Genomic DNA, 70,434 nt, shown 5'->3' with positions numbered 1-70,434 from the left:
GATTCTAGCAGCTACTCGTGAAACACAACGTAAAACCCTTCTCTCCTCTCTCTCTCTCTCTCTCTCTCTCTCTCTCTCACCACACACACACAACACACACACACACACATCTGTTAATATTCTCTAGCCCAACATCCACACGAGAAGGACATCAACAAGAGACAAAACACTCGTACATAACCGAACCTGTTTACCCAAAACCATAAACTTCAATCTATTTTGTCCACGGCCACAAGAAAACAATAAAAAATACAGCCATGATTCATGAACCTTAGGCAAGTCAAATACTTGTCTTGGCCAACATAGCTAGGCAATGTATTAATAACGGATCAGACGCACTAGCTAGCAAGCTTAGGCTAAATTAATTACCTGAGCTTTGAACTGATAAACCCGGAGACACCACACTAGTAGACGGCGTAAGTGGTGGAGGCGGTGGTGAAGCACCCACACGCTTGATGTCACAACCATTCCCTTCCTTTCCCATTATCGCTAGGGTTTGTGCCCTTGCACTCTCCTCCGCTAACGCATCGCAAAATGCTCTGTGTGTTACAAAACTATCCCTCCTGTATAACAAAACAAAACCAAATAACATAACATAATTAAGTTAAAATCAATGACAAACAAAACATAAGGTATAAAAAACAAAATTAGTTGACATTCACCTTGAAAACAAAGTGCCACAATCACATTTATACTCTTTAGTGCCACAAGTTTTCAAGTGAGCTTTCCAATCAGACTGGACGGCATATTTCTTCGAACATCTCTCACACTTCCACTTTTTCTCACCATGCTTTCTGTAGAAGTGCTTTTTAATGCCAGTAAGATCACCAAGAGCTCTAGCTGGGTTGTGATGTACACAAGATGACTCTGGACAAACATAGACACGCTTCCTTGGCTCTTTGTTGGTTCGTTGCTTTAGCTTCCATGGTAAGTTATGGCCTCGTCTGTGAAGTTGGAGGTTCTGGTCTCTTTGAAAGCCCTTGTTACAGATCTCACACACGAATCTGACTGTGGCTACTAAAGTCTTTGGTGATAACGCAACCACTTCTGCATCTGGATCTGAAAAAGAAAGAAAATTGAGTCTATTAATAATTAGCTTACAAAAACATTACCAAGTGTTTGAAATGTTGGGGTCATGGTACTGGAGTTGAGAGTTAATTACCTGGCATTCCAGGGAGATTTCGCTTCTTCTTTGGTGGTGGCACTGTAATAGAGTGTGGCATGCCTTGGTTACCAAAAGAAGAAACATTGCTAATTGTGTCTTCTCCAGAAGCTTTAGATACTGTGATTCTGGATAAATTCTCACCACCCACCATTCTATTTCTTTCAGAAACTTCTAGTTAAGATGAAACGAATTCTTTGAAGTCACCAAGAAAAATTTCTACTTTTCCAAGTCTCTAAGGTTACAAAAGATATATGGGGTAGTAATAGTACTGTTCTAGGCTTTTGATTTAAAAGATCAACTGACAAGAGAGGAAATGGATGATTACACCTGACGTGAATCCTTGGAAATCACCAGAAAACCAATCCACTTGAACTGGTGTGTTTGAATGCTGAGATTCTGATTTCTTTTAGAATTCAAGAGAGAGAGAGAGATAAACAGCTATGTATGTTTAGAAAAATTCTTGGCCTGTGTTTCTTTGATCAACTATCGATCACGATGGAGGGGAATGAGGCACTGTTTTGACTCATTCTGTGACTCGTTACCCTGAGTTTCATGGTCCTAAAAGGCGGCTACTTGAATCCATACTCATCTTCGCCGAGTGGGGGAGAGAGAGTGTGCAGACACAGACATGGATAACTTTGAAGAGAAGAGAGGAATTTTAAATGAAGTGGAGAAAGTAAATTTAAGAAAAAAAAAATTTTGAGTTAAAGCGGCGCCAGTTAACTATGGCTAACTTTGAACCTGGGCCTTTTGGATTTATTTAACTATAGTTAAGAGAGCATATGTATGCGTTTAGCCGGTGCAACAAGTCTCTCCTGCTGCCCTGCGCAATCAAATTCGTCCGTCCACGTGTCAAGCTATGCTGCTTGCTGAAATTTGTTGGAACTATCGGGCTAGGCGGTGCTTGTCGTTTTGTAGAAAAAACAATATTTTAATCATATCTCCCTGCAAGTTTTTTTTGAAAGAGCAGAACGGAAAGACATTATTACCCATGCTTGGTTAAGATTTTTCATGAAATAAAGTAATAAACTACCATGACAGTTCGGCTTATCGGGAAATATTTTTAACAAATTTATTTGGAAATGTGGGTAAATTTATGTTTTTAAAAAATTTAAAAATTTTATTTATTTTATTAAAAATTAATTTTTTTGTGTTTTGAATTGTTTTGATATGTTAATTTTAAAAATAATTTTTAAAAAATAAAAAAATATATTATTTTAATACATTTCAAAATAAAAAAAATTTTGAAAAATAACCATAACCACATTAATAAACAAGTTAAGGTTTTTGTTGTTATTTATTTTTAGCAGATTAATAATGTTTTTTAAAGAAATTTTTTAAATATATTAAAAAAGTTATATTTTTATTTTTAAATATCAAAATAAAAAAACATTAATTTAAATTTTTTAAAAAATATATAATTTCTTTTAAAAATACAATAACACTCCCATAACATTCTCTTAAACTAAATAATATACAATATGTTATTAATGAATTATGTGATTATTTTTAGTAAATAATTATTTAAAAGCTGATGGATGTATAATAAAGGTGTTCAAATGTATATTTTGTGTTTGCATTTAGTTGTGAAAAAAAATGTATCTTTAAATGGGTTCGAGGATGGAATATCCACGCTTTTTTCGGTCAACTTGCATCATCTCTATGGCACCAGAATATTTTCATTTCACAACTTTAACTTAGGTAAAAAAAAAACAAAAGTGTTCAAATGTATATTCTGCTGCTGTAACGTCTTGAGAATTGTACAATTTAAGATTAAAATGATTTAATTGAATTTTAAAATAATTATCTCAACTTATTTTTACATGTTCTTGCATATCTAATTGATCTTCATTTGTTTTTATTTTATTTTATTTTATTGTTTATCTCTCAATATTCTCTTCTAAATTAATAAGAAAAATACCTCTCAAATAATAAATTTAAATTCAATCTGATTTATTATAAAAATTACTTGAAAAAAATGAATCATGACATATTAAAATTCGAAATTTTTATATTTATTTATTTATTAGTGGATCAAGTGGGATTTTAAAAAAAAAATAGCTATATATTTTTTTTAATTTAAATAAAAAAAATGAACAAAAAATAGATTGAAGAGTAATTATATATTTCAAAGACAAATGGGATGCGATTAATTACATTTATGCAAATAGATTGATACCTTGATTAAAAATTAAACTTATTTTATTTGAGTTGTACAAATAATTATTTTTCTTAGACATTGGAGAATATTTTTCATCATAGTTTGAATCATGATCAAGGCTAAATAATTTATTCTAGTAATTTCTAACATATATCATCCATGTTGATATAAATATACTAGTTTTGATTAAATAAATTATGATGAATGCTGACATAAAAAAATTCCAAGTCAAAAGGTGATACAAGGAAATAAATCTATTTCATCACTTGGGTTACCCACTTTAGGGTTAACAACATGCACATATATAACGGTTTAACAAAATTATTACAAATAAAACTAAAACTTATTATTGTTTTATCATGAATTGTGCACGGTATAATTTATAATAAAACGATTAATAAGCTTTTTAATAACCAAAAAAATAACCACATACTTAAAATTAGAATAATATTTTCACATATTTATTGCATAATACAATTATTTTCTTGCCCTTGAAAAAAAAAAACAATTGAGAGGCTTTTTTGGATTTTCACATTTTTATATAGTATAATTATCATATAACTCTCGGGGTCAACTTTTTTTTTCTAAGATCAAGGGGGTACTTTTGTTTTTTATCCACAAGTTTCTTGCGATTATCCCATGGAGTCAAGGGTATTCTAATCTTACTATAATTTAAAAAAAAAATTGATGACGTGTACAGAGCACGCGTCTGCAAGTGGAAGGCATCTGCGTTCTTTAGGCAACACATGTGGCACCTCCTAGTGGCCAATGGTGGCCTTCTGGGGTGGTGTCTGAAGCAGCACACCACTCGCTACATGGTAGGGCGATGCTTGTCGGCATTCATGACATGAAGGAGCTTTGGCAATAATTCCCCCCTTCTTTTCTATCTCCTCCACCTCAAAAGACATGATGGCCTTGCAAATTTAAAAAGTAGTCCTCAATCTTTTAATTATATCGAATTGGATTTATTCATTTTCAATTTCATCCCTTGACATTTGATTTTTTATGTTTTTTTTATCAAATCTGATCTTTATTCTTTTGATTCATATTTATGTTACTTTTAATTTTTTTTCTAATTGGATTTTATTTTTCAATTTAATCCCTAATCATTTTTTTTTTGAATTCAATCCTCATTCTTATGATTGAAATTACTTTTATTTTGAGTTATCTTCTTGATTAATTGTTTAGTGGCAATTTCATATATCATTGTTTAATTTCATTGAATTTTAATATCATATTTGGTGTTTATTTTTTATTATGCTTTTAAAACCTGACCCGAGAGTCGACCCCCGTCATGTCCTGGGTCTCGGGTTGGGTTGAATAACTAGAGTTATTGAGATTCAATCGGATTTTTTTATGCATGAAATAAAAATAACATTATTTTGATAAAAAAAACAGTGGGAAAACAAATAATCAACAGGTGTTGACATGATTTTCTTCTAACAAATCGCTTGATTTTTTATTCAGCTAAAAGTAAAAATAGTTTTATTTTGATATAAAGAAATAATGGAGAAAAAAATCAATTATGATCCTCTTTCTTTTGATTGGTCTTTCTTTTTTAAAAAAGAAATTGTTTTTATTTTTCAATTTTATCTCTTTCTATTTGATTTTGTTTTGTTTTTACATTAAATATGGTATACATTCTCTTGATTTTTGTTTTTTTATCCTTTTTCTTATTTCATTTCTTTTTTCCCATATTAGTTCTTATTTGTTATCCTTTTCTTAATTATTTTTTTCATTCAATTTTTTCCCTCAACATTTTATTTCATTTTTATATCCAATTTTGGTTATCATTCTTTTAATTACTCTTTTTTTATCCTTTTTCTTTTTTATTTTATTTTTCAATTAAATCCCTCATTATTTTTTTCATTAGTTTTCATACCATATTTGGTCCATATTATTTTGATTGCTATTTATTTTAATTTTAATATTTTTATGGTTAAGAATTTTGTTCTAGATTTTTTTGTTGGTCTTCTATATGGTCATCTTGGTCTCATAACAAAAGTAACTGATTTCGAAGATTAGCCCGATTTAACTTTGATCTTTTTTATTCTTTATTTTATCCTTTGACTTTAGACTATTGGGCCTTGAGCTTTTTTTTCTCTCTCTTTCCTTTTTCTGGGTTATCCTGAATCGTGGGTTAATCAAGTTAACTCGGGTTCACTCAGATTATCAATATTTAAATATCTTTATTTTTTGTTAGAAAAAAATTGACCCACCTCACGGCGTATCACAAACAAATAAATCTAGTACCCTATACTAAAAGAGATCAGCATTTCACTGTGGATTCACACAATGAAATGTTGATTTTATCCTTTGGTGGGCAAACTAACAAAGCTTGGATTTAGGGATAAGAGAGTCTTTTTCACGAAACATGTTGGTCATTGTTATAAAAAGAGGGGCTAGAGGGTATTTTTACATTTTCTTTGAACGATGTGATTGCTTAATTGTCATTGAAAGACAAAAAGAAACTTGGGTCAATGAGTTTTTTAGTCTTTGACTTAATTTTTAAACAATTAAATTACTTCATTGCCTTTGAAAATTAAAAAAAATGATTGTCTTTGACTTGGGGGTTCTTTTCTTATTTAAATGTGATGATTTGATAGTTATTGAGTTTCATTAAAGGCAATAGAGTGATTTGATAAATAAGAAAAATAAAAAAATTCAAAAACATTCACACATTATCCGTTGATTTTGGACGGCACGTGAGGCGCCGTCCAGTGACCAAAACCATGATTCCAGGGCGACGGTTGAAGCGTTTCAGCATTCCCTTCACGAATAAATGACGTGTATAGCCCAATAGTAGTCGGGGTGGCGCATGTTCCTCAATTTTCATGTTGGCCTTAAAAAGTCAAATCAACCCCTAGGTTTGTTGTATTTAAAATTTCATCCCTATTCTTTTTATTATAATTTTTAAAATTCAAAATAATTTATGAAATTAAGGGTTTTTTCAATATCGTCATTGTTCTCTTTATTGCATTTTTTTAATTTAGAATAATTTATTCAATTAAGAATTCTTTTCAATTTCATCCATAATAGATATTTTCATCTATTATATTTGGTTCATACTCTTTTTATTACTATTTATTACTAATTTTTAGATGATTTTTGTAATTTTTTTTTTTTGCAATTTCATCCTTCTTTAGTTTTTTTCATGTCAAATCTATTTTTTATTTTATTTTTTTTTACCTTGAAAGATTTTTTTAGATTGATTTTTAGTTGAGTTCAGGTCTAGAATTTAACGGTTTGCTGATTTAAGGGATTAACTCTGATTATGAAGTTAACACGGGTTTTCTTGGATTTTTTTTCCTTTTTTTAAGCTTTTTTTTTCATCTTCCAGCAATTTGTTATTTTCTTAATTCACTTTCTATGGTATTTTTTTAGTCGTTTTGAAAACAACACGAGTTGTCATGGTTTTGGTTTTTTTTTTTTTGTCTTTGTTAAATTTAGCTTTTTAAAAGGAATTTTGTTTCTAAATTGAATTAGATTAATTAATTTTATTTTTCTAACATTTAATTTTTTAGGTGTTGAGCTTCTGGGTTGAACTTGAGTCAAGAATTTAACGGTTACAGGTTTGAGAGTTTAACTCAAGTTTAAAAGGTTCGCTCGGGCTTGCTTGGTTTTTTATTTTTAATCTCTATTTTTGTTTTCAAATTTCATCCTCTAACATTCTTTTTTATTCTCTTTCTATGTGATTCATCTTTCTCTTTAAAATAACAAGGGTTGCATCATGTTTTTTTTTTTCCGATCTTTGTCAAATCTAGCTTCTTTAAAAGGAATTTTATTTTTTAATTAAATTAAATTTATTGATTTCACCATCAAGAATTTAATTTGGAATGTTTTGAGCTATTTAGTTTAGCCTAGTTATATAATTTAATGGGTTATAAGTTTGAGAGATTAACCTGAGTTTACAAAGTTCACCCGGGCTTACTTGGTTTTTTTTTTAAGTTTTTTTTTTTAATTTCATCCACAAATATTTTGTTATTATTTTTTTTTATGGGATTTTTTTATGGTTTTGAAAGAAACAAGGGTTAACTTAGATTTCTTTTTACCTTTGTTGAATCTAGCTTCTTTAAAAGGATTTTATTTTTTGATTAAATTAAATTAAGTTAAGTACATGAAAGTAAGCATGAAATGCTCAATTCATTTTGTTTTATTTTTGCTTGTTTTCTGGGCTACTGCTTTGACAACACATATGACCTCTTTTAGTTATTAAATTCTTATTTTTTTTCTTATTTTTTATAAAACATTGATATCACATGAACATCCATTTTTAAATTTGTAAAAAATTAACTTGGTCCGTAGTGTAGCGCGAACCATTTATATAGTTTGAACTAAAACTAAATACAATTTGTTTTTTACCTTCATATTACTGTTAAGTGCTTTGCTTGAAGAATATTTTATGTTCCATAGAATCGACAAGGATGAGAGAAACAAAAAAGACAAACGTTAACAATTGATCCCCGTGATTTCTCGTACTTTTTAGGAGTGTTTAAGAATGCAGCCAAAATGCCATTTACCTAAAATTTGAATTATTTTTTGCTTTAATTTTTTTAAATATATTTGAATCACTTTGATGTGTTGATGTCAAAAATGAACTTTAAAAAATAAAATAAAAATATTATTTTAATGCATTTCTGAGTGAAAAGCACTTTGAAATGCAACATTTACCACACTACCAAACAAGCTTTTTTAAGTGAGCTCACACAACTATGTTGTGTTTTCTTATAATAGTAAATAACAATTTTTTTATGCATTGAGAAAAAAAGATTGCACTCCAATCGAACCTTCCTCCACGTACAAACAAAAGTTTACGTGTTTGATATTATGATAAACTATTGTATAAAAAGTAGGTTTAATTTTTTATATATAAATTATAGTTTTTTCTCAAATCCAATTTTTTTTTACTGTAATTCATGATTAAAAATAGGTTTAAACAATGAAAATCAAATAATTTTTGAAGTTGTGGCTAGCATATTCAATCGTACTACACCACAACGTCAAATAGAAAATAAATCTATTTGGTAATGCGGTGTTTGATTTTTTTTCAAAATATTTTTAAATTAAAAATATATCAAAATAATTTTTTTTTTATTTTTTTTATTTTTTTATGTTAGCACAACAAAATTATCAAAAAAAATTATAAAGCATTAATTTAATTTTTTTAGATAAAAACAATTTAAAAATCACTTTAAAAGCATGTTTAACAAAAAAATATGATTTTCATTATTTAATTTAATTTGTAGGTTGTCCGTGATAATACTCTTAGCTAATGACAAATGGTCCTTTAAGCCATCTATTGCTTATAGATCTATACTCAACCCTTCTTAGCCGAGTATTGATCCTATCAATTCAACCTTTTCACTATGTTTGATTGTTATATGGTGTTAGTAAGATTCTGGGTATGGAAACAAATAAAGAGTATAATTAATTGGCCTAGAGACATGAAAACACTATTTTTAAAGTGTTTATTTATCTCACACAAAGACAACCCCCTAGGATACAATTAAATCATCTAAACCTCTAAAAGAATAAGAAAAAAAGACAAAAGACATGAAATACTTTATATATATATATATATATATATATATATATATTAGTTTTTCTTGGTGTAATAACAAGTTTATATAGTTTTAAAATATTTTAATGAAACTATATGACTATTATTAAGACAATTATATTTTGACTTAAATTGAATAGTTGATATTTAGTTTTATCTTAACAATCATAAAATGTCAAAATTAATTACAAAAATTAAAAGAAATTAACTCAATAAAAAATTAATCTTACTGCAAATTAAGTTATAAGTTTCAAGTACCAAGTCCGATCTTTTGATATTATAAATCTATATAATAGCATTAGGAAGCCCACTAGGAAAGTCCATCTACCATAACTCTCACTTAATTTACTACATGATAAAAACTCACATTAATAAACATTTAGAAAAAAAATGTTTCTTTCTAATATGATATATAAATCCTTCTTTATTCACTTAAAAACTACACCAATATTTGGTATTGTGGCCAATAAAAACTCTAGCAGTCACTTGCTCAATCAATCTCTCCCTTGTTACCTATTGGACTTGGTCTAGATAGACTGTCCAAGGTGGCTAAAAATCTAAAATTAAGATTAATATAAATGAGTATTTATAGTTAATATTGATGATATGTCGAAAAATCCAAGTAGCTTAGGAATAGAGCTCCTAAGTTGGATAATTGGTTAATCAATTGGTCCTAGCAATCCCATCCATTCTCCTTAACTAGGGTGGTTGATAGCTTATACTTAGTGCTTGGTAGACCAATGTGGCTAATACCTACAAAAGATCTACTTTGATGGAGATGAGGACTTTCCAGTATTTAAATAAATATCTTTTTTAAAATAAAAAAATACAATAATATTTTAGAGAGAGATACTCTGAAAATATATGTGCAGTAGAAAATGAAGGTCGTGAACCTTTGTTCTGAAGGTCTTATGGTGTATTTATAGCATGTAACAACCCGACCCAACATGTTGTATATTGTCTGTTTTGGGCCTTACTACCCTTACAGTTTTTGTTCTTGGTGACGCAAGCCCACTTCTGAGCCTGATGCCTCAAAACACGTACAACATGTTAGCAACCAGCACTATTAATAAGGCCAGCTACCAAACCTTCACCCATCGATGTGAGATATTATAATCCATCACCTTAAGGAGCCCGACGACCCCGTCGGCACAACCGGACAACTAGTGAGGTCAGCTCTTATACCAAATGTAACAGCTTGACCCAACATGTCGTATATTGTTTGCTTTGGGCCTTACCGCCCTCAAGGTTTTGTTCTTGGTGACGTGAGCCTATTTTTTAGCCTAACATCCTAAAACATGTATAACTTGTTAACAACCAGCACTATTAATAAGGCCAACTACCAAACCCTCACTCGCCGATGTGGGATATTATAGTAATGTAATTGCGTATGCCTCAAGATAGTTAAAGGCTCACGAGATCAATTACCCAGTGCATGATTTAGAATTAGCCGCTATGGTGTTTGTCTTAAGAGTATGGAGGCACTACTTATATGGGTCTCGGGTTCAAATATTCACGGATCATAAGAGTTTGAGGTATCTAATGACATAGAAGGAATTAAATATGCGGCAAAGACGCTGGGTGGAAATGATAAAGGATTATGATTATGTAATCGATTATCATCCGGGGAGAGCAAATGTAGTCGTAGATGCTCTTAGTCGTAAGGTCAAGACAGTGGATGCTCAGTGGGAGGATTGAGATGAAAAGGAATTGCTAGAATTAAAAAAGATTAATGCCCAAGTAGAGGTGGGACCAGATAAGTCATTAGTAGCTCAATTAAAAGTAAGGCCAACACTCCAAGACATGGTACTAAAAGCTCAGCAAGAAGATCTTAAAGTTTGTAAGATAAGAGAAAAGGTGAGGTCAGGAATCGAGACGTCGTTCCAAATTTAGAAAGATGGAATAGTAGTCCTTGAAAGATGAATGTACTTACCAGATGATCAAACGCTGAAAAGGGAAGTTTTATAGGAGGCTCACGAGTCTAGACTTGCTACACACCCTAGAAGTACTAAAATGTACCGGGATTTAAAAGATCTATATTGGTGGTCGAATATGAAGAAAGAAGTGGCTAAATATATAGCAAAGTTTGGGATTTGCCAACAGGTAAAGGTGGAACACCAAAACCCAACTGGGTTTTTACAACCATTATTGATACCTGTATGGAAGTGGGAAAGTATCATGATGAACTTTATATCTAGATTACCTAGAGGAAAAAAGGAAACAATGCTATTTGGGTCATTATGGACCGATTGACTAATCTGCACTCTTTTTTGCAATGAAAATGACAGACTTAGTGGAGAAATTGGCAAAATTATACATGGATGAAGTTGTAAGATTACATAGTATACCAGTGTTAATAGTTTCAAATCGAGATCCAAGGTTTACCTCCTGATTATGGCCAAGTGTTTAATAGGCTCTCGGAACGAAGTTGAATTTAAGCACAACTTTTCATCCTCAGACTGATGGTCAATCTGAGAGGACTATTCAAATATTAGAGGATTTACTAAGAGCCTGTATATTGGAGTTCAGAGGAAATTGGGAAGATCATCCATCGTCAGTATAATTCACTTACAACAACAGCTACAAGGTTATAATAGGAATGACTCTCTATGAAGCCTTATATAGTAGAAGATGTCGAATGCCAGTATGCTGGGAAGAAGTAGGGGATAAACAACTAATTGGACCAGAGCTGGTACAGATTACCTTTAAAAAGATAAAAATTATAAGGAATAGAATGAAAACGGCCCAGGATAGATAGAAGAGTTGTGCGGATAATAGGAGAAGACCCCTAGAGTTTGAAATAGGTGACAAAGTATTTTTGAAAGCCACCTCGTGGAAACAGGTGTTAAGATTAGGCTTGAAAGGGAAATTGGCACCGAGGTACATTGGGCCTTTTGAGGTCATCAAAAGGATTGGGCTTGTGGCCTACAGATTCGCTCTACCTCCACACCTGGCCAAAATCCATGATATGTTTCATGTCTCTCTATTAAGAAAGGCTGAAGTGGATCCATCTCGGGTCTTGCCTCAAATTCCTCTAGAAATTGATGAGAATTTAACATTGGAAATGAAGCTGGTGAAAGTCTTATATTACAATGTGAAGGAATTAAGAAATAAAAAGATTCCAATTATCAAGATATTGTAGAGGAATTCCCAAATCGAGGAGGTGACTTGAGAAAGAGAATCTCAAATGAGACAGAAACACCCTAAATTATTTCTAGATTCAGGTACGAGGTTCAATTTTGAGGACAAAATTTTTCTTAAAGGAGGAGAATGTGAAAAATCACTAAATTATAATTTGGGTAAAATAAATAAAATACTGAATAGATTAAATAAAAGGATTTCAAGTATTGTAATTGGATACAATAGAATAAAAAATAAGATGTTATGGTGTAAACTAAGTAAAAATAAGAGTTGAGTGACAAAAATAGAAATGAGAAAAAATAAGGGTCAATGTGTAAATAGATAAAAGTTAGACTATAAATGCTCTATTTTTTTCTCTTTTGGCCGTGAGTTTGAAACAAAGAGAGGGGGGAAGGATTGTGTGATTTTTCTACTTAAATTCTCATTGATTCACTAATTAAAGTGAGTAATTAGAGTGATTAACTTAATTAAACATCAAGAGGGGGTGATTTTAAGGTGGTGAGTGCATTGGAGAAAGGATTTCAAGCTAGGGTTTGAAGAGGGAAAAGAAGAAAACTTGATTTTTCTTGCATTCTTTCCTTAAATCATAATCAAAGTGAGGTAAATAACATGCTCCAAATGATTAATTCCTTTAATTTTATGTTTGTTGAAGGATTATGCAAAATTATGATTATGTGAAGTTGTGGATTTATGTTATAATTTATAGGAATAATGCAAATTATGTTTGAACCATGTTAGAAAGCATGAATTATGATTGGGTAAGTGTTTAATTTTAAATAAAAGAAACAAAAATTATTTTTCCCCATTTTAATTGAATATTTGGCCAAAAGATGAATAATTTAGGGGATTTGAGGTTTTAATACAATTGTTTGGAAAATATGGGAAGATAAAGGTTTATAAGTGTTATTCTATGAATGGAGTAAGAATTTTTCAAAGAGAAAAGAAAAATTTTAACTTCCCTCCCTAGGTTATTTTCGGCTAAATGGAGAAGAAAAATTAAAGAATGGAGTTCTAATAATATTATTGAGAAATCTTGCTAAATTGAAGACAATTGATGTTGATAAATTGAATAGGAACTTTTGTGGAAAAAAATAAGTAAATGATTCAAAAAGGGGGGTTTTATCCTCTTTAAATTAAAAGTCAATTAAGATTAATTAAGGATGTTGGATTTAATCAAAGAATATGGAAAGGGTATTAGAATTTTACCGGTTCAAATGAATGAACAATGACAAAGTAAATTTTGTTAGTACAGAGGAGTCCGCAGGATCTAATCACTAACAATGGACCTCTTCGCGCGCACAAACACCAGGTAGGTGTTCGACACCTTAGAGTAATTAATTAATTTATTTTTTTTATTGTAGAAGAATTTTTTATAGATTGTAATTTTTAGTGCTGGTTACTGGAAATAATGCCCTATTGAATGGTGCAAGCCTTGAAAAAATTATTTCCTAGTTACTGGAAATAATGCCATGTTGAATGGGTAAGCCTTGAAGATTATTTCCTGATTACTGAAATTAATGCTTGGTTGAATGGCCATGTTAAGAAAATTAACTTACGAATTAATGGGATAATCACTCGATATAAAATAAATTAATTGTAAAAATTTATTTTGAAGTTAAATATGCGGGTTTGTGGGAGACATTCTTGATATTTTTATCTTAGTAGATTTATCTCTATGTCTAGAAGAGAATTTATGAAATTAGAAATTTTAAAAAGAAAATAACACAATTTATTTGATGATATGAAAATCACTTTAATGTATATGAATAGTTAGTCCTCAATCAATTATTTATTGAAATGTGCAATTTTTAATCATGTTTAATGCGATTATGTTTTTAGGTACATCACACCCTCGATCCGGAAAGTAGATGCTTAGATAAATAATTTTGCTATGTGATTAATGTAATTGTAATATTTTGTTGTAATATACTTTCATATCTAAAAATTATAATGTTTAACTTATTATCTTATGTATGATGTAATTTATAATGTTATTATTATTAAGTGAAATTATGGTTGGTTGTATATATATTTTGAGCACAAATACTTTAAAAAAGAAAAGAAAAGAAAGAGACGATGTGTGTTATGGATTTATTAGCTTTTATCATAGTGTTCTATAGAAAATGGAATTGAGATATTGAAATATACTTAAGTTTTGAAAGTCCAAATGATGGGACGAATATTGTGATTGATTTTACAGGTTGAGAAATGATTGAGTCGATAACTTGGTATCTAAAGAATACAAAGGAAACCCTATCAAAATTTCAGGAAAATATATAGAAAAAAAAATTGGTAACTACGAATATATGTCATATAATTTGAGTTTTCAAGTTTGAGACTGTTACATTTACCATGTTGCATCAATACACACCCTAGTTCCCTTCTTCAATGCATCACTATAGACCACTAATCCTCCGGTTCCTGATGAGATTGTTAACACCGGTGCAGTAGCGAGTCTTTTTTTCAATTCTTGAAAGCTTTCTTCACATTCCTCAGTCCACTCCCACTTTGTCTCTTTCTGAGTCAACCGAGTCATAGGAATAGCTATATAGAAAATCCCTCGATAAATCTTTAATAGTACCCTGCTAACTCAAGAAAACTACGAATTTCACTGATATTGGTAGGTCTTTTCCATTTCAATACTGCTTCAACTTTTCTAGGATCCACCGATATTCCTTCAGTTAATATAATGTGTCCTAGAAAAATCACTTCCTTCAGCCAGAACTCGCATTTGCTAAGTTTGGCATATAGCCAATGCTCCCTTAAGGTCATCAATATTTGCCTTAGATGTTGTTCATGCTCCAAATATGACTTTGAATAAACTAAGATATCATCTATGAATACCACCACAAACTTGTCTAATTATGGTCGGAAGACCCAGTTCATCAAATCCATGAACACAGCCGGTGCATTTGTTAGCCCAAACAGCATTACTAAGAACTCGTAAAGTCATATTTGGAGCATGAACAACATCTGATGCAAGTATTGATGACCTTAAGGGAGTATCAACTATATGCCAAACTTAGCAAGTGCGAGTCTAGCTGAAGGAAATGATTTTTCTAAGACACATTATATCGATTGAAGGAATATCGGTGGATCTTAAAAACATTGAAGCAGTATTGAAATGTGAAAAACCTACCAATATCACTGAAATTCATAGTTTTCTTGAGTTAGCAGGGTACTATCAAAGATTTATTGAGGGATTTTCTACATAGCTATTCCCATGACTCGGTTAACTCAGAAAGAGACAAAGTGGGAGTGGACTGAGGAATGTGAAGAAAGCTTCCAAGAACTGAAAAAAAGACTCGCTACTGCACCGATGTTAACAATCTCATCAGGAACCGGAGGATTAGTGGTCTATAGTGATGCATCGAAGAAGGGACTAAGGTGTGTATTGATGCAACATGGTAAATGTAACAGTCTCAAACTTGTAAACTCAAATTATATGACATATATTCGTAGTTACCAATTTTTTTTCTATATATTTTCCTAAAATTTTGGCAGGGTTTCCTTTGTATTATTTAGATACCAAGTTATCAACTCAATCATTTCTCAACCTATAAAATCAATCACAATATTCGTCCCATCATTTGGACTTTCAAAATTCAAGCATATTTCAATATCTCAATTCTATTTTCTATAGAACATTATGATAAAAGCTAATAAATTCATAACACGCATTGTCTCTTTCTTTTCTTTTCTTTTTTAAAGTATTTGTGCTCAAAATATATATACAACCAACCATAATTCCACTTAATAATAATAACATTATAAATTACATCATATATAAGATAATAAGTTAAACATTACAATTTTTAGATATGAAAGTATATTACAACAAAATATTACAATTACATTAATCACATAACAAAATTATTTATTAAAGCATCTACTTTCTATAAATAAATTATTGTGTTATGAGTGAATTAAGTTAAATTAAAAAAAAACACCATTAGAAACATAATTAAAATCCTCATTTTATAATATTAAAAAAAACTAAATGAACAGTTTAAAAATGAATTTTATGTTTGAAAAGCATACAAATATTATAAAAAAAAATAAAAAAGCAACAATCAAAATTTTATATTTCTTAAGTAAATAGGACTTTTAAATAATTTGATTAAGATTAAGATTATATATATGTTTTCTTATTCCAGAAAAATAGTTTTCTAACTCTAACAATTTTAAAAGAAAAGTAAACTATTTCTATATTTACCGAAAGAAACAAAATATTGGTTCATCAAAGGTATTCTATTTCTAAAAAAAATAATAAATAAATTTTCAAAATAAAAAAGAAATCCAATTATATTATTTGGATTTAGAGAAGTATATGAATTAAATGAAACTAAAAGCAAAAAAAAAAAATATCATCAATCAATAATCAGACTATGCATAAATTTTCCACTTGAATTCGACTTATGGATTGGATAAACTATTCACTGATAGAAAAAAAATCTGAATGCCAGAACAAAAACAATAAGAAATCAAATAGAAAAAATTACAAAAGAAAAGAAAAAATGATGTCTTGTATTTCTCGAAAAAGTGATTCAATTGATAGGATTTAATATGATACTTATGAGATTGATGAGATTGATATTCAAAAACTTCTTCTTAGAACGTATTGATTACCACCACCCCATAGTATGTTACCGCCAGAAGCAGAACCTCGTATTTCTTCTAGTAAATCTTCTAATTGTTCTAAAGTAACTAGAAATAAATTCTTTAACTAGAAAGAATTCAGTTCAGATGTAGGATATATATCCAGAAGTTTTCGCAACTCAATCATGTATGATGGAATCATCAAAGATTTAACCCTTTCGAACTCTGTTTGTAACTCATTATAGGCTCGAGAAAAAAAAAATGTGTACGAACAAATATCCTGCAACAAGAAGAAGGGAGGGCGGAGCTTTTGGTTTTTTTTTTTCATTTTGTCAAAGAGTTCAACAATAAAAATAGATGGCGAGTACTTGATCGAATTGATCGGTCATGTAGGAACAAGGCTCAAGTCTACCGGTATGTTAGGATACTTTAGCTGTATACATCACTGCACTTTCACTTGACACCTATCGTAATGATAAACGGCTCGTCTTGTCGTGGCCTTCTCTTGAATTTTTAAAACTTCTGTCTCTCCATCCTCACAGGGATAGAGAACCCGTCGTTGTCTCGGCTGTGTTACCAGAGGCTCCAGGGAAGTCAGAATATGAGAGCACTTGCTCTTGCCGCCCATGCTTAAACTGGCTAACTTAAACTCCAGTCCTTTAAGAAGACTTCCTGATTTCATTGCTCGGAGAGCTTAGTGGCTTAAAATAGCTCTTTTCCCCTGATCTGGCTCTCGAAGACTCCTTCAGCAAGCCCTGAGAAGTGGGAGAAGGAAGGGCTGGCTTCGAATAACGTATATTTCTAAATGAAATAGCTGAACGAATCAACAAAAGTTAGGAAAATAGAGGTGAAAACAGTATTGGCAGTAAAAAGAGATTAGATTTGGTTGTCCTACGTAATCTTACTTTTTTTTTTACTTGAACCGGTAAAAGTAGCTTGTCTTTTTACGTAAAGGGAGTATACTAGTATAGCAGAGACTATCAGATTAGATGAGCCACTACGAGGGGGCACAGTTTCAAATCTAAAATGATTGCTGCCACGTGCAGGGGTACTTCCGACTTTTGAGATTGCATGTGCCAATTAAAGCCACTCTGGCCTCCACCAACTTCAATCTATCCACTTGCTTAGTCCAGGTGTATCTATTGTGTGGCCCATCACTGTGGGTCTAAGACTAGATGCTATATGGCCGGTCTGATCTGACGGGTGCCGGGATGGGCCACCGTTAGACAGACCATCTCGCCACTTATTTTCTATCTACTGATCATCGACAAATAATTACTAGTAGAATATTAGATCTTAAGTTATTAACAATTTATAAGGCAATAATTCACACGCACATAATCATCAAGTGTGAACATGAGGCAAGGCAGCGCAGCAAATCTTTGAAGTTTCCGAGGAAATTAAATTGTCTGATGTCAAGATGCCGAACCATGCAAGCAAGAATCCATGATGGGGTTTTGTGGAAAAGAATTGTACTCGCACTCAAAAAGTCGAATCTCTGTTTTAATATCAAATATATTTTATATTCTTTCGTGTTGACCCTTATCCGAGCTTAATTATGAGGGTTTTGAGCTTATCTTTTCAGGAGTGTATTATCATTATGCTTTTTATAAAATGGAGGACAAAACACAGCAATTTGAATTAGGTCAGGTTTGATAGCATTAATTTACTAGTTATTGATAAGCAACAATCAAAGTGTTCAGACTTAAGAGTTAAATTTTTTTAAATTTTGATTTTTATTTATGTCAAGTTATATATATATATATATATATTAACCATCACAATATCATCTTCTGGTGTGAGATTTAAATTTTATTTGTTATAACAATATCGATTGTTTCTTCAAATAGTTTCGTATTTGTAAATCTATAAAAATAATAATTTTTTAAAAAATTTGTTTTTAATATCAACATATTAAAATGAAATAAAAACATAAAAAAATAATTTAAAATTAAAAAATTAAAATGTCTTTTTAAAAATACTTTTCAAATACAAAAATAAACAAACTCTTATCTACATAGCTACAAATTTATTTGTTGTTAGTTGGTACTTTTAAAAATATTTTTTAGTTAAAAATATATTAAAATTATTATTATTATTATTATTTATATTAACATGTTAAGATTATGAAACAAAAACATCAATCTTTCCAAGTAAAAAACAATTTAAAAAATATATCCAATCATAAAAACAAATAATCTTAATTTATCTTTAATTTGTGTATACTCATTTAAGTATTTGTGTGGATTATTATGTTATAAATCTATTAGTTTCTAATAAAAATCTATCACTATTTTCTTTTCTGGAAAGAAATATAAGTTATGTTATGTCTTAATATAAGTTATGTCTTTTTGTTTTTGATTTTGTGGTGAAAATTGCTTTTTAATTGAAAACATATCAAGATAATATATTTTTATATTTTTTATTTTTAATATTAACATATCAAAATCATCTAAAAACACTTAAAAAAACATTAATTTAATATTAAAAAAACAATTTGAAATTTTGATTTTTTTTTCAAGAAAAAAACAAATTATAACCTAGAAATAACACAGACGCTGAAAGAAAAGAAAAGGGGTGTCCGATGAATGTAGTCTCCTTCCTCTCTTTCTATCAGGCTGCAATTATTGAAAACCAATGGAATAGATTAGAAAACACCCTTTACTAATTCAATTTCAAAGCAATCTGCTACTCTTAACAAGCTTGGCAGTACTGAGGGGAATCTGAGAACACACACACTACACTACACATTTCTAAAACCTGTTTACTAACAAAGTTGATGGACCAAAGGGAATAAAGAATAAGACTACAAGTCAGCGAGCAAAGCACAAAACAAAAAGCAGAGAAGGGTGACAGGTCCACGAAGTAATGATAGCCAGTTTGATTATCTTGAGGTTGCTTTTCCGATTCCAGCAGGCACACCTTTAACCTTGATGGTTTCATCCCTCCCTCCATACCTTTTCTCCTTTATAAAAAGGCTTGCCCCACTCTTGCTATTCCGATTCCAGTACATGGAGTTGATTGCGTAACTTTGATAATTTCCAACCGAGGTGAAATGGGGTTTTTAAGTGTTAATCGGGCACGGCATCAGAAATTTCTTTTAAGCCTCATCTCAAATATCCCAAAAGAATCTCTGAAACACACGGATTACACGTTGAAGGTCAGACGTCATGCCGCAGGCATTGCCTTCTCTATTTGCACACATGTATGTTTTTATTATGAAAAAACAAAAAACAAAAGGTCAGGTACATTATGAACAGAATATAATGACGTTCAGGCAACATTTACATCTATGCTACTACTACATATGGCATAATACTGCTGATGGTTACGAGTCTTTAGTTTCAAGCAGGGGGGAGAAAGCACACACCTGGCCACTTGGAAGGGTAATGCCAGGTGCTGATAGGCTAACGTCATGCATGCCAGGAGAATCCTAGCAATGGTTCTTTGAATGTACCGTTATATTCTCGTCCAGAATTACTTTGCCTCAGCACCACCAGTAAAGCAGTTCATGCAGTTGGACAAACCATTTCATCTTTACAGTACAAAAAGTTTCCATGGATAATTACAAAAACAATATACTCAATGCATGGAGCACTGCCAATATTTATGATCGGCATGCGTTGAAGATCTCACCCCGCATGACATCTATATATTGGCATGTGCTCTAGCGTATAACGCTCTGGACCTAGATACATGCCTGTCTTTTCCAGAAGAGCAAGCCCTTCATCCCTTCCATATCTCGAAGTACAGATCTGCAGTACTCGAAAAGTCCTGATAGAATAACAAAAGGTGAAAAAATAATCAAAACATGAAACATGTATTATAGACAAACCCGGCACCATCCATCCATTCACAACTCCTAGCTTCCTCGTTGGCGCGTGTTAGAAAGAGTGCGCCAAGCATTGATAATTTTCAATTACCACATCCATGGCACTCGTGTGGGATTCCGAGTTTAGCATGGAGAATATTTGAATGGTCCATAATGAGCCAAAACAAGATAAATGTCTTCAATGGAAATTATAACAGGATTCAAGCTTGACAAATATTGCGTGAGAAATTGATGGAGATGTATTCAAGTCGAATGTAAGAAGGACTGGAATACTCAAGTACCAATTAAAAAATATTGATCCTAGCATGAAATGAGATTGCTTTCATCAATTATACAAAAAAAGATTTGAAAAGATTTTATTTTCAAAATAAAAATCCTGGAAATCTTGTTAGAAACTCACATGGCATCAAACCGCGTACCGCCCTTACTCTAAATAAATGAATGACCACTTAAATTTTTCTTACCCGCAAACCACCAAGTGTGCGCTCTAGCATAATAGAATCAACTGGCTGACGGGAAGATGAGAACACCTAGCCTGGAGAGTACCTGAAGCTGATCTGCTTACAGGCAAACATTTCATTGCCAGAGAAAAAAAACAAAGAAGCAAGGATTTATAACCAAAATCCATCACTTGGCAGTAGGCAACGCCAAAATCTTATCTGCTCGCAGGCAAACATTTCATTGTCATAAAAAAAGAAAAGGAAAGCAAGGATTTATAACTGTTCTAATTTATGAATGAATGAGAAACTATGAATATTAGCCCTCTCATAGCAGTTGGCACCCCAGTACAAAAAACCTGTTCCGCCTTCTTTCCATACACGCCAAAAGACAGAAAGGTGTTCAGTAACACATCCCAATATGCGAATTGGGATGAGGATCAGAGGATCCCAAACACACATATGTTCACCATTCCTGCAGAAGGAATAAGCTCACCTCGCTTCAGAATAACTATACATGACACTGAAAACAAGCACTGTACATCCAAGTTATTAAACATGTTACTTTCAGAGAAATAACAGTCAAAATAAAAATTAGAACCCCGGGGATTAATACTTATTGTAAAGCATGCTTGCTTCTAAATAATAATGGTAAGCCAAAAAACTTAAGCAGTCCTGAATAACAACACCCTGTGCCGATTTAGAATCCATCATATTATCAGATTGAAGCTACTTGTTTCTTTATATAGTAGCAGAGACTTGAAACTAGTGCTTCTATTAACAAACTGAAATACTACAATCTGCCTACTTCCCTTTATATGCCGGCAAGAACAAAAGCGTCATAGACTAGACTGCAGTTACAAAGCTGTTAAGAGAACTATGGGTGTCATGCTTTTTGAACTAAATGGGAATGATTCGAGGGTACTTGGCAGTGTGGTAACGATTGCTTTTCAAATAATTTTTTATATTGAAATGCATGCCAATGATGTTTTTTTATTTTTTAAAAATCATTTTTAACATCAGCACATCAAAACGATTCAAAACGTACAAACTATATTAAATTTTTTAAAAAAAAATTAAAACTTTTTGGGAACATGGTTTGCACCGCGTTCCCAAACATGTTCTTAGCATGCCCATACCCAATTAATATGCTTAGTAACTCATATATTATGTATGGAACTTATGTACCTCCTACGGAACTCCCTTTTTCAGTTGCGGAGAAAAGATTCCCTTTTTTAAGTATTTTAGTCATGATGTCACAATTATATTTATAAAAACAAAAGGAAGCATTTATTCTATACGAGAAGAATGTCAATAAAGTTGTTTAGTTCTTAAAATGATAGAATTTAATACGGTTCGATTTTATCTCTTGAGTTTAAAGGCCAAGCTGAAGTTTATGATAAGATTATTAATCTCCTTGTTTTGACAATCTGGCCCATCTTTTCTTGATGAAATGGTTGATGGTTTATGCATAATACCTGCAAAAGGTCCCCTCCAAAAAGTTTTGGGACTTTTTGATGATTAAGTCAATATCGATCATATGAGAGAAAAAACAATTTTCTTTTAAAAGATAGCTCTAGAAATAGATATATGTTATTTGTAGTAGAGAAAAATCAAACCTTATTAGTGGCATTGTTAGTGGAAAATGATCAAAAAGTCATTGATCTCTTCTTCATGAGCTAGGCCATTATCATTCCTAATTATCAATGGATTTGAAGCCTTGAAGTTTTGGAAGATTTTTGATAAGTATCCTCAGGATATTGGTTCAAATCGTAACTTCAGAAGTTATTGAAAACTCATGGCTTCATTGCCATTATCATCCTTAATTATTATCATAGTTGGAACTTTGAGGTTTCGAAAAGCCTTTAATGACTACAAATAGAGAGTTGGTTCAATCTATACACAACTTTAGGAATTATTGCTAACTAAAGACTCCTACCAAGCTTGCAGACCTTATAGGGTAAATGACCCCTAAGTAGGGAGGTTACCTTCTCTTTCACTAGTTATATTTTCATAATAATTGAAGGAACTATGTTTATTTGGAAAGAGTCCTTTTAACGACTACCCATAAAACTTTCATTAGAGAAACGCAATCCCCTCTCCTCTTTAGGACCCCAAAGCATGATAGAAATGTATTATGGTCAATAACTAGAAATGTAAGTTTCTTGTATATAATTTATATTGTTCAAAATAACAAATGTTTTCTACTCTCTAAATCTCAAATCTTTTAAAGATGAGATGAATTTACTTTTTCTAGTACGGCAACACATTTACTTTGAAAGTAATGAATGTCTCCTTAGTATTATGACACATTTTATCATAGAAATGATTGACAAGCTCTTCCTAATGCGATCACACTTTTATCCAAGGATGGGATAGACGTTGTATCAACAACGGGGATTGATACGGTTTCCCCAGGGTGTAAGCCTCTTAAATCTTCTAAAGATAAGATGAATTTACTCTTCCCAATGCGATAACACATTTACTTTGGATGTAATGAACATTTCCGTAGTGTTACAACACATTTTACCTTTGAAATGATTAAAATGTTCTTCCTAGTATGATCGCACTTTTCTCCAGGAATGGGATAGACGTTGCATCAACAACGAGGATGGATATGGTATCTTCAGGGCGTAAAACTCTCAAATCTTCCAAAGATGTGATGGATTTACTCTCTTGAATGCGATAACACATTTATTTTGGAAGTAATGAACATCTCCTTAGTGTTAGGACATACTTTACCTTGGAAGGGATTGGCATGTTCTCCTTGGTACGATCACACTTTTCTTTAAGGATAAAATAAACGCTACATCAATAACGAGGATGGATATGGTCTCTCCAGGATGCAAGCCTCTCAAATCTTTCAAAGATAAAATGAATTTACTCTCCCTAGTGCGATAACACATTTACTTTGGAAGTAATGAACATCTCCCCAGTGCTACAACATTTTACTTTAAAATGGATTGACATGTTCTCCCTAGTGCGATCACACTTTTCTCTAAGGATGGGATAAATGTTGCATTAGCAATAAACAGACATCTGCAAATGATATCCCTTTTTGGTTCCTAAAAGGCATGTCCATCATAAACTCTTATAAGGTTGGATGATTCATCGTTCATCACCATAAATGATTTTCTAAGTATGGACGTTGGACCTGGTGACAATTTTCTAAGTATAGGTGTTGGACCCAGAAATGATTTTCTATGTATGGGCATTGAACTCATACAAGGACTCTAAACTCGTGGAAAGCAATGTGAAGGTAAAAAATTTATAATATAAAATAAATGATATATATATGAAAGAAGATTACATATATACAGAGGGGTCTAAAAATTCAGCTTAGGTTCCCGTGCTAGATACTCCTCCTCTCACCGGTCTATAGCAGCTTGATCGGGAATACATCTTTGAAATTAGGGAATGGGACTAAATGGAAAGCCGCAATGAAATCCATATGTATTCCTCTTGAAAGATTAAAGAAGAGCAAGTTTGATATGGCCAGGAAAATCTTGTCTCCCATCATCTCGGTCAAAGTTGCTAAACCCTTAAAAAATTCTTAAAACTTCTCAGGAGAGTGCCTTAGGGCCTTCAACTTTGTCTGGAAATGCTGGGTTTTTTCCTTAACAGTAGCAGCAAGCTCAGCTCATGTGGCAGCAAGCTCACCTCATAAACTAACTTGGAAGGCCCTGGCTTCAAAAAGCTTCTGCCTTAGAGGAACCACCTTGTTGTAAAAGGCCTTAAGTGCTTTTTCCCTGGAACCCAACTTAAGGGCAAGACCTTGAGTTTGGTCTTTGAGCGTTATACAAGTCACTTCAATACTCTGTAGCTTGGCCTCTATAATAGTTTTTTTCTCTTGTAGTTGTTCAAAGGCAATCTGATTTTCCCTGTTCGCAGCCACGACTGCCCTTACATAACCCTTTTCGATCACCAATGCCTTTAAGAGTGGGCATACATTATAAAGGTTTGTCAAAGATAAATGTTAAAAAATATAATCATCAAACCAAAGCAAAAAGAGAAACGAGGGTTTATTTTTTCCTTATATTAAAAGTCATTTAGCTAGTTAAAGCTAAGTAACGATGAAAGCTTTCATCAGACATCACTGAGATATCTGATAGGATGGTGAGGACCCTCTTTAATGTTCTTACCACCTCAAGGTCCATTTTCCCTTCAAACATAGCCTCCATGAATTGCCCCTCCTCACTCATCAAAGTTGAATAATCAAATGGATTTCGACCTAGAGCCAAGAACATTATAAAGGTTTACCAAGGATAAATGTTCAAAAATATAATCATTAAACCAAAGCAAAAAAGAAATAGGGATTTATTTTTTCCTTACATTAAAAATCATTTGGCTAGTTAAAGCCAAATGACGATGAAAGCTTTCATCAGACATCGTTGAGATATCTAATGGGATGGTGAAGACCCTCTCCAATGTTCTCACCATATCGAGGCCTGTTTTCCCTCCAAGCATAGCCTCCATCAATTGCCTCTCCTCACTCGTCAGAGTTGAAAAATCAAACAAATTATGATCTAGAGCCAAGTAAGAGAAAACACCCTTAAACTCATTGGTGCTAACTCTAGTAGAGGTCCTAACCACTACTTAACTAATAATGCAGGAAGTTGAGGCAAAGGGAACACCACCGCAAAAGCCTATGTCGGTGGGACTAGAACACGAGTTTTTACTAGGGTAGAGATTTTTCTCTTCTTGAAGCGGATGGTCGCATCCGCAATCACGGCAAGAGGAGCCAAGTTTACTTATTCCTGAGATAAGGGAAGATCACGACCCTCAGCTTCTAGAGGGGCTATATCTCCCACTATTGTCTCTATAGAGACAAGGCTCTCAAGAAAAAAAAAGTTCTTCGATGAGGATGGGGGAGTCTCCCCTCCCTTCTACTAGTGGTACGAAACAAAAAAAAAACCCCTGGGAAAGCTCTTTACAGGAAATCCCATGACATATCTCCTCCTCCTTCAGCTATTAGCCTTGTAAGGATAAAGAGAGGTTAGATTTTGAAACAAGGCAAAAACAAAGGAAAATGGCAGGGCGGCTTTATACCTTAAAAAATAGCCCTATAATATCCCTTGATCATCTTATCGACTTCATAGTCAATACGGATTGAATCCAGCACGACACAATATTTCTCCTTATTCAAGCTTAGACGAGGCTTGTTGTTTACTTCATGGGAGTGACCTTCCAATAGTGGGAATAACTCCAAATAAACTACAATGCCTCTCGATGATTGATCGTCCTAACATATATTATAACCAACCATCTTCCCCTCCACTTCTTAACAGACGTTGGCTTCTTAGTCACCGTGTTCTTCATAGCACCATTGCTCCTGTTAGCAAAGGTGAAGAACCATCGCACATCATTGTTGTCATAACTTATTTCTAGGTTATTCCCTAAATTCATTTTTTTTCAAAATAAAAATAAAAAAATAAAATAAAGGCTGGCAGCGTGGAGAATGCAAGTCAGAGAGGATTCCAAAAAATACATAAAAATCAAGTTGCAATTTTGAAGGAAATTTGAGGCCAAATTGTACCCCACTATGCCCAAAAAATAGAAAACAATGGAAGTTCAAAGTTAAATTAAATGATTATTAGATGAATCTACATAAAAATTAAGTCCAAGAACATAATTAAATTTTTAATACATCAATTTAATTTAATCATAGGCCAAATTAAATTTTAATTATATTTAAGAATTAATTTGGGTCCAATTAAAGAATTTAACTAGGTGCAATGACTTAATTATAGTTTAAAAGGGTCAAATTAATTTTATTAGGGGCTTAATTGATTAAAAATTAAGTTTGGAAGCTCAATTGAGAAAATTAGAATTTTAACAGACCAAATTTAATTTTTATCAAGTTAGTTACTTGAAATTAGGGGCAAAATCACAAGAAAATCAAAGTTTTAGGGTCAATTAGGGGTTAAATTAGAAAATTTCACAACCAATGACCATTTTGCAATAGGGCTTAATTGATTGAAACCAATTGTGAAATTGAAAAAATTTAAAGTTTAATGGTCAATTAGGGGCTAAATTGAAGAAATCTGAGGCCTATGACCAAAATAGAATAGGCGCCAAAATCCAGGATCAAAATTGAAGTTTTTTAAGGGCTAAATTGCATTTAATCAAAAGTTTATGGTCAATTAGGGGTGCAATTAAAATAAATCAAAATTCAGAGGACTAAATTAAACTTTGGCCAAAACCCTAAATTAAAAACCTAAAAAACCCCAAAACAGTGTCGTTTTGAATAATTAAAAACTGTTCATTATCTTCTTTAATTTTTGCCTGAAAAGACTGCTCAAAAGGCTACTTTTCAAGTGCATTTAATGCTTCATATGTCCACCAAATTTGACAAAACTTGCACGAAAACAATCACGCGACATCTAACTACAATCAGGTATGGTTTGTTCAGACTGATTGACACCACAACGGCCGCAACGTTGACCGAAAATGACCAACTCAGATAGCCTTGAACCGTTAGATTTGACAATTCATGATGCTTACTTTGAACAAACAGTTAAGATCCTTTCCAACCAAAACAAGGGCCAAGATTTGGCGCAATTAAAGATAAAATTTTTCTCTTCCACCCCCTATAAATAAGGGTAGATTTCATGGCTTGAGCATGAAGAAAATCGAGTTAAAAGTTGGCCAAAAACCAACCTTTCTAATTTTTCAAGCCAATGTCTCTCTCTTTTCTTTTTCTCTCTCCACTACTTTTTTTTCTACCGTAACCTTCTTCATGCCATGACAGATAGCGGCTTAGCCTCTCTGTGAACTCATCTCCTCGCCGGCGATAAGGGCAACCACCGCCAACTCCTCCCTCTTCCCTCTGCAGATTTCTTTCTTTTCTTCTTCTTCCAGTTGTGGTAGTGACCAAACTCTTCACCAACGCCGCCACCAGTCTCTTGCAGCCACCCAAACCAGCAGCTCCTCCCATTTGCATCAGGTGGCCTCCTTTTTCTTCTTCCCTCATTCCTTCCCCTGGTTCTCGTAGCCATTACATGCAGGAGATATTCTACATGCAATGGAAAAATAATTAACTCCTAAAGGTGGGTTGGACCCGTGTCAACCTGGCCCAGGTGGTTGGGCCGGGTCTGGCCCACCTCCTAAAAAAAAAAGGGTCAGATCTGTTGAGCCACTCAAAAAGAAAAGTTAGATAAATAAGTTTCAGTAAGAACTAGCATTATACTTATTCCCCCCCCCCCTTTTACTTTTCCTCTTTCTATTTGTGCTTCCACCCGGGCTTTTCATTCTAAGAAGGAAATGAAAAAATAATTTTTTGTAGAAAGCGGCATACAAAAAAAATCCAGGAGGACGACTTTCAAAAGATGAGTAAGGATGGGGAAAGGGAGGCTCTCGAAACCAAACGAGACTAGAAGGAACATAGGAACTAACACCATTCCTATAAGTGCTTTTGTCTTGAAGAGCCCACAAAGGGGCAGCCTTTTCTCTCTATCTTGGTCTCGATTTAGCATCATCATATATCGATTTGGAGAAAATTTGGATTGGTTGTAGTGTGAGAGCAGTTCCTCCATGTTATAGCTGTGGAGGTGAGGGGTTGTTGCCTTCCTTGGTTTTTGGGGGAAGTATCTCCATCTTTTGACAGGCCTGTCGAATCCTGAAAATGGGCTCTTAGAAAAGCGTGGCAGGGGAGGTGCGAAGCTTAATAGAGGCTTGCAATGGCAGAATAATTAACTCCTAAAGGTGGGCTAGACTCATGTCAACCTAGCGCACGTGGTCAGGCCGGGTCTGGCCCACCTCCTAAAAAAAAGGGTCAGATCTATTGGGCTAATCTTGACTGCATGCAATGGGAAAATAATTAACTCCTAAAGGTGGGCTGGACTCGTGTCAACCTAGCCTAGGTGGTTGGGCTAGGTCTGGCCCACCCCTCTAAAAAAAGAAAAAAAGGGTCAAATCTGTTGGGCCAATCGCGACCCAACCCTTTTGGGCCGATCTCAACCCAACCCGATTGGGCTTGACCCAGCCTGTGTGTGTGTGTGTAATATATATATTTTTAAAAAATTCAAAAATATTTTCAAAAAAAATTGTGATTTTCTCGCATGTTTTTCTATTAATTTTGTATAATATCAGGTTTGTATATTTTCAAAAAAATATTATGCATACCCGATATTAGAATACTTGGTTTCCTCTCAAATATTTTTAAAAAAAATCTCAAAACTTTTAAATTAATTTCTCTTTTCAGGAGACAAAAAAAAAGAAAAAATATATTTTGTTTCCATGTATATGGCCAAATCTTAAAAATTTTCCAAGCATATTTTCATAAAAAAACAAAAATTTGCATCTCTCTTATGTTATAAAAATCCAAACATGTGGATATCATAAACACTTTATTATTATTCATTATGATTTCATCAAAATATCAAAAACCCTTCATTAATTATTTTTTAGGGATTTTGATGTTGACTTAAGTATCTGAAGGTGTAAACTGTATATAGTAGAGTGCACTTTTAAGTATTAAAGATACAAGGTGTAAAATAAATGTGATGTTAAAATTTAAATTTTAAAACAGTTAGGACTTCATTCAATAAGGTAGAGACTCTCTCACAAAAGGAGATCTACCTTGAACCTTAGACGAGACCAACAAATAGAAACCTGACCTAGAAAAACAATCAAACAATAATATAGCTTAACTTAGGTAAGGTGCACTAGGGGGATGTGTCTTTTCCATGCACAACCAGTCTCTTATCTAGACTCTCACAGACCATATGTTCCTAGTAATCAAAATACTAGAATACTTGGTTTTCTCTCAAATATTTTTTAAAAAAATCTCAAAACTTTTAAATTAATTTCTCTTTTCAGGAGAAAAAAAAAGAAAAAATATATTTTGTTTCCATGTATATGGCCAAATCTTAAAAATTTTCCAAGCATATTTTCATAAAAAAACAAAAATTTGCATCTCTCTTATGTTATAAAAATCCAAACATGTGGATATCATAAACACTTTATTATTATTCGTTATGATTTCATCAAAATATCAAAAACCTTTCATTAATTATTTTTTAGGGATTTTGATGTTGACTTAAGTATCTGAAGGTGTAAACTGTATATAGTAGAGTGCACTTTTAAGTATTAAAGATACAAGGTGTAAAATAAATGTGATGTTAAAATTTAAATTTTAAAACAGTTAGGACTTCATTCAATAAGGTAGAGACTCTCTCACAAAAGGAGATCTACCTTGAACCTTAGACGAGACCAACAAATAGAAACCCGACCTAGAAAAACAATCAAACAATAATACAGCTTAACTTAGGTAGGGTGCACTAGGGGGATGTGTCTTTTCCATGCACAACCAGTCTCTTATCTAGACTCTCACAGACCATATGTTCCTAGTAACCATAATACTAGATGACGACTCATAAACTTTAATCATAATTTTATGATTAAACTTAAAACTTCCTTCCTAACAATAGCACCTCCTCAGGAGGCATGAACAGCTCGTTAGCGCCCTCGACGTCGCACCAACAACAGTTGCCACCATCAGTGCTGGGGACCAATTGGTAGCAAATTTTGAAAACATTTATCGTGGGCTCGAGCTCAACCATTCTACAGAATTTCTCGAAAGAGGACACAATTATCCATCCTTGAAGAGGGAAAGAGTATCTCATTGCATACATGCAGATAAAAGCGGTAATTTCAAAATAACCCTGAGAGGTGCTCAAGGTCAGCTAGTTGATACACTCATTAGGGTGAGGCACTTGTGCCACATACTCGTCAGGTTAGTGACGAGTCATGAATTCCATGTCCACAGCACATATGTTGCTAGGGACATCGTTTTTAAAAGTCCAAGGCAACCTCACTCTCTCCTGAAAGTCTTTGAAAGGGGTAAGATATGAGAGTGGTAATTTCAAAATAACCCTGAGAGGTGCTCAAGGTCAGTTGGTCAATACACTCATCAGGGTGAGGCACTTGTGCCACATACTTGTCATGTTAGTGACGAGTCATGAATTCCATATCCACAGCACATATGTTGCTAGGGACATCATTTTTAAGAGACCCAAGGTAACCTCCATCTCTTCTAAAAATCTTTGAAAGAGGTAAAAGATAGACTCCTATAAGGGGATTTTCTATCCTCTTCCCCCACCAAAAGAGACCGCTAATGTAGCACTTTCTCTCGCCCTAGGTCCCGAACTGAGGGACCCGTGTCCCCTATCACTTCTTTTAGGTTCTGGTTGAAACTCCTCTATCACTTCTTTCAGGTTCTGGTTGAAACTCCTCATCAAGGGATGAAGCGCTTCTATTTTTAAAGAAATGTTCTGATGCTTCTAGGATCCATTTTTGCTCTGAGTAAAAGATAATTTTGGGTCTTACTATGAGAGTAGATTTTCAAAAAGCATAAAGAATGAAAGTAAAAGAAAAGTCACAAGTAAGATCCCAATAGTCTTGTATGGGACATATAAATGAACATTTCTCCTCTTCCATAAAAGAAAAGGACCTCAAGAGCTATAAAAGAGACCAAGATAATCTCCACGAGGCATGTTCAATTTTTTTCTATTACAAATAACATATCTATTTCTAGGGCTTTCTTCTAAAAAAAATATTTTTTTTCTCTCATATAATACTGACTTAATCATTGAAAAGTCTCAAAACTTTAAGGAGGGAACCTTTTGTAAATATTGAACATAATCCATCAATCATTTCGCTAAGAAAAGATAAACTAAATTATTAGATTTAATAAATTAATAATTTTATCCCAGACTTCAGCTTGGTCTTCAAACCCATTAGATAAAATCAGACCTCATCTGAATTGCATTAATGTGCTGTCAGTTCTGTAAGCACCCATTAACCCCAAGCATTGGTTTATGCAATGCCAAACAATGAAAGAAATGTACTAAAACCAGGATAGCTGCAAAGTTAATTAGTATTGCCAAAAAGAGCAAAGCACCTACACATGCAAGGCACATGTCATGACAGAAGGCCTTAAATCCCAAGTGCTGTATATAGAACATGTCGGCATGCTCTAAATTAAAAGCTCTATATTTCAGATATTAAAATACAAATATCATCATTCATCATGACAGAATCACAATAAGGACCAGGATATGTTTAGTATATCTTTTTTCTGTCAAGGGAAAGCACGACGTTGGTAAGAATTACCTCACCATTCTCTGGCTGCAGTTCAGCGACAGTTTCCTTGGCCAGATCCTCTTGATTACCAAGCACCCGCTCACTGCACAGAAAACTAATAAATAAACCATACCACTTCCGCCTTTTTTGCTGATGATAAATAAATCACATCATTGAGAACACTTGGAAGATCTTAGCTATATGAAATAATGCTAGCATGTCCCAAATAACCTTATGCAACTAAATGAAAGTCAATTTAAGATAATTGACAACCAACAAAGTAGAAGTCCAACTTGTTATCTTAGGCGCACAACATGTGAGGTACGTACATCAACATACTCTTAATTGGAGTTCCCTCCAAAAAATGGACAAAATTATCAGCCTCTTAGATCTAAATAGCCATGGTAGTCCATATCCCACTGATAAGCTTTTGAATCCATATGGACTGCAAAGAAGGCCACTTACTATTGCATAACCAAGCATCAACTGCTTTGACCGAAAAAAGGAAGGAAGAAAAATCCATAAAAAATGGAATATGCATATGATTCTGAATCTGATGCAACTTTTATATATTGATTTGGATGGTGCAATGGGGAGACATAACATTCCTTTAAGTATGGAGATGTATTGATGCGGGTATACAAGCCACATTGATAATAAAATAGTACAAGTGCCTTGCTGATAACACGAGTATATAAAATGGCATGCATGCATGTGTGCAAAGTAACATGCATACGCGGCATGCACACCTACAAACATATGTAAATGGCATGTAAAGAAGCAATTGACAGCAATACCTTGTACAATAAATTTGAGTACGAGGGCCGATACCTTGTACTTTGGAACTCTCACAAAAGCCTCGAAAGGAGCAGGCCCGATACCCGAGTGGTGCATCATTTGGTCCTTCATCAAAAAGATAGGACGGAAAAAAAGCATAATCAACTAATGACTGGATTAATGGTTAAGCCATAGTTTCGCACACTGCAACCGTCTTTTTTAAGGTTCAAAGCAGAATGAATATGGTGTTAAAGGGGAAAAGAAAAGAGAGAAAGATTCAGTTTTTTATGCTACATGAAATGCAAAATTCCGTTAATTGCAATTGGTCGGAGAAGTGTCACAATCACTACAATAAGAAAGAATACATCTTGAATCCTTATAAAATTTAAGACCAAGGTTTATAATCATTACATGGATGGTGCAGAATAAAGTCCAGTAAGAGAACCAAAGATAGGAAATTCTACTATATCATTCATTTATTCCAAATTGGCATTTCCCTTGTGATAATTCACATGACTGCAACATTTGATGATTGGGATTCACCACAGATGCCTGAAATCAAGAGGAGGAATTAGACTGCAATTTTCTTTTTTCTGAGACAAAATAATCAATTCAGGGACAGTAAGCAGCATTTCAGTATCATTTTGTCGTGCCTGCTTGAATATTTTGATTGAATAGTAACACTATATTCCCCAGTTCACATCGCCAGAATGTCTTCATTCAATGGGACAGTGGGATGCATAAGGATTGACCAAACAATGTAAGAATTCTTAAATAAAGTTAATGTAAGATATGCATGGATAGCCATGAGCCAGTGTAGTTCCACTCTAGACGAAGTAACTCAGGATCTAAGATAAGACGATAGTCTTGGAAGGACGGTGGTGGGAATCAGTCAATTAAGGGTAGAGGCAATAGATCGAAGAAATTGATTTTGGAGACTGAACAGTATCCAAAAATGTGATGGATCAAACAAGAAACTAAGATTACTAGAAGAATTGATGAAACTGACAGCAGAGAAGAAAAAGAACAAGCTATTGAAGGTCAGGAGAGAACGAGAAGATAAGCAGAGTGCAGAATGCATCAGGAAGGCAGTTTAATCTTCATACCAAAAAGAGGAAAATTGGAAGCTATGGAACTTCTTGATCGTCAAGGATTAAGAAAAGGCCTCCAGTCGTATAACATTATCTTGCAACAAGGACTAAGCAAAAGGATCTCTAACGCTAAAAGCAATGTATGCATGGAATATCAGAACACTCACTCAATCCATTTCTCTCTAATTTACAATCCTTTTCCATTCTTGTTGCTCTCCGTTGTGACTCAAGACCCTGAAATTTTTATTGCTCTACATTCTAACATGGGGGGCTACAATCTAGTGATTATCCCCCAATATGATATTAAATCAACTGGACTCGGATTTGGTCTAATCGAATCTTTAAAGAAAAATCTATTTAGATATGCAGGGATTGCTGGAGTTTTGAAACAGCAAAAACTGAAAGAATTCCAAGTTCAAAAAGTTCAATTTCTAGAGATTCAAATTCAAAGATGGTGAGAGTATTGATGCTACGTACCTCTTGCAAAAGTCAGTGACATATCGCGATCCATTGTAGAAGATGAACCACATCAACACGATCACCAGAATATCTGCCAAAGTTTAGGGACTCGCAAACTCGAATTCTATATTCAGAATTCAAAATGAATTAAGACAAAAAGATGAAGTAAAACGGATCTATCTGATCTAACAAAATAAAAGAGGATACTGAAAAGGCAACGCTCCCACCAATCCAACATGAAAAGACCAAAAGTGACATTGTAGAGGTAGATCTTACGTTGAACCCAGTTCATAGCTCTGACCCTAAAAACAACAGATTTGTGGGAGCCGGTAATAAGATCTGTTGAGAAAGAAGAGAGGTTGTTAATTTTGAAAGAGCTGAGTTCGGATCTCCGAGAGAGAGATTTGTCTTGTGATTTTGGAAGCTTAGTCGGTTGTAAGTTCTAACGATTTGCCTAGCCTATTACTACATGTTATTGTATGGTACCGGTCAAGCCTACCTTGAAATTCTAGCCGTTATGCTTTGTACGTGTGGACGTCTTGCCTAATTGTTGATGGGTTTTCTCAATCCAATTGTTGTTTGATTTTTTAAGAGAAAAAGGATGGATAGAATTGTCATCTCCTGTCTTAATAATGTTATTTTCGGCTTTACCCCAAAGTTGTGTCACAATTCCGTTATTATTTTCCTTATACCATAAAATGATAATGTATGTGCAATATGTTTGTTATATGTAAGAAAATTCATAGAAATTCACTTAAAAATTGAACACGTTTGTTATCTTTTATATTTTTTTATTCTAAAACAATAAACAAATATAACCTAGATTTTTTTATTATTTAAAGTGAAAATCACATTATTATTTTTAAATATGTAATTTCTATATTAAATTTCTTAAAACAAAGTTATAATACATGCAAATTTTAGAGAATTAGTACATGATCAATGATCTTTCCTCTCTGTTATTATATTATTATTTTTTTAACCAATAATTTTATAACGAGGATCCTCTAGCTTTGAAAGAAAAAAAGTATTTAATTGGTGGTCTAATAATAAAAATTTAGAATCAAAAAATTTGTTTTTTTTATGGTCTCAGGTTCGAATCATATAATTACTAATATTAATGTTCACTGAAGGCTTACCTAGTCATTAACTTCAGGACCCATAGAGATTAATCGAGATACACACAAACCGGCTCAGACACAACACATAAATTAAAAAAAATTATAAGCCACCTATAAGTTATACAATAATACAAATCCTGAGGAGGTATATGCAAACATACCAACCAAATTAACGAAAATACCATGAAGTAGCTATCACTCATAACGGGACTCAACTTGTTGTAAGAACAATGCTATAAACAACCTCATGTCCTGTAAAAACACTGAATTTTGTTACTTTGATAGTTATTTTTTAAAAATATTTGTTATTTAAAAATAATTAAAATAATATTTTTTTATTTTTAAAAATTATTTTTAATATTAAGTTATTAAGTTATCTTAAAATATAAAAAAATTAATTTTAAATTAAAAAATTAAAATTTTAATCAAACGAGTTTAAACACACAATTCTAGTGGTTAAAAAATTATAAAAATTTAATTTTTTTAAATTATTGTTTTATATTTTTAAATAGTTAGTTGTGTTAATATTAAAAAAATTTAAAAATTTATTTTAATACTATAAAAATTAATTGTTATTACAATATTAATTAAAAAATAATTATTTTTGGAATCACTGTTGAAACCGAGAAGGAGCGCTAAATATAAAAGAAATTGGGGCTTAGGTCTCAACCAGAAAAGAAAATTGACAGACAAAGACATGGAGGGTGCCTTCGCCGGTGCCTCGGCTATTACTGACCAGAGGCAAAAGATCGAACAGTACAAGCACATTCTCTCCTCCGTTTTTTCCTCCAACGACATCGTTCAATCCAAGAAATTCATCGATCACAGTAGGTTTTCCTTCAACTGTGTTTTTTTTATCCTTTTAATCTCTTATGGCCTTACCCTATCGTTGAAAAACGACATGTAGTGTTGTCGGACGACGTACCGTTGGTAGTGTCGAGGCAGCTATTGCAGACTTTTGCTCATGAGTTAGGGAGGTTGGAGCCGGAGACTGAAAAGGAGATTGCCATTTATACCCTTGCTCAGATTCAGCCTCGAGTTGTTTCTTTTGAAGAGCAGGTCTCTTTTTTACGTTTTTGGAAGTTAATTTTCTTTTAACTAGGCTGAATTTATGAGAATGTGCTTCCTTCATAGGCGTTTTGCTACTTGAAAGTCCGATGGGCTGACTGTATGATTTTTCTTGCTAACAAAAGTCACTTCCTTTATTATTGGTGATCCGAAATCTTTTTTTTAATTTTATGAGTAACAGGTGCTAATAATTAGAGAGAAACTTGCTGAACTATTCGAGTCAGAACAGCAATGGTCAAAGGCAGCTCAGATGCTCAGTGGCATTGATCTAGACTCTGGAATGAGGTCTGAGTTATATTTTTAACTATAAGAGCATGCATTTCTACTGATTATTGAGATACCCCTATTTGACATTCTATATATATATATATGTATGTATATTTATAATTTGTCCTTCAGGATCATTGATGATACATTCAGATTATCTAAGTGTGTCCAAATTGCTCGCTTGTATCTCGAGGTATTGAATTTCTCATGCATGCATAGGATTTGTGATGAACTCATCAATAGTCAACAACTTGGTGGTCACTGGACTTCTGTGGATATTGTTTGATTTTATATGCTTATTAGAAATTAAAGGCAGTTTTCTTCTAAAATTTTAGAGTAAGGTTTTTTTTTTTGAGATCAATCCACATCTGGATGAAACTGTGCCTCCAAGTTCCAAAATCTGAGTTTATTTTAATGCAAGTTGAGGGAATTTTCTCGCTTATAGGTCTCATAAAACAGTTTGTGATTGCTACTGTTATTTCCCACTGTTTATATATGCAGGATGATGATGCAGTTAATGCAGAAGCTTTCATCAACAAAGCTTCATTTTTGGTTAGCAACAGCCAACATGAAGTGTTGAACTTGCAATACAAGGTTCAGATAATCAATTGGTTCCAAGGATGATTTAATACAAGGCTGAAAAGTTCATTGTTTTGTTAAGTTGTTTGCTTCTTATTTCATGTTGTCAGGTGTGTTATGCAAGAATTTTGGATTTAAAGAGGAAGTTTTTGGAAGCAGCTCTGCGTTACTATAACATCTCTCAAATTGAGAAGAGACAAATAGGAGATGAGTATGTAAAACTAGGTTTATATTTATCATGATTGTTTGGTACATTTATTTTTTTGTTTTCATTCTCTGTGGAATCTTAGATTCTTATCCAATTGTGTTTTTCTAGTTTTGTTTTTTTAGTCATATAGATTGTTATCCAAGCATTGAATCTTTTCCTGCTTCTGCACTACCTGTGATTGTCCTTATAGCAGCACTGAATGCCACATCTGCTATGATTCTCTCCAAATTACCTTAAATAAATTTTGGATATGGAAACATAATTCAGAAGACTGTTTACTTGTAACTAATGCAGTACCTTGCATTTTATGCTTATGAATTATCCAACTCCATGTGAAAGTATATCGTTTAATATAGCCTTTCATATTTGAATATTTCAGCTTGTTTTTTATGGTTGTCTTTGTGCTCAGCTTTAAAATATAAAATTTATCATCTGCAACAAAAAATTGCTGCTGTTCTCAACTTTTAATAAATAAAATTTATTATCTGCAAAGAGATGGTGCACATCCACTCTCCTGTTCCTATTTAAAAATTGTTGGTGTGTTGATACACTGATATACGTAGTTATTTACATTATTCTGTTGTGTTCATCATAGAACTATTGATGAGGAAGCATTGGAGCAAGCTCTATCTGCTGCTGTGACATGTACAATCTTGGCTGCTGCTGGTCCTCAACGATCACGTGTTCTTGCTACTCTGTACAAGGTAAACAATCCTAGCATATGCACTTGAGAAATTGATTCACATTATACTGCTGGGAGATACACTGATATATTGAAGCATGGTCTAGGATGAACGATGCTCGAAGTTAAAAATTTATCCTATATTACAAAAGGTTCTCTCTCTCCCTCCCTCTCTCTCTCACACACACACACTTTCACCATACTGCACCAATATTTCTGTTTTCATTTTTATGTTTTTTCACCCTCAATGCCTCCCAAGTTTTATTAATGGATACCTTGTATGAATTTACCAGGTGTATTTAGAGAGAATTTTGAGAAAACCTGAAATCGATGCATTTTCTGAGGAACTCAAAGCACATCAGGTTAAAACATCTTTTCCACACTGTTTATTGATGCTACCTTCACTTGATTATGATTTATGATTGGTACCCTTTTGCTTATTCAACAGAAAGCACTTCTGCCAGACAATTTCACTGTACTGGATCGTGCTATGATTGAGCACAATCTTTTGAGTGCAAGCAAACTGTACACAAATATTAGGTTGGAGATGCAATGGTCTTGTTGGTCCTCTTTGATTAACTTTTCCTTTAGGTTCCCTGGCATAACATCTGTACTGTTTTTGTTTTTGTTTTTGTTTTCGTATTTTTTCTGTAGCTTTGATGAGTTGGGCACCTTGCTGGGAATCCCTCCGCACAAGGTTGGTTTGTCATGATTTGCCAAGGTTCTCACTTAATTGATGTTCTACTGATCATATTGCATGCCATGTTTTCCTTAAATATTTCCTCCTTTGATGTTATGTTTTGAAATCTGATGGGAGTTCGGTCTTCCTATGAATATTCATGGGTTTTCCATATGCTTGGATCCATCCATTGGCTGTTGCATCTCAGATGATAAGAGCATGCATACTATAAATTTTGTGCCTATTTAATCTTGTTTTACTCATTTCTTTATCTGCAATGCTTTATGATGCTTGCTTATTTGGGTCATGCTTTGAAAATCAAGCCTCTGCTGGTGTTGGTTCTGTCCTTTCATTTTCCTCTTCTTCTTTTTTCCTCCTCAGAATATGCTTTAACAGTGCTTATCGTTTTTGGAGCTTGAACATATGTACTTTGCTTTGCAGGCAGAGAAGATAGCATCAAGAATGATTTACGAGGATAGAATGAGGGGAACGATTGATCAGGTATGAACTATGAAATTCTGATTGTGGATTTCTAAATTTCACACTTTTGATATTCAGACTACATATCATTTTGAGGATCATGATGGACTTGGGATCATTTTTATCCTATTTTTTATTATACTATAGTTGAGCTTTTGTTGTGGCTTGCCTCGTTCATTTCATCATTTTTTCCTGCTAGCAACCACCTGTTTTGCAACAAAACTAATATGTTCTACTGGGACTGTGTTGCTCCCATCACATCAAATTTAAACTGTCTGGGGATTAATCTTATTTGCTTTTTTAGCCTTGGGCTCGCTCTCCATCTGTTTCCTAGCAAGTTTAGGAACCTTGTCTTCCTTCATTTTGCACTGCTGCATCTAATATACCTTCTTATGCTAGGTCGAAGCTGTCATACATTTTGAGGATGACACAGAAGAGCTGCAACAATGGGATCAACAGGTGATTCCTTGCCGTGATTACAAATTTCATGGAATTTAACCAGTGCTAGGTTGCTTTTCAATTTGCTTCATATACTACATATAAGCAGCTCTTAACCCTTGTCTTCTACATTATTTTGCAGATTGTTGGGTTGTGTCAAGCGCTGAATGATGTCCTCGATAGCATGGCAAAGAAGGGCTTGTCTGTTCCTGTCTGATTGGTTTTTTTGATAGCAAGTTAGAAGATGGAGATGGATGACTTCACGTATATATGCACAAAGGCAGAGAAATTAACTTTCCATGGGTTTCTCATTATTTTTGTGAAGTTAGAATATTTTGTAAGTTTTATTTGCTTATTTATCTTGTCAAGAAATTTCAGTTTTTACTCTTAGCAGCACAACGTACAGCAATTGAGTAATTTATTGTTAATTTATTCTTTTCCCATCATGTTTTTCTTGCCAGAGGTACGGTGGCTAGTTGGTTACCGGTCTCGATTCATTGATTACATGTGTTAGTGTGTGGCCTTTTTCTAGCAGCCTTCGTTATTACTGTATAAGATGTCTTGAAATGAATGGATTGCGTTTGCAGTACCTCACGCTCAACTGAATGTTGAAAAGTTATCTTTCTACCACTCGTGTTGGTTCCTTTTCTCTATTCACTCTGCAACCACTTGCTGGTCGAGGCGTTAGAACTGATTTCCAAGCTCGCAGCAGCAGGCTGCAATGCTTTTTTTTAAGGTTCAAAGCTGCACGTATGCAGTTGGTAGTTTCTGTTTGTTTTTGTCGTACTTGCAGTTTGCATTTTTTCTCTAGTGTTTGGTTAATTAATAATTTTGCATAGATTGCACTTGAAACTTTCTTGAAAGCTTGGTTAAAAAAATCTATAATTCATTATTGTTTTTCAATCTATTTTGTGAATTTGCAGTGGTTAAAAGTATTTTATCTTGAAAAATATTAAATTGATTTTTTTTAGTAATTTTAATGCACAGTATATTTAATGTATTTTCAAGTGTATTAAAGCATAAAATACTTTTAAAAAATATATGTATCACAGTACCAAACAGAAACGCCAGGAAGATTCAGTTTGTGAAGCTACATGAACACGAAATTCCATCAATTGCAATTGATCGGAAAAGTTTCACGATCACTGTAGAGAAGAATGCATTCTTGAATCCTTGCAAAAATTGAAGACCGAGATTTGTAATCATTACAAAGATGGTGCATAATCAAGCCCAAGAAGAGCACTAAAGGTGAAATTTTCATATCAGACTAGATCCAGGGGCATGCCACTATCGCTTTTTCCCTTGTGATCCGTTCACGTTACCGGGATTCACCCTAGGTGCCTGAAATCAAGGGGAGGAATCAGACTGCAATTTTCTATTTCTTAGAAAAAAGAATGAATTTAGGGACAAGAAGCAGCATTTTAGTATCATCTTACAGTGCCTGCTTGAATATTTTGACTGGACAGCAACATTATGTTCCCCAATTTTTTAAAGGAGATATCGTCGGCCCAACCAATCCTCTAGAAAATGTTTTCATTTCATGGCACGGGGGGACACGGAATGATTACCCAAACGACAGAGTAAGATTATTTACAAATCAAAGTTGAAGATCGGAAGCAGATAACTATCTGGAAGTTCATCATTCCCACATGCCAACTCATTCAAATTTTGAAATAAAGAAGCAAGAAAAATATTTTGTTCACTCATGCGCACTGTTTGTAGCACTGCATACAAACAAAGCCATCGGATATCGAATATCGATTTACTGATCCACGATTTTTGGAAACATTGCTGATCCAAATGAATTCTTAAATAAAGTTGATGTAAGATGTGCATGGATTGCCATTAGCAGTGCAGTTCCATTCTAGACAGGTAGCAAGTAATTCAGGATAGTATGGGGAAACCTAACAAATGTTGGGGATCAAAGCAATAAACGAAGATTACTAGAAGAATTGATGAAACTGACAAAAGAAAAGCTCTTAAAGGTCAGGCGTGTGAGAAGATAAGCAGAGTGCAGAATGCATAGGGAAAGCAGTTTAGTCTTCGTTCCAGAGAGAGGGCAATTGCAAGCTATGGAACTTCTTGATTGTTAAGGATTAAGAAAAGGCCTCCAATCACATAACATTACCTTGCAACAAGCACTAAGCAAAGAGATCTCTAACACTAAAAAGCAATGTATGCATGGAATATCAAAACACTTCGGGCAATCAAAAATGGATGTACTGAAGAAAAAGCATCCTGTACTGGGAGCAAGGAATTGCTTGACAACCTGATATAATTGAAATTTCTACTACTATGAATAATCCTAGTAAAACACCAACAACACGTGTTGGCTGTTACAGGTTGCTATTTCAATTCTAAAATCCAATAACACAAAAGCTTAGTTCAATATACAAGGCAATGATCTGTATGTGTATCAACTTACTCACTAGAGGGGGGGAAGGGGTGTGGAATGCAGTAGGAAGTAAAAAATTCAAAGACAACAGAATAATAGAAAAGATTTGTCTTTTGAGGATTTGGAGCCGAAGTCATTAAATTCCTGACAAATTGGATACTGGACCAGCGAGATTGCTTGAACTAAAGCCCTAACTTCCCAGGTGACAGCTAAATCTCAAGATACTGGCCTAGTACTGCTGTAAACATACATGGGCATAGCTTCTAATATCCCCAGATTTCAACAGAGCGAAAATAAGGGCTAAGATGAAAGAAACTCAATGGGAGGTCCAGATGCAAAGTCTAGAACTTCCAGTTTCACTGGAAGCATAAATCTTGTTAAAGATCTGGATGGTTCTATGAGGGTATTCTAGTACCCCTTTCCAAGTGGAAAGAATAATAATCCAATCTAACAAAGGAATGTATTAAATCCAGTCTATGAATTCTTCAAGCATGCCAAATATCCAGAGCTCAAAGGGTGTGTATACTATCTATTGCGACCAGTTAATCCAATCCCTTCTCTATGACACAACTAAACTATGGTGGCTACAAACAAGTGATTGCCCCCAATATGATATTAAATCAACTGGACTCGGATTTGGTCTAATCGAATCTTTAAAGAAAAATCAAGTTAGATATGCAGGGATTGATCGAGTTTTGAAAAAGTTATATCTGAAAGAATTCCAAGTTCAAAAAGTTGAATTTCTGGTGATTCAAATTCAAAGATGGTGAGAGTATTGATCCCACTTACCTCTTGCAAAAGTCAGTGACATATCGCGATCCATTGTAGAAAATGAACCACATCAACACGATCACCAGAATATCTGCCAAAGTTTAGGAACTCACAAACTCGAATTATATATTCAAAATGAATTAAAACAGAAAGATGAAATAAAACAGATCTATCTGATCAAATAAAATAAAAGAGGATACTGAAAAGGTAACGCTCCCACCAATCCAACATGAAAAGACCAAAAGTGACATTATAGAGGTAGATCTTCCGTTGAACCCAGTTCATAGCTCTTGAGCCTGAAAACTACAGGAGGTTTGTGGGAACCAGTTAGAGTCGAGCTGATTTTGTTAAAGTCATTTCAAATAACCAGTTAGAGTCAAGCTGATTTTGTTAAAGTCACTTCAAATAAAAGAGGATACTGAAAAGATCTGTTGAGAAAGATGAGAGGTTATTACGTTGTTAATGTTTGAAAGAGCTGACTTCGGGTTTAATATCCTACCATTTCAAGTACAATTCCTAATCAAGTTAAAGAAATTTTGATACGTCTAAAACAAAATGGATACTGATTCAATTCCATAAAAAAAAAACAGCCAAAAACAAAATTAAATTAAAGACAAACGAAAACAAATTCAAGCAAGAAATTAAAATATTCAGAAACTGTAGAATCAGAAAATTAAGCGGGCCAATCTCTTTCCTTTTTTTTTTTTTTGCTAAACAACTAGGAATGGCAATGGATCGGATTGGGGACGGGTTTTCACCACCTAATTCTGACTCAGAATATTTGCATCCACCACCCGTCTCCGACTCCAGGTCAGCTAGTAGCTGGGCACCCGACCTGATCTGGTTTTCTTTAAATCAATTTCTCAAAGATAAAGTCCAAGCTTAAATTAAATTACATCTCCATTTATAGATCATAAGACCATCAAATATAGTTCGAACTTCAAATCCTTGTATAAAATCATTAAAATCCTCCATGAAACTTCCGCATTATATTGAAAATTAAAATCTTCCAAGCATCATAAAAATAAGATTTCTATAAACAAATCGAAAATCAAGAAACTGTTGATTAAAGGCAACTTGTGCTACATTAAAGCAAAATCAATTAGTATCAGCAAGACAAGTTACTGATTGCAAATTCTGTTGAGTATAGACACTAAACAGTAATCCAACAAAATCTCAAATTGCCTCGTAAAATACACATTCAGTATTAAAAGCCAATTTCACAAAAATTCACTGTTGTTTGCAGTTCTCGGCAAATTGGAAGATAATTTCCAAAGAACTAATTCAAGCGCGCTATAAAACTGATGTAAAATTTCCGTCATCCCATAACATTGAATATCAAAATGTTATTCCGCTAAATGAGTACCTGTTGGTGCTGGAGACGCTGGATGCTTCTGTTTTGGGTGAAGAGGTTATAGGAATGAGGACAGGGGAGTGAAGAGCGGTGGGTGGCCGGCGAATGCACTCAACCAGAGGGATCTGCTGTGGATTGTGACGAGTGAATTGTGAGCTTGAGGGAGGCAGGGATTGGCTGTTTAGGGCTAGAAATAGAATCTGGTCGTGTTTTTTCCCCACAATTCTTCATAGATAAACCCGGTTGGGAGATGGTTCGGATAAATTCTCTATCCGCCACTACATCTGTCCCGGTCAAATCGGATTTCTTAATTTATATAATTTTGCAAGTTTTATCTGATTGTTTATCTTGTCAAGAAGTTTCTGCGTTTCCTTTTAGCAGCACAACTTGCAGCATTTGAGTAATTTATTGTTAACATGTGTTGGTGTTTGGCCTTTTTCTAGCAGCCTTCGTTATTACTGTATGAGATGTCTTGAAATGTATGAATGTTTGCAGTTCTTTGCAATGTGTTTAGCTTGTCGACTGAAAGATCAATAGAGTTCTTATTCTACTCTTCTTGCTGTTAAAGTCCTTGTTTGCGACCTTTTGTGCTCCATATGGCCTCATGGCACTTTCTGATGTCATTTCAAATGTTTTTCAACTCAACTACTGCTGCCATTGGAGAATCTGCTGTTAATGGCCGCGTAAACCTTTTTACCATGGAGTTTGCATAAAAACCCTGATGTTCCATTCATCCAGGTCCTTTCCGCCTCCCCCTTCCATGTTCTGTTGAATCGATGGAACTGGAGCAGCAGGAAAAGAAGAATACAGGTAGAGATTTCAGTAACGATCTCAAACAGGACCGCAACAAAGAGAATCCTGACATTTCCAGGGTGTGCTTGCTTTCGTCCCAACAAATTCAGTCGGTGAATTCTCAACTAAATTAAAGCAATGAAAAAGAATAATGCTTTTCTTTTGATTTAACTATATATTTACAAAAAGAAAGGACATCTTCCCATTTCATTCCTACATGATCAAAGCTATGAGCTGCGATTTATACGAGGGGGAGAGGACTGAGTAACAATTGCTGCTCCTCTCACTTGATTTCCCTAGCAAATAATCGTTATGAACACTGTTACCTGTAAGAATGTATCCATCACGGAACACTGCAGTAAACTATGTGTTTGGCGCAGCTCTAGATGGAGAGAACTTTGCAGGATCCTTTCCTAAGAGCACGTCATGATTGATGGACGCCAATTGTGACAGATTCTGCATCAAAATTACATCTTCAATGACCTCGTTTAAAAAACAAACAACCTTCCATGGGGAGTCTGAAATTATGTTTCACAAGCCTCTTGCAACATGAAAATTTACATCATCCAAATGTTTAAACAAGCTATAGCAGCAGTTGCAATAAATTAGAGTGTAAAAGATAACACCCTATAGCCAGCAGCACCCAGGAACATGATAATCCAACAAGGCCCATGATTATTCTGCCCTTTCCCCAAAACTCTCATCTAGTGGATAGTACGTGTGAGTGACTGAGCAAAGCATGTGGTTTCAGTACTAAAACTTTTGGATATCCACTCAAAGTTGGTCATACGATGTACAGGAATTCAATAAATTAGAACATTTCATCTTTAGCAACTTGCAAGTTAGCTTACCTTGAAAGAGAAATTTATCAATGAGATATCAAGTGGAGAAGAATCAAAATCTGCAAGGTCACCACATTCATCCATCTGGCAAAAGAAATAGAAGACAATGAAACAATTGCAATCATGACTTCTAGCATTCATATGAAAATGGATAAGAGACATCAGCTCTCGACCAAAGAAAAAAGAAAAAAAGAAAGTGTTGTAGGGACTAGATTAGCGCCATTAATGCGAGTCTAGCGACAGAAAAAGTAATCTTCATGCAATCACTCAAGTCTATGCAACAACACTTGTAGCTGATAATAAAATTTGTCATGAAAAGACTTTGCCGTAAAAATCTTGAAAATACAATATCATGCAATGGATAAATGCCCAATTCTTATATAACTCCTTGATGTAGTATCCATAAAAATTATCAAACCAACTATTACTGCAAATATAAATATAAGGCATCCTTCTGCTAATATTTTCAAAGACCAGCCACCTGTTCCCTGTTTTGTGCCAGAGGGGTGGGGGGCAGACCAAATCCATTGATTCAAATAGCACAAGCAAGATCCCAGAACTTAGCAGAATCATGAAGATAAATTAGGTTTCCTACCTCAACACCAGAATTTGAAGATGAGTCATGCATGTCGCTGTCAGAATGGCTACTAGCATTATCATTTGGCATTCCAACAGACATTTGAGGAAACCTTGACACAAAATAGCTCGTGTCATCTACACTGTTAGGGTTTGGAACAAAGGCAGCCTATGGACAAAATTAGTGATAGAAAAGTTAGCAATAAATAACAGATTCCAGTGAAATTATTTTAAAAAAAAATCTTGCTGGTATCTATCAAAGTTTTAAAGTCAGGCATGCATAATTTTTTTATGCACATATAGAAACATAAAAACATTATGGAGTGGCCTAGTTGATGCCATAGCTCCACTTAGCAATAAACAGCAGATTCCAGCGAAATTATTTATAAAAAAATCTTGCTGGTGTCTTTCAAAGTTTTATAGTCAGGCATGCATAATATTTTTATGCACATATAGAAACATAAAAACAGGATGGAGCGAGCTAGTTGATGCCACAGCTCCACTAAGCAAACGGGATTAGTACTTGTATACTTGTTGAACTTGGCCTCAGAAGAAAGCATTTTCACTGTGCACAAATGATGTCAGGTGTTTGCACTTGGAATATATTGGATTGTCTACATTGTAAGAAAAGCCCAGAAGAGATTATAATGGGATGATTTTGATACAATCAGATTTAAGACAACACATTCTTGATTAGTAATATTCTCCGGCTGACCTAATCTTCACATAAATAACTTTTTTGGGTAACTTTGATTCCTGTTCCAGCATCAAATGACTTGAATAAGGTAATTGTAACTCATAAACTCCACAAAAACTTCTGCTTGCAAGGATGCAAGTGACAATGTAGGGGGAATAGAGTGACAGCATGATTTTTGGTCATTTTGAACTTGAGAACTATGAATCTAAACCTCCCATTATGAATATGACAGTATGAATTCACACCTTTTGCAGAGCAAGGTTGTCCCAATCAACTCCTCTGAAAAAAGGATGTGCTTTGACCTATAAGATTTCATAAGCAAGGCACAATAAAAGCCAATTTGAAAATTCATTAGGTCATCTTTCGAGTTTTAGTGGCCCAGGGAAAATATTTGATTCTTAATCAACAAAGGTATACAGTAAAATACAACCTCTGTCGATCCATTTGCTCCTAACCGTTGACTTGGATTATGAATAATCAACCTATATAGAAAAGAATTGAAGCTGAATGAGTAATATGGCAGTGTAAAGTTGAGTCCATTCTTTGATGATAACTTATACTACAGTGTACACAAATAGCAACTTCAAGGCATAGGTAGTAAAATGTGAATGCTAAACAAATCCTCCATCACATCAAAATGGTAGAATTTGCATTTCATTAATTGAAAAGCTACGAGGTAATGAAAAATAAATATGAAAATAACATTGATAAGGGTGATGTTAAGCTAAGGTATGGTGTTGCCAGGTTTCCATGAGTAAAAATTATAAATGGTTGGACATCATAAATTTTGGAGAAAAAAATGAGAATGCTTATAATGATTATGCAAAGAAGTCGATTTTGGCGTTATACTGGAGCCTTAGGCCCCGTTTCCAAGAAACAAACACAGGAAAGTTTGAAAAGTGGTTTCCCGGAAACAACTTTCCAAGAAACAAACGCATTCTTAGTTGACACTGAATTATATAAGGGTATATAGAAGTCTCATTATCGGTGTAATTTATTTAAAGCTACAGGATACAAGCTTCTAAAATTATCAAGCACTGTCCTAAACACATGCATGCAGAAGATCTGAACTTGCAAATCTGCAACTTCCTGTTTTTAAGCATCAAATGAGTAGGGAAGATCGCCCTGCAATTTATGATTGATGTTTACCCAATTAATCAATACTTTTCTTGTCCAGGACTTCTATCTATTTGAGCTATCAATAATCTTCTGGTGGTAGCATCCCATAGTCAGTAATAGTTCCAAGCCTTATTTAATATATAGGAACACTTGTCATTTTCTTAAAAAAAAAAGGTGAATTAGAAACTAAGATAAATTCCATTGTGTCAAGGGATGGAGAAAATAGAAGTCATTTATCGACATCTTACAAATTCAAAGCTGATTGCCAACCTGTTGATCAAGTCTTGGGCCTCATATGACATGTCATCAGGAACAGAAGGCCAAGGGATTTTTCTATTAAGAATGTTGTCAAAGATTATCTGTGGCCATGACAAGACAAAAAACTTAACACAATTAATTTTGAGCACAGAGTATCTTTTTTTAGAGTAATATAAAGAAATTATGTCCACTAACAGCATCGAGGAAAATCAAGAGAACCTTAAATATAAACATACCTCAGGACGTTCAGCAGTGAAAGGTGGAATTCCAGTTATAAATTCAAATAAGATTATTCCAACAGACCACCAATCTGCAGCATAACCTGCATGAATGCCAGAAGGCAACTTCACTTGCCTGGTAAAGTTGAGATGAATATAAATATTAGTTTAGGTAGAAAGTAACCATGCTCAGTTCCAAGAAGAATTTCAGGGGCAAGATAGTCAGGCGTCCCAACTGCTGAGTGCCGATTTCTGTCCTCTGTTTGTTGAGCATTTGGATTAGGAGGATCTGAAGATGCATTTCTATCTGTATCAGATCCTGATAAATCAATGGTGCTGTTTATAAGGCCAATTTTTGATAATCCGAAATCTGTAAGCTGGTCACAAACGCAATCATTAGTACATCACCAGTAGCAAGAACTGAAGCTGATGCAGAACACTCAAAACTACAAGATATAGGGATAAATATGGACATTTTATTTGATGCATATTAGATGGGAATCACCTATCTGGCAAGAAAACTAAAAGGATGTTTCCAAATGTTTTAGCCAATAGATTCATTCAATACTCCAGTTCCTAAAAAGCGCAATAATATATGCGCAAAAGCAACTTTGAAAGTGCACTAGGTCAATTCTGCAACCAAGAGAATATATATAAATATAAACTATTATCCCCCATGCGAGCGGATTGAGAACAACAATTATTTATGCAAGTGCGCATCATCAAAAATGCACACAGTGTATGTGCTCACATCCACCACCTGCACAGATGCACACATTCCAAGGAGACACATGCAAATATGGCTTATTAATGATTTTATCAATTTGTACATGTAGAAACAGTAGTGAACTTTAAAGACCAGACCTTGATGTGCCCATCATGTGCAATCAATATATTGTCTGGTTTCAGATCACGATGCACAATTCCATGAGAATGGAGATCCTCTAAAGCAAGAACCTGGAACAGACATAAGCTATTTAAGTTGAGATACAGAACTTAAATAAGCATATAAAGACATTCATGATTTTGTTCTAACAGACCAGTTCTGCAATATATATACGAGCTATATCTTCCTCAAGGCAACCAACTTTTCTCAGCAAAGAGTATAGATCACCTCCAATAAGATACTCCATAACGAGATACAGGTTATCTCTGCAGGTGAATGAATAAAAAAATCGAACCTGCAATGATAAGACCCATGTTTTTATAGCCCATTCAAATACAGAGGTTCAGAAGTTCTAGAAACAAAATATTGACCATCATTTTTAATTGGCTAGCTAATGATAGAAAGCAGGTTCAAGAAGGTATGGAAACGACCAATAAAAGGGGTTGTGGAAGTGCTCAAGTTCAATGTAAATACGAAAGCAATCAAGACTTGAACATTACCACAAATGGATTCCGAACTGTTATCAATATGTTACGCTCTGCTAATATGCGCTGAACATCATTCTTGCGTAACATATCCAATTTCTTGAGCACCTACAAAAGGCATTATATTATGAGAATATATACCAAAATAGTTGACCAATAATGGAAAACAGAAATGCAAAATTTGTAGAGAAATTACTTGCTGGTACATTCCATGAGAATAATGGATAAATAGAGATGCTTTTTAGTACTTCGACAAAGATCTATGAAGAACACAAAGATTTATAGATTACACCAAGCTGCGTAGCTTCCATAATGACCCATTGTTCAATAAGTGATATGGGTAGAATTAAACTGCTAAGATTTAAGGCTTTGTTTGGTAGAGCTGATAGGTGATAATTGTTTTACATTAGCAATAAGGTGGAGAACACATTAAAATGCACATATTAAAGTCACATTTCTAGCTCATACAGCTAAACCTTAATTACCGCCTAGCTTAGCTAATTCTCCTAACCTCCCCAACTTGATCCATGATTTTTTAGCCTTTTTCTACACTCTGTAGTGCCTTCAAGTTCAAGAAAAAAATGTCATTTTGCTGCAATGGTACGTATTCATTTATATAATCAGGTGCTGCATCAGACCTTTTCTGTCTCAACTCATCAACCTGGTACCAACATGTAGCTTGTGTACTTATGCATAGGCCTCCATTTTTTTAACATTGAGCACAAATCAATTAGAAACATGGAGCTTGCTGCAAAATTTCCATACAAAGAACAACTTGCATATGCCTTACTTGCAAACCAGCTGGGGTTGGCATTGATTTTTTACCTTTATTGCAAATAGATCTCCTGTAGTTCGTTTGCGTGCAAGAAAGACTTTTCCAAAGGCACCTCTACTAATTGGTTTAATGATTTCAAAATCATCAATGCTCGTCCGCTCTTTATTTGATACATGCACAGGTGTCGATGCCGCACTGCTTTGAGATGCATTATCAAATGGAAGTCTCAAGTTTTCCTTAGATCTCTCATCAATAATTGGACTTTTTGTATCCATTAAATCACAAGCAAGTATATACTTTTCCCTGCATATGTCATAGGAAATTTGACATGAATAATTCAACAACTTGAGGGTTGTAGTAATATAAGAAATCTCTTTCAAATACTCTTGAATTACCGCAGAAGTTTCTCTATTCGGCCTCCAAAAGTGTCAATTACAAGAGCTTTGAGTTTGCTATGCTGTAAAACATCCTGCAAATCTTGCATACAAGCGAGCAAAAATTCAGATGACCCTTCTTTTGAAAGATCAGTGCCTGCCACACAGCGTGCTATGTCTGCTAGGTCAATCATCTGCCGGAAAAAAAAAGAATATGATAAAGTGCAGATTCAGTCTTCATTTAACCTTGTAAGAATAACTATGTCTATAAGGAACAAGAACTGAATGCTTGAAAAATACTAATAAATATACTAAAAGAAATGCTAATAAATTACCAGAAAGAATAGTTAACATGCTTCACTGCCATAAAATAATCTCAAAAGAAAGAATTGATAAGGATGCCATCATTAAACACTAAATGCATAGCACAAGTTGTGACTTTCAAAAACTGCTATCATGGAGAGTTGGCTGCCATGAATGATCCAATTTAGGAGAAAAAGAAAGTTTGATACCCCATTAAAGTAACATAACCATCCATGACATGATTACAAACCTCAAATGCTCAAACTAGGTCGAGCTTCAAACAAGTGAAGGGTGTTGGCCACCAACTTAAGATTGTTTCTACATTTTTCTCTAGAATTAGTTTTTTTTCAATTGCAACCATGACAAATTCAAAGCTTGATTAAGCTGTTGAATCAATGGCTACAAGTGAGTGACACAAGATAACCTCTAAAATGGAAAGTAAAACCAATTCTTGATAAATGATATTGCTGGTGAAGTAGATTGTGCAGTCTCAGAATCTAACTTTGTTCTCCATGTAAGTTTCATTTCTGAGATAGAAGAAGGTTTTCTAAATAAAAAACTTCTGCTAGAACCAACTAACCTGCTGGACATCTTCTAGCTCAGGAGGATTGTTGTGCTCTAACCAGAAGGAATCAAAATGACCAGCCCTGGGGGTATTTGCGGAGGAAATCGATGTCATGCTCCCAGCTGGTGAGGATGCACCATGGTAGGGTAACTTTGCACCCAAGTGGCCTTTAAAGTTAACAGAGGGGGAGTGAGAATCATCTATAAACGCAGTGTCCATCTCATGTATGTCCTCAAACATCCCTTCAACGCCTCTATTTCTCCATTCACTTATTTTGGGAGACTGACCTTCAGTAATGACAGAGTTTGTACTTTGTACTCTCAAATTTTCAGGACTGCCATATGATGGATGAAAATTCATATTGCGCGAGTCGATAATCTGCTCCAGTATCTCTTCAAGGTTTGAGAGGCGTTCATCTATGTCTAGGAAATTTAAGTCACATTTATCTGCATATGCACATATATAAGAATGGGATTCGAGATGAGAAATTGGAACAATTTCTTCGCATATCCTACAGATTACTAAATCAGATCCGTCTAGAACTCGCCCCTGGTTGTCAATAGGATCATCTAAATTTTGTCCCTGCTCATGAAGCGAACTACAGTTCTGATTGTAACTAATATTCCCAGCAGAACTGTTATTGCCCTGACAAAAATGTTGCACTTGTGAAACTGAGTCATTTTTGGATTTTTGTGATTGCAACTTTTGTTCCAAAAACAGAGAATCCTTGTTGGAATTCAAGTCACTCTGATCAGTTGGCTGTTCAGAGCAGCAATATATTTCTGCAGGGAGAGAAGACGCAGCAATTTGTCCCTGCAACTTTTGCTTTACATCAACTTTCTGATTTAAAGCATAACCACTATCAGAATCAGCAATCCCACGCTTGGCAGCCCAGCTCATTTCAACAGAAGGGACACTTTCCAGACATTTTTTCAATTTACGAAGAGATTTCTCATCAATTGGTTCACTGTCTTTCTGGAACTGTAATAGCCTTGTGCAGCGTGTCAATATGAAAAGCATGCGAGTAAACAGCCACTTGAGGATTCCTGTTTGACACTGTTGCCTTTTCTCTGTCAGATCTTGAACAATGTCTTCACATTTCGTACGAAACTGTGAACACTTCATCTCCATACAGAATCGAGACAGTGTCAGAAGATCTACAGCCAATTTCTGCTCTTCTTGCAAGGAGAAGTCAGTTTTCTCAAGGACATCCATGGCATCCCCGATTAAACTAGCCAGCTCTGTGTTTGCTACTGCTTTAGCAGCATCAAATCTTGAATGCAATGAACCCAACAGCTCCTGTTATCAACTCATGAGATAGAGAGAAAGAAAGTAGTAAAATTATTCTTGATGCATAGAGTCAATAGAGTGAATTAAGATTTTCATCAAAGAAGCACATACATAACAGAGAAGTCTCCTTTTGTTTCACAGACAATGCAAATAATTCAAGAATCTTTCGAATGGGGTTTTAATCTGTTTATGGCATACCAGTAGTCACTTTTTATATGATATAACCGTCATCTCTCAGAGAGATAATTTAGAATATATGGGTCATAAGAGATCAACAATGGCCCATTGAGAAACGGGAAGTTAATAACCTGTTGAAGTAACAGTCTGTTGAAATATGACTAAGAAATTGATGCTACCATTAAAAAAAAAAATTATGCATCACCTAATCAATTATTCTTTAAGTATACCTTCAAATCACTGTAGCTATGAGCCCGTGGTTGGGCAGGAGAAATGCCACCCTTTGGTCCTAATTCATGGGAAAAGCTTTTTAAGCCTTTTGACACTTTACTCCGGTTTGGATTCTCTGATGAAGAAATTTCCTCGTTTAAATAATTGCATCCACTGGTAAATTCAGTTCCTGCACGCTCCTTTCTATCAGGCGTCTTAGCTTCCAAATTCCCCTCCTGCCGAAGAAGATGCGTGCTTAATTAGTGCTTCCACTAAAGTACAGAGTCCAATCAAGCATAGAAGTACTACAAACAAACCTCAGAAGGATGCTAACCCCAGGCTCACCTCAACATTTGGAGAAACATCATTAATAACTTGAATGGATTCCTTTGATAAATAAGATGTGATCCATTGAGCTATGCTCTTTCCTTTACGGGAATCTTCAAAGAACATGAAAATAGAAAGTTATTTCAATTCAAGAAATAAACAGCAGTGTGGTATCAGATTGAATTGTTCACTAAAAACAGATATCTTATTTTACACAAATGATCACAGAAGGAAAGTGAATCTGTAGAAAGCCTTCAAAGAAATTTCCCTGGACTAAAATATTAGCTTTTCACCAACAAGTATAGGATTCCAATCTATTGGAACAGATGTCACCATATGGCATAACCTTAAAAGGAAACCATATCTCGTTCATTCCTAATAAGAAAGGAAGGGGATATGGTTTACCTACCACCACTCCAGGAGGGCCATCAACAAGAGGAAGAACAATATATTTGATCCTGCTAGTGCCAAGGACAAAAACTAAAAACTTAGTCTTGGCAAACAAGGACATCACTACATTTTAACTAGCCATTATGCAGGCATATCCATCTTTATAGATTATGCTCGATATCCAACTAACAGAATCCAATTAGACCTTAAATCAATTTCTTCAGCTCTGCAGTGTCTCCCTCGCCAAATAATTCATTTATCAGCGAAGAAAAAAAAGTACTTCACAATTAGTTCTTATCCATAAAAACCATCCTCAGTACCTTCTTTAAGCTCCATCAAGAAAAGAACCATAAGCCATGCTGTCAACTCTTATTTTGACCTAACTTCTCGTGAGCCTTAAACATTTGATAATTTCACACAAGCACATGCCTCTATAGTGGGACTCCATAAAAGAACACAAAAACTAAAATTTCACACCAATCCCCTCACGTTTTCCTCGTTATCACCTTATTACAGTAACATTCTCTTCAACAAAAATTTCATCAGTTGAGCATTCCCTATAACTTGTTCAGATGAGTTGTCATCATTAATACCCACGCAACTAATTAACCCTGAAAATTGCTTTGCAGCTTGAAAAATCTCAATCAACTAGGAATTGATCAAATCAATTTTACACAGTTCCGCCAATCGGATTCCTATTTTAATTGTATTACTGCTTAATATATATATATATATATATATATATATATATATATATATATAGTAAATAACGAGCTGGCTTTCATTTCCTTCATCCAAAAAAAAAGGAAAAAAAAAAACAGCTGAGTTTCGTTTCTATCTCTAGTAAATAAATTAGCTTATCCTTCTTTACTGACTACTAATTTTAATTAAGATTCATCTTAACTATACATAATTAACACCAAAAACAACGGAACAAAATCAATCTGAACTTTAAAATAAAATAAAATCGGACCTGCTTTGAAAGAAGCGCTCTTTCCACGACCCTGAGCCATCGGTTTCTGTTTATCCTTCACAGGAGGCCTTGAAGAAGCTACGACATGAGTCTTAGACTCAGTCAACTCGTCAGGTTTTGAGCTCAGTTGTTCCTTCGATGATACTCGTCGAGTCTTAATCCGATTCAGCCCCGTTGGAATTCCATTAGTAGCCTCTGCTGTTAATTCTTCGCTGCTCGGTTCCGTCATCTTAGAAATTTCTTCGAGAAAAAAGGTAACAAACCAGTTGACACTCGTTTTGCTCTTGCGATCTTTTTGTAACGGAAACTAAAAAAAAGGACAGAGCCAATGGAGATACAAGCCAAAGTTAGTTAGTTAGGATTGAATTGAAACGCCCACGCAAGAGTAAGGAAGGGTCGTTTCTGGTGGTTCGTTGGTTTGCTTTGTTCTATTCAAACTTTGAGAGAGAGCGTCAAAACATAATATACTATTATTCTTATGTTAGGCAAGCCTTTTTTTAAAACAAAAAAAAAATCTTTTTTTGTGACTGTGGAGTTCGGTTTTATGATTAGGAAATAATTGAAAAGGGAATAATTGAAATTATTAAATAAATCAGAAATAAAGATACAAAGCTTCTCACCATGTCCTCGATGATCCGTGGAAATGCGATCTGTAAAAAGTTTGAGTTTCTCTCTTCTACCTGCTGGAAATCTAAGGAAATTCCATTTCCATAGAAGAGAGAAACTTGAGAGAAAATTCTCTACTTTTTTATATATACATAGAAACACAGAGTTTAAATATGAGGGGTGATTATGGATTAGATTAGATCCCATTCAAACCCGTAATCCGCTTTAATCGTTCGTTTTAGGACGGAAAATAATTTAATTATTTTCTTTTTTAAAAAATAGAATTCTTTTTCTTTTTTATAAGGTGGAAATAGAATCTAGTTTGTCATGTTCGACATCAAGTATTTAATTTTAGGGTATAAAATGTGAATGGGTTTTATTATGTTTATCAACAAAAAAAAAATACCCATAATATGAAATTAAAAACAAAATATTTAATCTTAGTGTATAAGTATCACTTTCTTCTACCTTGAGTTATCTAAATTCTGGTCCGCTGAGTATGGCATTGGTATCCTTCCACTAGGATTGGATAGAGTCTTCTCTTAGTGCTCTCAACATCAAGTGGAGGACACGTGGATTCATCGGTGGAGGGGATTATACATGTGCAGTAATCAACACCGAACACATATTATACTAGATATTAAAACGCGAAGGATACCAGCACTGTTCATGCACCCACTGACCCACAGAGTATTTTTTTTGACAATTTATTTTGTTTTTTGAAGTTTTATTTTAGGTGCTTATGATTTCTTAGTTAAGTACGGGATTCAAAGAATAATAACTCAAATGAAAAGGGATTCAAATATAAATAGTATTCCAAAAGTTTTAATAAAAATATATTTTAGTTCTTTAATTTTCAAAATAACACAAATTATATGTTTTTGATACTTTAATTTTTTTCAAATTTAATTTTGATATAAAAACTTATTATTTTATTTTTTTAGTTCCTGAAAGATGAGAGGGGGTCGCTAGATTTCGACAATAGAAAGAGAAAAATATTATTGACACTAATTTATACCATCAAAACAATTGTTGTTTATATTAAATGGTTTCATTTGATGAAGAGATTTCATATTAGTTTTTTTAACTTTAAAGTTCAAGAAAAAATATATATGAGTTCGGTTTAATTTTTAATTTTGGGTTGATTTTAGTTTTTTATACAGTTTTTTTACGTCATAGTTTGTAATGGTTCCAAATGTGTTTTTAGATGTTTTTGGTCAAAATTTGGTTCAAATACTAATTTTTGGATCAAAAAAACGTAAGCTATGATTTTTAAGCTATCACATTGACTGAAATCTGATCAAATAAAATTAGTAAGATGACATGTTTTTTTTCCTAGATACAGCAAAAAATAAATAAAGGCTCAGTTGTGTGCCCTGACAAAATGGATCAAGCCTAGTAGCTCATGGCTTTTGCTTATTTCTTTTTTGTTTTTCTAAAATATTTTTTTTATTCTTTTTTAAAATCAATGCTTTTTTATATGGTTCTTCTCTAATTTTTCTATTTATTTATATTTAGATTAATACATGTTCTTTTTTTTATTTTGTTTAGAGAGCATCTTTTAAATGATAATTATATTTTTGGTTATGCATTTAAAATTTAAAGAGTTTTTAAGATTCATCTATATTTTTTTTATCTTTTGTTTATATGAATTTTATTTTTGAAAATAAAAAAAAATATTATTTTCAGATAATATTTCTAATATGTACAATTTTGTATTGTGTTTTTTTCTCTTTTTATTTTATTTAATCAATTTAATTTATATCTCTATTTCTATTATTGTTTGCTTGAATAAAAATATTATTTTAGTAAACAAATTTAGCAAACACAACATAATAAATATCTCATCTTGAGAAATTAAATATCTTGTTTTATATTTGTTTCTTAATTTTTTTATTTTTATTTTTATTTGTAGTTATCGTTTATGGTTTTTTTCATTTATTAGCACGCATAGCTCTCGATTTATTTGATTATATATATGCATAAATTTTTTTATTTTCATTTAAAAAAATACAAAAACATGTTGAAAAAGCTTATGTCTACAATTTTTTAATTTAAAAAAAAATATTTGACCCGCAGTGAAATACGGGTAAATATCTAGTATTTTATAATTATCTGTGTTTTTTTGTTATAATTTTTTTAATTTATTTTACATGAAAATATATTAAATTAATATTTTTAGATGATTTTAATGTACTGATATTAAAATTAAAAAAATTAAAAAAATATTATATTGATTATTTTCTATTAAAAAATACATTAAAAAAATTACATCACAGTATCAAATATATAAATAGGCGTGATTTCATCAAAGATAACATTAGAATTGATGTTTTCTAAAATAATTATTAAAATAAAAACTAAATGTTTTTTTTCTTAAACAACAACTAAAAGTACAGTGTTAGGGGACGAACAAACTCCAACTCGCATTCCTCTTAAGATTGTGGATGTGATATGTTTTCAAATCCAAATCAGGATGCTCGACAGTTGTATCAAATTTGAAGGGTTTAATACGTGATTGTTGCTGTGATTTAAAATATCTTTTAAAGATTTTTTTTATTTAAAAATATATTAAAATAAATTTTTTTTTATATTAGGACATCAAAGATATTAAAAAATATATATTAAAAAATATATATTAAAAAACATCAATTTAATATTTAATATTTTATCAAGCTATCCATCATACTTTTAAAACACAGTTTAAAGCTCACAAACAAACAGTGCGTAATCTTTAATCTTGTGCTGGGGGGCAAGTTAGATCAGGTAAAGACTAGTCTCCATGACATGGGAATAACATCTTATCCATTATTATTAACCTTGTGCGAGTGCGACTACAGGCTAATTAAGTTACAACACTGAAGGCTCAAACGGCGCTGGTAATGCAGAAGAACAGTCCAAGGACGAATCTAAAAAGAATACCAACACCACAAGTTGGAATGTTACAGCAAATTTATCCTGTAACTCAATTGCTATCATCCACAACTTGATTGTTTGCATATAGATTCTCCCTTCTTTTAGGGTAACCTGTAGATTCCAGGGCTGGACCCCTAAATTTTAGCTCTGAAGATGCTCTGTAATTGGGATCAACAGAAGTAGGTCTAGCATTGGCATCAGCAGAACTCGGCCTGAAGGAACTGGTTGCTCCCCCGGGGTATCGAGAAGGAGAAGGATACCTCCTTGATGGAGGTCTCAGTCCACTAGCCCTTAAGTCCATCATATCACTGCTTCTTGAAGATGAATCTACAAATGACCTGTCTGCAGAGGCCGACGACCCTAATGGAGCTCCAGTTGTAGCAGATGTGGAGCTAAAAGGATCGTCAGGCCCCCACGATGTAAGTGCTTCCTTCTTCTTGGCAAAGAATTGCCATGCTCCAAACAGAAAGAGTATGAAGAACAACACGGGACTTGTCCATAGCATTGTGTTGAATTCTCCTTTAAATATTGGAAGGTTAGAACGATACATTCCCACATACCCACTCCCGAGGCCAAGAACAAGAAGTTTTTCACGGTCGCTCGCAATTAATGGTATCACCCTTCTTCTCTCGATGTTTGCATCTGCAGACTGATAATTCAGAAATGATGATTTGATCTCATCCAGAAGAGCAGAGAAGAGAAGGCGAGGCCCCCCAACCCTAACATAATGCTGAGATGAAACATTGTACACAAAAACCTTCTCTTCGTTAACAACAAACAAGTAGCCCTTAATCGATTGTAAGGCAAGAGGTCCATCCATGTCGAATTTTCTCTTGGATCTGACCCTGCATTTGAAGTTCATTATATCCCCTAACAACAATACATTAATCAAATCCCCATCTGATGTAAATCCATATGCTTTAGACCGTTCAGTGGCATCGAAAACATAATTCCGAGCAAGAGTTTGGTTCAAACCTTCACATTCAGATTCTCTGACTTTCATGCTCCTCAAATCTATTGACCCTGCACCACTTTCTGTCAAAAACAAAAGCCTTTGCTTCAAGAATGCAAGTGGTCTACTTGTGGGAATAGCAGAACCATGAACAGTCCCATTTTCCCTAAAAACCCTAATCACCCCACTAACATCCGATGACAAGATATACCTTGATCTGCCGACATGATGCACTTCCAAGATACTTATAGGTGAACCTTGTTCCCCATTCTCAAGGAACGCAAACTTACCAACATTTTCCATAGAAATTGTGCTCCAATCCTCCCCGTTCGACACATCACGAAGTTTATGCACCAAAACTGCCCCATTCTGATGCCCTGTTACCACAGTACTCTCATTCCTATAAGCCGATAAATACGAAACCATAGCTGTAATTGGTGAAGAAGACATTGTGTAAAACTCAACCACAACATCCCCATTCCTTAAAAACACATAAACCCTCCCTCTATCATCACCAACAGCTACATACTTGCTAAGCCCCTCATAATCTCTAAATGGCAAAACATGGATACAAGTTGCATCAGAATCTAATTTCACAGCAGACACGAATTGAAACCTCTCTGACCAAAATGGACTGTACTTTGTAACTGAAACAGCCCCCACTCTCTCTCCATCTCTAGTCTTGGCCTCTAATCCTTCTTCTTCAACTTTTTGAACCAATCTCTTACCATCAAAACTTCCCCGATTAACCCTTTCTGGCTCTTGATTCTGTTCTCTATCAACAGATGCTACTTTTGGTAACTCAGATAATTTAGGCTCTAATTTAGCAACTATTTCACTGAGGTTCCTCACTAGTTGTTCAAGTTTATTTAATAAAACTTCTTGTTGATTAAGCTCAATTCTAGAGTCAGTCTCGCGTTCACGATAAGGAGCATAGTGGATATCATGCTCGAGCTCTTGCTGGGTTGAGACGGAGCTAGAGTCTGCGAAAATTCTAGACGGGGAACAAGAAATGAAAAGCAAATAGAGGAAAAGGAACAACTTGCCTTGGTGGGTATTTGCCATTGAAGAAGCTTGACAAAGTTGTGTATCAGTGTGTTGCTGTTGACATATTTTGTACAGTGGAATTGCAGATCTTTGGTGTCTGGATCTAAATATTGTAGGGAAGTTAGCTGGAATCTATGCTAGTTTTGCTAAATCTAAGGTGCGAGACATAAGATATTTCGGATCAGAGGATGGGTTTTTTTTTTTTAGGTTATTCTTGACTTGTAGCATCCACGACCTTGTTAGCTGATTTCTAGCTAAATTATCAACATTAAAAACAAAATTAAAAGAAGAAGCACTTCTCCTTCTTTTCTTTTCTTTTCCTTTCCTTTTTTTTTTTTCAAGTCAATGTTTTTTTTTAATTTTATTATTTAATATTAAATTCATTTTTACGAGATTATCATACTCTCTCTCTCGATCGGATCACGAGTTTAATGAATTAACCTAATTAACTCAGGTTTTTTTTCTTAATCAATTTTTTTAAAATATATTCTTTAATTTTGGATTGATTGAGAATTAAGTCTTATAATTTGTTTTATTTACTTTCTATTAGGTTTTTTTGACCTCAACACCGAGAACAATGCTTAACGGATTAACTTGAGTTGAATTAGGTTTTTATGTTTTTTTTTAATTGATTTTTTTTTATTCCATTATTCATATTGAGTTGGTTGAAAATTGATCTTCATAATCTGTTTTGTTCAACTTTATGTAGGGATATCTTGATCTTATGATTAGGATTGCAAGTTTTGATATTTTACATTGGTTAAATTGGGTTAATTTTAAAATTTTAATTTATAAAATATTATCTCAGCCTCAAGACCCGGGTCAAGGGTCCTTCAATATTGAATTTGCTTTTTATTGGGTTATCCATGTATTATGACTCGAGTCAAAAGTTTAACGGGTAAACCAAATTGACTCGATTTTTTTTAATTGATTTTTTTCTTCTCAATCTCATCATTTAATATTGTGTTTGATTAGAAATTATGTTTCATGATTTATTTTAGTTTATTTTTTATTAGGTTATCTTGACCTCATGAGTCGGAAATAATATTTAACAGATTAATCCAAGTTGATTTGACTTATTTTTTGTATTATTTTTTTAATTAATTTTTTTTATAGATTGTTTAACGTTGGGTACGACATGGTCGATTAAAAATTGAGCTTAATAATTTATTTTGATTTGCTCTCTATAAGGTTATCTCAATCTTATGATCAAAGTCATGCATTGGATAGGTTAACCCAGGTTGAATCAAGTTGTTTTTTTTTTTTTATGAGGTTATATCGGGTCATGATCCAGATCACATGTTTGGCGGATTTACTGAGGTTATTTTTTAATATATTTTTTTAATCTCATCCTTCAACATTGGCTTAATTAGAAATTAAACTTTGTAATTTATTTCGATTGTTTTCTATAGAATTATCTGGTCTTATAACCCGGGTTGTGATTTCGACAAGTTAGTTCAAGTCACTTTTTTAGATTTGTTATTTAATTGATTATTTTTTCAATTTATTTCTCCAACATTGAGTTAATCGAGAATATTTAATAATTTATTTTGATTTGTTGCCTTCTTAATTTATTTTGATTTGCTTTCTATGTGGTTATTATAATATCATAATCCGGGTAGCAGACTTTATATGTTAACTCGGGTTAATTCAAATAAATCTACTATACTGTTATTTTAATATAAAAAAAATTTATCTTGAATTTTTTTAATCAAACTATATTTTTACAGGTAATCTGAGTTGTTTGTTGACACGCAAGATCAACTACATCACATTAAATCAAACCACGCATAGTTTAAATATTTTTCAACTATAAAATAAATATTTAACATAACACGAGTCAAAATTTTAATTTTAGCTAAAATAGCTAAAAAGTCATTTTAACCGCATTTAAAAGAGTCATGCATATTTTATAATTATTATTTTGAATAGCTTGAGATTCAAATACTATATTTTAACGCTATCTTTGCTCAATCGTCCTCCCTGGTCTTCTTCAAATTAATCTTGCTCAGTTGCCCTGCATCTCTAGTCCAGACACCAACCATAGCAAACCATTTTCTTGAAGCCACTTTTGAATCAAATCCAAACTTGTATTTCTTCCCAACCTCCAAAGATGGTTGATTAAAAGTATTGGCATGAATCCGGATACCAATGCTTTCCTCGCTCGTCAAGTCAACCTTGATAATCCCTGCACCCTTCTATTTCAATGGCATCAACTAGATCATCAATCAGTTCATCAGGGATGCCGTTCTCCAATTTCTTTCTCTCTTCATGTCAAACACAGATTTGGGGACATCATTCTTGTAAACATAAACCCTTGACAAATTCCCAAATAAAAGATGAAAACTAAAGTAACAGCAAAGCATCCTCTTGTTTAAGGTTAGCAAAGATGTATTACGCACAGCAAAGCTCTAATTAGAAGGGGCCGAAGTCTTTCAAAAATCCATATCCACTAAGAACACAAGATCTTCATTTGGTTGCAAGAACTGAAGAACCCAGGATTCAAAAACTAAAGTTGCCTCATTCCCTCCAATATCTTGGAAAAAAATATTATGAGTTCTAGCAGAGTAGACTTGGGTCTGAACCCTAAACCGAAAAACAGAGATTCTATTACCATACTATAAGGATCAATACCATCCAGATTGAAGAAAGGAAACTCAAATCTAGAAAAGCAATATTCAATGAAACTCGTGGCAATGCTTAGAGACTGGTGAATGAAACCCCATGAAAACAAGTATACACATCTTGGAAATAACTCGTAGTAATAATAAAGATGCCCATATAAACAAACAAAGGGGAAAGCAGATCAAGCATTAAATGCAAATTATAATTTAAAGAATCCCTTTTGAGATCGAGCTAAATAGACATATTCTAAACACAAGCCAGACCCAAATTGAATCATTACTAAACCCAAATTCCCCTGATTTAGCCTTGGTATTCTGTTTGGGTACTTAGAAACCAGAGCAAAAGAGATGCTTTTACTTCAACTTGCAATCTTGTATATACTAAATGCTCAAAAAAACCAAAATTCTTTTATCTATAAAATGAGTTACTCAAGTAAAAAAATTTCAGCTTTCTTTCATTTTCTAGCATTTTCTCAGCGACCAAACAAGAACCCATTTTCATTTTAGTCTTCTAAAACCATAAGAGGAGCTCTTGCTCTATCTATGGGAGAACAAAGTAAACAATTATCAACAAACGTCAACATTCCGCATGAACATTTCTAAATATATAATACTTTGTGAGAGCAAATGCCCCATGTATAGCATACCACTCCTCAGGGGGACCATCTTGTTTTCCTAGCGAGAAAACAGAAGGAGAAAAAAAAATTACTTGGAAGATTTTATAAAAATTATTTTTTAAAGTATTCTTTATTTATTAATATATTAAAATAATATTTTTTAAAATTTATTTTAAAATAATTCAACCGCACTCTGGCTTAGCGTTTGTGGCAATGTTTTTATTTAAATGGGAATTCATCTTGTTTGGTTACAAAACAGAAAGCAATTTCATGCATGGACTCCACCACTAAATGCATTCAAAACTCAGTTTTTGTATATGTTATTTCTACATGCTTTTCACAATGCTATGTTTTTACTCTGTTTATTTTTGTAGACAGGAGGCGAGAAGAAAAAGAGGAAAAACAGAGGAAAAAAAGGACCGCTGTCCATCAGTGGAGAGCAGGTCTCTTTCACCATCGGCCTTCGTCGTTTCCACCCTCGCGCTGCTCTTCCCCTTCTCCTTCTCATTCGTTGTCTTCTGCATTCTTCACTGTTCTGCAACGTGAACAGTGGAGAGTGAATTAATTCATTATTCACTGTTCACATTACATGTGAACACTAGAGAGTGACGGGCCTCCAGCGTTTCCATCGCTTCTCAGTCCATCACCGTCGCACTGCTCTTCACCTTCCTCTTCTCCTTCATTTGGGCTGCTCTTCACTGTTCACGTTGCATGTAAACAGTGAAGAGTGACCGGCCTCTGGCATTTCCACCATCCTCAGTCTATCACCACTGCGCTCCCCTTCCCCTTCTCCTTCGTTTGGGCTGCTCTCCACTGTTCACGTTGCATGTGAACAGTGGAGAGTGTCTCCACTGTTCGTGGCCGAACCGGTCCAAACCAAACCTAAATGTGTTGGACCGGTCCGACCCAGTAAAATAAAAAAAATCCAAATTTTTTTTCTTAGATATTGTGTTTTATTAAAAAAAACTAGTGTATAACATTAATCAATGACACTACATAATTACATTAAAAGAAGATCGCATGATGATGTAATATTTGCAGAATTTAATCGCAATCTCAATTTTGTTTTGTTGATATTTTACCTGATGTTGTTGTACACTCAGGAAGCCATAAAAACTGTAGTTCTTGTCAGATGAATTTCATACGTTATGGAATTACAAATAGTTTAATGGAACAATAAACAATATTTTATATAAAATATTGTTTATTTCATGATATAATAACTACAATATAAAATATTGTTTATTTCATGATATAATAACTACAATATAAAATATTGTTTATTTCATGATATAATAACAGTAGTTAAATCTACAATATTAAAATTAAAAACCATCAATATTAATATATATCTTTTTTAGTTATTTTATAACCTCAATTTCAAAAGTATTTTTAACCAAACACATTAAATAATTTTTTATTCAACCTCAATTTTAACCATAGTTTTAACCAAACATATATTTTAACAATATAATCTCAATTAAAATTACTTTTTATAAAATAATTATAAAACTAACACAATACCAAACACACTTATAAAAGTTGGACTTGAACTTTATCCGGGGCAAAGCTTTCCTTCTTTATTACAAGAAATGTATATACCTTCTTGGATGCGTGTATTCATTATTTATAATTTGATAACGGAACACAGGTCACATCCTTTCTTTTAAGGGCAAAAAATGATAGGCGTCCCTCATGTAGGGGACCCGGAGCAAATTTCTAATCGCGTGTTCTGGGATTTAAGAGAAACACTGCACTTGTCTGCCAAAAGTAGATGCATCACATAATTTATCAAAGCAGCACCAAAAGTGCAGGTGTATTATTTCACCAATAAAGAAGTCTACACTAATCAACATCCATACAGCATTAGTATCCAGTGACAGCATAATCTCAGGTGAAACTATACGCAGTTCTTATAGATACTCTAGGTTCGTTCTTTCTCTGATTCCGATCCAATTTGAAAGCATCATATATGGCTTCAACTTGGCCAGCCATAATATTACTATTGTGGTGGCTAGATTGCAGAGAAGGGCACCTTAATATCTCGTGTAGCGACGGACCAGATTTCATTTCTGTGGCAGCTTGTGTGTTTTGGGTACTTGATCTAATTTGCGAGCCACTGAACTTGGCCGAAACAGTTTTCCTTGGTCTATTCTCACTCTGGATCTGCAAATCAGATAAAACCTATTGAAGTTTGCAAAGATAAACAAACAACGTCATGTTTTCATGTCTGCGCACTACAGCATCAATTAAATGAAGACCACGATAAAGAAATTGAGTTTATCACCAAGATGGATTATAGCAGCTTTGAATGATAGAACTAGTTCTACTCTCGTTTCAGATAAACAGAAGAACCACCTTTCTGTTCTCACATTACATAAGGATCAAATGGTAAAATCTGAATTGCACCAAGAAATTAAAATCAAAAAATAACTTTAAAAAAAATGAAGCAAATTATGATAAACTTTCTGCTTATTTAAAGCTTTGCAAACTTCTAAAGCTTACCAAATTTGAAGAATCCTCTGGCATTGAGATTGCACTCCTGCTACTGCTGTCATCTCTTTCGAAGACAAAAGAACGAACCATGCTTGATCCATGCTTCCGGGACGATGGCAGAGAACTTTTTGACCCCCGCCCTAGAAAAGATGACTGCAATATTTTCCAAAGGAAATTTATTGTCGGTGGAATTCGCAAGAAAAAAAAATGACTCTAACATTGATTTGGTCAAATTTGCGATATTCATTTAGGAGTAAGGTGCTAGGGTTCTTCTGTAAATAAGATGCGCCATTGACAGCATAGACAACAAGACATCAATCGTGACAAAAAAGCAAACCATTTACCTTTGATGACATATTCCTATTTCCTGTTATGGATCGCATATGAGAATAGGCTGCAACATAAGTATAGTGAATACAAGATCAGAACCATACTAGTAAAACTGAAACTCAGTTGCATGAAAGCAATGAGTCAGCAATTTAGATGACGTGACAGATCATAGCAACAACCAAGTCTCAATCCCAAATTAATTGGGGTCAGCTATATGGATCCGTCTATGCCATTCCACACGATCATATACCAAATCTGCCTCGATACCAAGAGATTATATGATATATAAATGATCATGCATAAAAATATATAAGATCATACATGTTATCTTAGCTTTCTTTCTTGTGTCATGCACACCATTCAGCTTCTTTATAAGACCAAAGATTTCTTTGGACCCTTCAGCCTCTGCTGGTGACAAGAATGTAGCCTGATCTTCCTGTTTCAAATCATGACCAGTTACCATCTTGCAATTGAAACCATAATATTCAGAAGAAAATCATAAAATCATATAAAACCTATGGGCCAGAAGATCTGTATCTGCATAGGACTTGCTAATTGGAAGAATATATATAACCACAACTCTTGAGAGAACATGATTATAGATCTGCTAAAAACTCACTGCTTTATAAGAAAGTTGCTCCTTAACAAGCCTCGTTTCTGTTTCCTCGTCATCAGATGATATATATACATCATCCTTATCTGTGAACATTTGAGAAATCATTTCCTTCGCTTTCTTTAAGTTCATCCGGACAACATTTCTTGTAACTTCTGCAGCCTCATCTAGAAACTCTTCTTCATCTACTTTAGCTTCTTCATCTACTTCAGCTTCTTCATCTTCTTTGCCTTCATATTCTTTCTCTTCAAGCAAAGTCGTTTCCCTTTGTTTAGAACCACATTTCAGTTTCCGCAACAGATTTTCTGTTCCATCAGCATCCTGTTTCTCAAGCCACTTTTGATGAAGCTGATTGCGAATTTCATTATCAAATGGCTTTTCTTTGTAACCAGTTTCTATCATATCATTAAGTTCCTCAGAGTCCAAGTCATCCTCATCTTCCTCAGAATCTCCAAATCGATTTAGATCATGATCACTGTCATCTTCTACTTCAGCTTCTTCATCAATATAAGCTTTCATAGGATCACCTTTAGGAGATAAAGATAGATCAGCCAACCCATGTGGGATTGGATCGATGTTCTCCTTATCATTGTCCTCTTCATCAGAACTAGTTAACAGAAAACACAGCAATTTCACTTTTAGAGGAGTGAGCTATTAAATAATCAGATGTTCACAAGGTAAGCTACATAATTCTAGATTTCAGTCACTTTCCAGTCAAAAATAGAAAGGAATGCACCTGCAACAGGACAAATGAATATAGAATGAACAGATTGTTTGAAGTGCTAGACACAAGGAGTGATTTCTGGGGACATGCATTGGTAGATAAAAACATTTGTACGCTCACTTTTAGCAATCAAACTCTAGAAGTGTGCTTATGATCAGGTTTGATGATAAGATGCTTGCAACGGCAAAGGAATCAAGATTTTAGGACTTACAACTCATCAGGAGGAGCAGAATCGAGCTTCAAGTTCATTGCAAGTAAGGACGGTGCTTGAACTCCATCCATAGGACTGCTGGGTGGATCATCTGAAATCTCATCTTTGGAGGTGCTTTTTTGGGAATCAAAACTCAGATCCTAAAACATGCATATTAAAAACCATTACATACAGGAATTCCATTTAAAGAACTAAAATGTGATCGAAACCTGAGTATCATCAACGGGAGCTCGAAATGTTTGTTTTGACTCTCCATTTAAATCCTGCAATTCAACAGATTTAATAGACTTGTATGTACAAAGAAGTTAAAAAAACTAAAACTTGAGAAGACATGCTCCTTCCAACCAGCGACAATTACATTCATCCAGTAAATGTGACGTCTTTAACTCACCATCAGAGAAGCCATAGTTTTAGGACTGTGATTTGCTGTCCTCTTAGAACCTTCAACACTCAAGGAATCTAAACTGTTCTCCTCGTCAAAAGGATCCGCATTCGTTTCACTGTCTGCTCTTGCAACCTTTTGAACTTCTATATCCTCAATAAGATCATTTTCAAATCCACACTCCAGTACAACTTCTCTTGAAAAAGCATCATCCGAGTCATTAAAAGAACTTGTGTTTACAGAAACCAATCTGTCACCCATGAGAGTAGCAAAATAAATAGAATAATTGATTAAATAAGACATTGATTTAGAAAAACCCACACAAAGTCAAAGCCAAGAGAACATAACTCACTTCTTTGAAACCTCACGCTTCCTTAGCCTAATCTTCTCTAAAACAGAAGATACGGGCTTTTGAACAACTGGGACTGGTTTAAATGATGCTTCTCTAGTTTCTAAACACGTTGAATACACAGATAAAGAGTTTATAAAGCATCCAGATAGTAACTAATATTCAGGAAACAACAAGACTTGCATAATTTAACACAATCCAATTTCTACCTCTCAACAATTTCTGAGATTCGATAATGAGCTCCTTATGCCTCTCTCTGCTTTCCTGTTTAATTGAAATCAACTTTATAAATAATTCATCGAAGAAAACTAAGGAAAAATTCATTACTGGTACAGCCACACAAAAATACATACCTTCGCTTCCCTTCTTTTGTTGGTGTGAACCGAAAACTGCTCATCTCCATAGCCATCATCTCCACTTTTTGATCTCTTCTTCTTCTTCTTCTTCTCTTTCTGCTCCTCGAAACCATCGAAATCAGGTAGTTTCTTATCCAAATCCTCCTCGGTCCTAAAATCCCCAATCTCCTCTTCCATTCCTTGTCCATTGAATTCCTCATCCACGGAATCAAATTCCAGAGCTCTCTTAACATCAGCTACACTATCCTCGTTTCCCGAGCCACTAAAATCAGTATCCAACTCGTTTCCCTCCTCGAAATTTTCCAGATCACCAGGTTCAGATCTCAAAATCGGTTCGCTGAAATCTTCCCCGGTCTGCTCTTCTGCGTCTAGGGCTTCAAGATCGGGGGAGTCAGTTGGTTGTATGGAAGGTGAAGGTGAAGGTGACGGTGGAGTGTCGTTCGGAGGATTGAGGAGGGGATCTTGAGAGATTTTGACAGTATTGGTGGCTTTTTTTAGACGTTTGAATTTTCTTTGAGGGAGAGGAGAGGATGGCTGTTCGGTATCTGAGGATGGGAGGAGTTCTTCTTCGCTGTCCATTCTCTGTTCAAAGATTTGCCAACGGA

The 70,434-nt window shown here is 33.9% G+C and overlaps 6 protein-coding genes and 1 long non-coding RNA gene across 18 annotated transcripts in view; 1 reads left to right on the top strand and 6 right to left on the bottom strand.

The window, feature by feature from the left end:
* Window positions 1–1,852, bottom strand: part of LOC133690498 (zinc finger protein GAI-ASSOCIATED FACTOR 1-like) — a 3,261-nt gene extending 1,409 nt beyond the window's left edge. Inside the window, exons 1-3 of the mRNA XM_062110721.1 lie at window positions 1,163–1,852; window positions 663–1,059; window positions 370–563 (exon numbers count right to left, since the gene is read on the bottom strand). Coding sequence (XP_061966705.1) covers window positions 370–563; window positions 663–1,059; window positions 1,163–1,316 — 745 coding nt within the window. The 5' untranslated portion in view covers window positions 1,317–1,852. The remainder of the gene's footprint in view (window positions 1–369; window positions 564–662; window positions 1,060–1,162) is intronic.
* Window positions 1,853–19,269: 17,417 nt separating this feature from the next.
* Window positions 19,270–33,300, bottom strand: LOC133692563 (uncharacterized). Of its 4 annotated transcripts, none has more exons than XR_009841955.1 (5): window positions 32,778–33,300; window positions 32,011–32,095; window positions 20,923–21,370; window positions 19,997–20,400; window positions 19,270–19,817 (listed from the first exon to the last, which is right to left on the bottom strand). It is a non-coding gene; the product is annotated as an uncharacterized LOC133692563 (long non-coding RNA). The 4 variants fall into 4 exon arrangements; XR_009841952.1 differs by having other exon boundaries at window positions 32,011–32,083; XR_009841953.1 differs by having other exon boundaries at window positions 32,016–32,083.
* A 2,790-nt stretch (window positions 33,301–36,090) lies between these two features.
* On the top strand, window positions 36,091–40,360 carry LOC133690998 (COP9 signalosome complex subunit 4). 3 transcript variants are annotated; one of them, XM_062111285.1, is made up of 14 exons: window positions 36,093–36,255; window positions 36,336–36,487; window positions 36,678–36,781; window positions 36,896–36,956; window positions 37,265–37,357; window positions 37,453–37,553; window positions 38,146–38,254; window positions 38,340–38,384; window positions 38,526–38,594; window positions 38,681–38,772; window positions 38,887–38,929; window positions 39,353–39,412; window positions 39,791–39,850; window positions 39,972–40,275. In XM_062111285.1, exons 1-14 carry the CDS (start codon window positions 36,126–36,128, stop codon window positions 40,044–40,046), a joined length of 1,194 nt encoding a protein of 397 aa, XP_061967269.1. In that variant the 5' UTR covers window positions 36,093–36,125; the 3' UTR covers window positions 40,047–40,275. The 3 variants fall into 3 exon arrangements, 2 of the variants coding, with proteins under 2 accessions (XP_061967270.1, XP_061967269.1); XR_009841562.1 differs by lacking the exon at window positions 39,972–40,275 and having other exon boundaries at window positions 36,091–36,255; window positions 38,887–38,953; XM_062111286.1 differs by lacking the exons at window positions 38,681–38,772; window positions 38,887–38,929 and having other exon boundaries at window positions 36,091–36,255; window positions 39,972–40,360.
* A 477-nt stretch (window positions 40,361–40,837) lies between these two features.
* LOC133692562 (uncharacterized) lies at window positions 40,838–44,503 on the bottom strand. 2 transcript variants are annotated; one of them, XM_062113611.1, is made up of 5 exons: window positions 44,362–44,503; window positions 43,196–43,298; window positions 43,014–43,086; window positions 41,266–41,349; window positions 40,838–41,170 (listed from the first exon to the last, which is right to left on the bottom strand). In XM_062113611.1, the coding sequence occupies exons 2-4, from the start codon at window positions 43,278–43,280 to the stop codon at window positions 41,301–41,303; spliced, it is 207 nt and encodes a 68-aa protein (XP_061969595.1). In that variant the 5' UTR covers window positions 43,281–43,298; window positions 44,362–44,503; the 3' UTR covers window positions 40,838–41,170; window positions 41,266–41,300. The 2 variants fall into 2 exon arrangements, with proteins under 2 accessions (XP_061969595.1, XP_061969596.1); XM_062113612.1 differs by lacking the exon at window positions 41,266–41,349.
* On the bottom strand, window positions 40,838–56,373 carry LOC133692560 (probable serine/threonine protein kinase IRE4). 6 transcript variants are annotated; one of them, XM_062113605.1, is made up of 20 exons: window positions 56,227–56,372; window positions 55,607–55,913; window positions 54,262–54,356; window positions 53,937–54,152; window positions 52,255–53,538; window positions 51,393–51,565; window positions 51,048–51,300; window positions 50,238–50,330; window positions 49,892–50,032; window positions 49,716–49,808; window positions 49,036–49,228; window positions 48,870–48,955; window positions 48,646–48,734; window positions 47,687–47,738; window positions 47,502–47,558; window positions 46,579–46,728; window positions 45,993–46,067; window positions 44,362–45,597; window positions 43,014–43,086; window positions 40,838–41,170 (listed from the first exon to the last, which is right to left on the bottom strand). In XM_062113605.1, exons 1-18 carry the CDS (start codon window positions 56,227–56,229, stop codon window positions 45,505–45,507), a joined length of 3,453 nt encoding a protein of 1,150 aa, XP_061969589.1. In that variant the 5' UTR covers window positions 56,230–56,372; the 3' UTR covers window positions 40,838–41,170; window positions 43,014–43,086; window positions 44,362–45,504. The 6 variants fall into 6 exon arrangements, with proteins under 6 accessions (XP_061969589.1, XP_061969590.1, XP_061969593.1 ...); XM_062113606.1 differs by lacking the exon at window positions 56,227–56,372 and having other exon boundaries at window positions 55,607–56,063; XM_062113607.1 differs by lacking the exons at window positions 40,838–41,170; window positions 43,014–43,086; window positions 44,362–45,597; window positions 45,993–46,067 and having other exon boundaries at window positions 46,644–46,728; window positions 48,624–48,734; window positions 56,227–56,373.
* A 2,627-nt stretch (window positions 56,374–59,000) lies between these two features.
* LOC133692211 (uncharacterized membrane protein At1g75140) lies at window positions 59,001–61,383 on the bottom strand. The gene has a single exon (XM_062112989.1). The coding sequence runs from the start codon at window positions 61,143–61,145 to the stop codon at window positions 59,178–59,180; it is 1,968 nt and encodes a 655-aa protein (XP_061968973.1). The 5' UTR covers window positions 61,146–61,383; the 3' UTR covers window positions 59,001–59,177.
* Window positions 61,384–66,155: 4,772 nt separating this feature from the next.
* Window positions 66,156–70,434, bottom strand: part of LOC133691218 (uncharacterized) — a 4,376-nt gene continuing 97 nt past the window's right edge. Inside the window, exons 1-11 of the mRNA XM_062111626.1 lie at window positions 69,827–70,434; window positions 69,683–69,737; window positions 69,477–69,576; window positions 69,134–69,374; window positions 68,952–69,005; window positions 68,743–68,882; window positions 67,814–68,414; window positions 67,516–67,630; window positions 67,209–67,258; window positions 66,874–67,017; window positions 66,156–66,534 (exon numbers count right to left, since the gene is read on the bottom strand). The exon at window positions 69,827–70,434 is cut by the window's right edge and continues 97 nt beyond it. Of these exons, the coding sequence (XP_061967610.1) occupies window positions 66,259–66,534; window positions 66,874–67,017; window positions 67,209–67,258; window positions 67,516–67,630; window positions 67,814–68,414; window positions 68,743–68,882; window positions 68,952–69,005; window positions 69,134–69,374; window positions 69,477–69,576; window positions 69,683–69,737; window positions 69,827–70,408 (2,358 nt within the window). The 5' untranslated portion in view covers window positions 70,409–70,434 and the 3' untranslated portion in view covers window positions 66,156–66,258. The remainder of the gene's footprint in view (window positions 66,535–66,873; window positions 67,018–67,208; window positions 67,259–67,515; window positions 67,631–67,813; window positions 68,415–68,742; window positions 68,883–68,951; window positions 69,006–69,133; window positions 69,375–69,476; window positions 69,577–69,682; window positions 69,738–69,826) is intronic.

The sequence above is a fragment of the Populus nigra genome, chromosome 4 (genome assembly GCF_951802175.1).
Source record: "Populus nigra chromosome 4, ddPopNigr1.1, whole genome shotgun sequence".
NCBI classification, from domain to species: Eukaryota; Viridiplantae; Streptophyta; class Magnoliopsida; order Malpighiales; family Salicaceae; genus Populus; species Populus nigra.
This window is presented reverse-complemented; position numbering and strand designations above follow the sequence as displayed.

Bases quoted from the DNA above. Each gene is read 5' to 3' on its own strand.
- LOC133692562 (XM_062113611.1), bottom strand. From the start codon at position 43,280: ATGAACTGGGTTCAACGGAAGATCTACCTCTATAATGTCACTTTTGGT. The intron at 43,087-43,195 runs GTATCCTCTTTT...AAACTTTGGCAG, and splicing joins GTGGGAGCGTTACCTTTTCA to ATATTCTGGTGATCGTGTTG. The intron at 41,350-43,013 runs GTAAGTGGGATC...AACATTTTCTAG, and splicing joins GTCACTGACTTTTGCAAGAG to AGGATTGGTTGGGCCGACGA.
- LOC133692560 (XM_062113605.1), bottom strand. The intron at 47,559-47,686 runs GTTGTATTTTAC...GAAATCTTATAG, and splicing joins GAGCAAATGGATCGACAGAG to GTCAAAGCACATCCTTTTTT. The intron at 46,068-46,578 runs GTAGGAAACCTA...TTCTTTTGCCAG, and splicing joins CTTCAAATTCTGGTGTTGAG to ATGGATGAATGTGGTGACCT.
- LOC133692211 (XM_062112989.1), bottom strand. From the start codon at position 61,145: ATGGCAAATACCCACCAAGGCAAGTTGTTCCTTTTCCTCTATTTGCTT.
- LOC133690998 (XM_062111285.1), top strand. From the start codon at position 36,126: ATGGAGGGTGCCTTCGCCGGTGCCTCGGCTATTACTGACCAGAGGCAA. The intron at 38,385-38,525 runs GTTCTCTCTCTC...TGAATTTACCAG, and splicing joins TTTATCCTATATTACAAAAG to GTGTATTTAGAGAGAATTTT. The intron at 38,773-38,886 runs GTTGGAGATGCA...TTTTTTCTGTAG, and splicing joins AAACTGTACACAAATATTAG to CTTTGATGAGTTGGGCACCT.